A 72,089-nucleotide genomic window follows, 5' to 3' on the forward strand; every position below is an offset into this window, starting at 1 on the left:
CGCACCTTAGTGCAATCCGTGTACACAAACTAAAATGGCGTGAGCAATGCTGTGCGTTTATATACTTACATAATGGAACGTGATAAACACTTTTTTAGCCCGACTTTCCTTTTTGTGGAAGTCGCGGTGACTGAGCGGACTGGGTGGCTGACTTTGTGTGCTGGCGATTAGGTGCCTGACTCTGAGGGTGCGGGTTCGAATCCCGGATGGTACTCAACCAAAAAAAAACCCCCAAAACACAAAAAATAAAAACGAATTTGTAGATTACTACTAAAAATGAAATCCCAAATATGACATATGTTGCATTTGACCTTTTCTAAATGGCATCGTGTAATCACAAATGAAGGAGTGTATAGAACACAAGTGAGGAAAGAATGATCTCAACGCCCCAAAAACGTTAACGGTTATACCATTCCTTCTCCTCCTCATGAAAACAAATGGTAAAGAACACGTGTTCAATATCGCTATGTACTACGATTTAACATCTTACCTCCCCGCTGCCATTATCTAGCATCTGAACATTGAAATAGCTGCTCCACATGGACGAAGTGTACACTGTTAATTTCTATAAGCAAAGGAACTGATGTCAAAAAGAACTGATATCTAATTCCCGAATCCGGTCTATAAATGTCAATGTCACCTGATATGACAGTAAAACAACCAGACAATCACATATATTAATTTTATGCTAGTAATTTTATCTAAAAAATAACTGTACATGACGATAGAAATTAAAACTTAGGCTACAAATCGTCAACAGCCGAAGACAGATCACCATACCAGGAAACCTAGGAACTTACAGTACTTAGACCTCTGCTGGATTTGCAGTCTCTTCAGACAAAGGCGCTTGCAGGAAAATGACAAATATGTTACTATTGACTTTGAAACGTTTGGGACTTCTGCACCCTGTCGAGAGGACAATATTTATACGGTATTTTCACCCCCTTCCAGGATACGGCCTCTCAGATGCGTTTGCTACCTGCATGGGCCCTAGCTGGATTTGCACCATCTCTTCAGCCAATAGCAATTGTAGGAAAACAGCAAGTATTCTGCGATTAAAAATATGGTTAAACGCAATTGACTTTGAAAGGTTTGGGACTTATAAGTTTCATTAAGTATTAATGGAATTAATAGAATTAAGTACCCTCTAGGGAGGACAATACGTTTACGACCCACTTTGAGGATACAGCCGCCATATTGTTGAAAGGTTATTCTAGTTTCCTTCTAAAGTCAGTTAATAAAGGATAATTCATATTATAAACATGATCCTTGATTGTTTTGACATTGAAATATTTATCCATTGTGATAGCAAAGTCAGTACAGTTAAGGCGTCAATTCAAAGCTGCAAATACGTAAATGTTTAAACATTCGCTTTTGTAAGTAGCCTTACAGGCAATCGAATATTTATTCGAAGTTGCTGTGCCGTTTTATGTAATAACTTTATAATACATTCTATGAGAAACGTGTGCATTTATCTGAACACTGTGAAAGTTGTTTCCGTATGAAAACTCTATAAGGAAATAATCTCGTAGGAAAGGAGAAGCATGTTGTTCAATCCAATTTCATGCAGGGTGCACTCAGCATTAAACATTAATTGTATTGAAGTTAACTAAGTTGTCTCATTCAGTATTTTTTTTTACTTGTGAAGATGCGGGTTAGCATTGATCTTCAGTAACCTTGTCATAAGAGGCGAATAAAGGGGATTGTGTGGTCAGGCTCATTTACATGGTTGACGTCGTATCAGAGTTGTACGTTCATGATGTTGATCATTGGATTGTCTGGTTCAAACACTATTATTCACAGACGGCTCTCAAATAGTTGGATTATTGTACCGCGCAGTACAATAATAACAACCAGCCAATCATTCAATGTATATATATGTATGTATGTCTCTCTCTCTCTCTCTCACATATATATATATATGTGAGTGTGTGTGTGTGTGTGTATGGCGGCAGTCTCTAAATTATCTAGTCTGGACCAGACAAACCAGTGATCAACTACATGACCATCAATCTGCGCCACTGGGAACCGATGACGTGTGAACTAAGTCAGCGAGTCTGATCACCTGACCCCGTTAGTTGCCTCTTACGACAATCATAGTCGTCACGTCACAGCGTTGTGACCGTGTTATAGGAAGATAACAGAATAACGTTGTACAGACGAAAGCATAACGTTGTGACAACGTTGTGAGAATTTGAAATTGTTACCTGGGATAATTAATTGTGAACGCGTGACAAAAGTATTGTATTACACCCCCATATCCTTGGTCTTTGCAGCTTGCAAATCCGCTGCAGCATAAGATCGTACCTGTTGACATTCCATGGTGAGTGGGGAGAGGGGCTGTTGAAACATAATCCTCCCATCATGACTACCCAACACCCTGGTTCAAAACGAATGAATTTGGACAACTCGTCTGAAGAAAGTATGCCCACACCACTCTATTACTGGCCACGCGTTTTAATCATTAACGCTTGTGACAGGCAGATCCTGCTCTTGAATCTATTTGCAGTATCTAAGGGTATCGATGGCGCAGAAGTTGCCAGTGTCACATAACTCCTATCTGGTTCTCTCCTTATAAAATGTGCCCGAATCCCTGAATCTACTGAAATTACAAGAGTTTGTCAATTGGATACAAGTGTGCCAAGTGCCAAGCCTGGTTCCACCATTTGGAATCAAAGTTCAACCACACATATCTGCAACTAAACTTTATCTCAATAACATTGCATCTAACCGCCTTCTATCTTCATCACCCTTGGAGATGGTGAAGCCACATATCGATCGTACCCTACATGAACTACAAACGGCTCTCGAGCAAGCTCATGATCACAGGAAAAAAATAACTTCGTTTCCGTTTTTGCGAAAACCTGATGGATACAGGGTAATGCAGGTTTCCCCTAGGTTTCCGTTTCAGGAAACGCACAATGAGAGTTTCCTCATAATTTCCACAGCTGAAACTAACACGTCATGGTTTCCGTCATGTTTCCGTCAACTGAAACTTTAGTTGGGAGTTTCCACTTAGTTTCAGTTCACTGAAACCTTCATAGCTAGAATAAGTAAGTTTCTGGTCTTGCGGAAACCTTGTGGATCCTGGATAATGTAGGTTTCCGCTAGGTTTCTGTACAGGGGATATGGCAGTGACAATGAGAGTTTCGCTTAGTTGTAATATCTGTTATATTTATTACATATTTATCTGAAGAAGAAAAAAACTCTGGAAGTGTTATGATTCAACTGTTTCATTTCTTAGAATAGTTCACATTTTAATGCAACAGGGCAGCTGCAGTAGTACACAATTCTGAGGCAATCTGAAACAGAATTCTCTCCACACAAGCATTGCTCAGTAGGTAGGCACACTGAATGAAGACGATCGACTTTGCAGCGAGACACTGCAAAAAGTGCTTTCTTCTTCTGTAGATGTTTGTTGGTGTATGCGAGTCCTGGTTGATATCTGGCAAAACATCTGAATCCACATCAATCAGGCTCTCAGTCACACTTTGTGGTGGTGTTAGCTCGCAAACCTTGAATGCGCTGCTAATATCTTGGTCAATGTCTGGAAATGAAAAGGACATTCAGTTTGAATCATCAACTCAACTGAGAAAAAAAATCACTGAAAAAAGCTTGTAAAATCTAATATTTCCAAAGAATGAAACATAATTCACAGCAATATATATGACAACATAGACAATGCGTATTTAAAAATATCAAATACAAGTTACAACTTTCTCACTTTCAGTTACAAGTACGATACATACATTAAATATATTAAACATGCCTAGCAAAGTGACTGTGCAATCTCGTTTTAGTGAAATCTAAAAATTCTTTGATGACTTACCCTATGAAAAATTGTCATCCATCCGAAACCTCTTTGTAGACAGATAAACATCTTGTCGTTACGGAGATGGAGATAACGTGCTTTTCTTGAAACAGACGGCTGGAGAGAGGACAGAAAAGCTGGAATTTAGAATATATGAATATATATTACGCTTGAATCCATGCACAGTTACATTTTGAGTGAGGTCAAAAAGGTGTATTCTATGTATCTACACAGTGTTTGCTTCATTGTAAAGGTTATGTGAATAATATTGTTATAAAAAAGATATCACAGATAATATAGCGTAAATTATGTATACCAATGAAGGCCTCTTGTCATTCTCCGAGTTTGTTGGTCCACAATCCATATCTGTAAATCAAATAATTGACACAATGATTCTTTCAGAAATATGAAACGTGAGGTGCGATGATAATGTCAATGCATTGTACGACTAATACATGCAACATGTAATGATGAACATGGTTTTAATAGTTGTAAAATAGATATTAAATCATCGAATTGATTAACTGGTATAACTGAATAAACAGAACTGTAAACATAAAACATAAGATACTAGATGATAAGATAATCTTATGAATTTATGATGTGACTTGGTTGAAATATTTCTGGAGTACAGATTGTTTGAATAGATAAAAGGAATTCGGAATATTATATAATACGGAATATTTCTGGGTACTCATGTGAAAAGAATATTGAAGAAACCAACCATATTTCCGAACTTGTTCCTTATGATTGTAGGCTTTCTTTCTTGACAATTACTTGTCCCTGCAGCAGAAAGTGGAACGAATAATCTACAGAAATTATGAATGCTTGCATGTACAAATCATGGCCAAAGGTCAGCACAATTGTCCTTTGTGCATCATTTTTCATTCACATTGACACATCACAAAAATATATTAGTAATAACAATAACAATATTTTTGGTCATCCATTCAGTTAAAGGGTTGATAGGTATAGTGTATAAATTTGGCTTTTGGTGTATAACTGAAAAGAACAAACTTATCATAATTTCTAATCCAACTACATGTTTTAGCACTATGCGTAAATTACTTACATCATGGTTCAGTCCAGCAGAAATATTTCCGAATATTGCCTTCTCCTGACAGGGTTTAGAAAATAACTTATTTGCCACAAACGCAGGTTTCTCATGAGTGCTAAATGAGTAGGACTCATGACGCTCGGGTCTGTTATTATGGTGTTAAAGAAAGGTGAAAATGTTTTCACAATTAATCACTGTTAATAATCGCAAGACCTACATATAGATGCTTGACTCTGAGAAAAAGCAATCAGTGACTCTAATGCGATGAAAATACCGCTAAGACCATAACTGCCCACTGTTGTCACTTTGAGTAGACGAGCGACTGCCTTAACCACTATGCTACTCCAACGCCCCTTCTCTTCTTAAGAGTAGACTCCCACATACTAGTATCTTTCGTGAATGGGATGTTAAATTTTACGGCTTGTTTTACAATACTTTCATCATTAGTATGCATTATCAGTGAACGATTGGAACATCGTGACTTGTTCCGTTAAAAAAGCATAGCTTAACAAGCGAGTCTAAACTTCCGAAGAGAGGATAATGGTATAATATGATAAATTGACCTTTTCATCTTAACAGTGTGATAACAAATACTTTGTGTAGGTAAACACGATAAAACAATTCCGTTGGCTTTTATTAAATTTTAATAACGATGTCTTATATGACAGATATGTACTAGACACACCTTGAGTTGTTTCCTCACTGTCAACTGTATATCCAGTCAATATAGTTGAAGAATGAGTCATGAAAATCATAGGATAATGAATTGAATAACTGAAGAGTAGTATATTTTGATAAACACCCGTACTATTAAATATGTCCAACTTCTACATTCGTATCATTACAGTGCAATGTGAAAAACACTCTCTTCATCCGTGTACGGTATTAGAAGATGGCCAGTTCCATGCTTCCTTTCGTTATCAATGATAATCCAAAACCGGAATGCGGAAATGGTTTGTTTAACGAACAAGCTTATTGGATGAGCTCTATTTTGATATCCAGAAGGTTGAATTTGATGTGACGAGGCCCCCTGTCAGTCGAGTGACGTCCAAAGGTGTACAGTATTTGCCACCCCGACTCTACCTACATTCAGTCCGCTCAATTCCACTCCCCTTTGAGATGTTGGCAATGTAAACAAATGAAGAAATGGCGACAGGATCACGTCCAGGCGAGACGCTCTAAATTGTTACAAAAACAACTCACAACTGGGTGTACCTTCCTCTTTTGTTATGTAACGCGGAAATCTACTGTCAAATGGTCATAGTAGATTTATATTTAAAACAAAAACACAATTAGAAAACTGTGTATTTCTGGTGAGTGTTGGCGAGGCGCCATCTTGTTTCGGCGGTAGGAACAAAGTTTGTGACAAGTTTGTTTCCCTAGCAATTATTTTGAAAATGTCAAAAGCATAAGATGGCTACGTCATGTCATATTTCCTCTAAACTTTGCCATGGCCACCTCACTTTCACTAAAAGCACTCAACGATAGAATTCGCGACTTGCAGAAGAAAAAGCGAATGGAAGCGAGAAACTCGGAGTACCTCGGCCGTGTCAGGTAAGACCAACGATTTTTGTTGTCAAATAACGTGTAAAGAATTATTTAGGACAGAAATCCTGATAGATTATCAATCTCGCGAATGTATGTTTTCGCTCGTATTATTTTCAAAGGTTATGGTAACATTTATAATCCATTTCTATAGATCTACATGGTATAGAATACGGAAAGCCAGTATTTGTAACTGAATCTCTCAGTACTATTCACAAGTATTTATCTTAAGCTTAATGGGGCAGACTTTTTAACTTTGCAACTCTGTAAACACTTGAACACAAGGGGGATGAATTACGATCTGAATCACAAAGATCCATATGTAATGGTAATGTTCACCCATGGGTTTACAAGACTTGCAAGAATTCAGAATATTTTAAAGAATGATAAAAAATATGGGTTTTTGCAATGACAAGTTTTCGGTGTAAATTATTCAATTCCATTCTGGATCATGGATGAAATGAAATTGTTCATCCCCAAATCAGAGAGGTCAGATGCATATCTCAACTATTTGAGGCAAACACTACATTCATATCAGAAACAGTTAGCTTTGCATAGGATACGTTTGAAATTGTTTGTATTTTTTCAGTAATGTAATACATATGTGTTGAACATAATTATATAATATATTTGTAATATTCAACGTATTTGATTTAATCTTTTAGGCTGTTGTGACAAAAAATCTTGACACGACTGGAAAAGATCACCCTTGTCTATCAAAGGTATGTGTTTATGGTACTAGGTAACACAGACATTTCATTTCATTTTGAAAATGTCGTTAATACACTTCACTACGTACATTTTTGCAAAATGAAAAATACTATAGTAACATTTGCAAATGGATTTGAATAGCCGGTAAACTAAATCAGCTCAACTTTACACCTGTGTGAAATTGCAACCAAACTGACCCCTTGACTTTACAATGCGTAATTGCTGCAAGGTTATATCATGTGATATAACTAAACGTGATTTATCAGGATCTTTATGTCAGGCTGTTCACTCACCGGTTGCATAACTTTGGCAAACAAGATGTACATACCACGGCACGAAATAACATAAAGGATAGTTAGTCTCTTTGGAAGTCTCTTTTGAGCTACATAATGGTAAACTTTAAGAACAATATATGTATTCAGAGTGATACTGTAGTTTGCTTGGATGATAATTTTCACTGACGATCTTTTCTTTTAATTAGACATCGGGTTGAATGAATGAATGAAGTGCAAGGAAAATGACATTTGTTTTTATTTCAGGAAAGCCGATGACGATTACTCTATGAGTATAGTAGTCAAAGAAACAAGGAGACTATATCACGACCAAGGATGGTCAGTAGGAACATGTGAAGGTAATTTCTACTCACCTGCCCGTCATTATGAAGAGTAAATGATTTAATTAATTATATAATAGTGTAAATATAGGCAGATTTAGACGAAAACGACGTTCAATAACCAAGTCAGCGTGGATTATATGAATACTTTTGCTTAACTAATGAACTAAAAGGTGTGAAACATTTATAGTACTTTAAACATTTATTTACAGAAGCGTTGTGGGGAGTGTGGCGAACAGGCGTGTCAAGAGACAAGAACTGGAAAGAAGGCGTCACACAGAACAGCAGCAAAACCAACGAAAGAATATAATCCCTAAGTATATCTATTCGAATAACATGTAACAATTCTTTTGCATCACAATGTCTGATGTCAGATACTAAGTTCCAAAAATATACATTTATGTATTTGTGCTTTTCACATTCTTAAGATATGTAACGCATGATTCAGATGATTATTTCATAAATCGTAACATAAGAATCATCGCTATTGCATAATCCCTACAGTCTCTATACACACAATATGAACAATATTAATGTGAACCATAATTAGTAGAAAAGTCAGTTAATGATAATATATAAACATGTTACTACACTTCAGTGACTACATGTCACTTCAGAGCAACAACTTAATTGACCATAAGAAAATAGGATACGTGTGAACTGCATAATTTGTGTTGGGGGTGATTGATCACAACTTCCTTTTAATAATTTGCAATCCTTCTTGGCATTAAGGTTTATCTGTTGATTGATTTTTGTGTGATATACATTTTTAGAGACGTGCACAGCGCATGAATGGGCCAGATCGACGAAAGGGAAAGGTTTCAACTATACTCACCTTGGACATGACTTAACCAGTTTTGAGTGATGAAGAAGCTGCCAATTTATTGCTCTCGATCCCATTTACCTGGGAATCCAGTTAAGTCAGCACGTATAAGTCTGCACAGGACTCATCCACTATTTTCAACGCCACCACCCGAACTAAGGCCATCATGAAGACCAGGATGAGATACCCAAACCAGAATGACAGAGGGATATCCGCCCAACGATGCCCCTGAGTGTGCTTTTAAATAGCTAATCGATCACATGAACGTAATTTTTTCTATGTTCAGTTCAATTTGATTTATTCTCATGGTACAACTCTCATAGTTTTGATCTTTGAAAAAATATTCTAATTTCAATTTTATTCAATCTTATTGTTTTTTTCATTTTCAAACAGACCTATATTTATTTTAAATACACTTTTATTTATTTTCAAAGTCCTTCATTACATTTTCTTATTGTATTGTATTGCAAGCTGTGTGTTATTATATGGTTAGCAATGGTAGTGACTGACTTGGGTGTGTCTGTAAGTGTTTTTGGAAATATTTTTTATACATGTTGATCTGTTAATTAGTGCCATATGTTTTCATTATATGTTTGATCTCTATTTGTCTGAAAACATGGTAGTTTAGAAGATTTACATGCACTTGGTTTGAGAGATCATTTGCCTCATTTCATATCGTTTTTAACGGGCAGACAATTTCAAGTCCGAGTGGGGTCTCTGATCATTACAATCAGGATCAGTGTGCTCCACAAGGCAGTATTTTGTATTTCGCTTTATTTAGTATTAAAATAAATAGTCTTTCAAACGTTTTAACAGATTCAATCAATGGCTCCCTTTTCGTGAATGACTTTAATATATTTTGTCGTGGCAAAGACATGCAAACCATTGAGAGAAAGTTACAAATCTGTCTCAACAAAATTCATAAATGGTGCCTTGAGAACGGGTTTAGATTTTCTCAGTCTAAAACAAACTGCATTCACTTCTGCTAAAATAAAAACCTCATAAATACTCTGGCTTATCTTTAAATGGTGCTCTCATCAAAGTTGTCAAAGAAGCTAATTGCCTTTGACTCTTTGACTCGCACTTAACCATTCTGCCACATATTAAATGCCTAAAAAACAAATGCCTGAAGGCGCTCGATTGGTTGAAACTCGTTTCAAATACAAAGTGGGGAGGAGACCAAACAATCCTCCTACATTTATACAGGTCACTCATCAGATCTAAACTGGATTACGACTCCACTGTCTGTGATGGAACCTGTAAAAGCAACCTGAAAATACTTGATTCTATCCGAACTCCTGATGACGGCCTATACGTTGAAGCAGACGTGCCTTCTCTTGACCACCGTCACATTAAATTATTTTTACTGTATCTCACTAAAGTGTATTCAGATACGTCCAACCCTGCATATAACCGTGTCTTCAATCCCCCATTTGGGGATTTGTACAATAAGAGGTCTTCTGTTGTTCCGCCCCTTGGACTGCGGGTGAAACCTTTTCTTTCTGCTTTTACAGCAGAAGCACATGTCATATTAGCAGCCCTAAAATATATTAAGAAACACCCTAGATCTAAACAATATATCACTTTTATGCCTCCAGGCTATTAATATGTATCTTCTCAACATGCAGTTTTATTGTATAATGGTCTTGTTATTGGCCAATGTGACATCGTCTTCTGTTGGTTACCCAGCCGTGTTGGAATCTCTGGTAACACAATGGCCGATCTTGCCGCCAAGGCAGCACTCAACGAATCTGTGACATCACTTCTCATCCCTTATTCTGATTACAAAGCCGTCATAAGACCATATGTCCGAGATCTAATGCTAAAGAAGTGGGACACCCAAGTAGGTATCAATAAATTACATGGAATAAAGTCCTATATCGGTTATACCTGCTTGGGTTGTCAGTCCAGATTCCTATTACTCAACACACCACTTTGGCCATGACTTCACCTAGACGGGTGGTAGAACTGGCCCTATCAATCGGCTGGTCACGCCAAGCCCTGTGCATGGTGATTATTTTGTGCACATTTCCCTTACTGGGTCTTGGACATTTCGATTTTCCATGCAAAATTATATGTATAATAACTTGCCTAGAGTCCTATGCCAGAAGGCGGTGGCTCACGGGCCAATCTGGCAATCTTGACCTCCGGGTTCTGTTTGTCTTCAGGGATCTGTCTAGGGCAGAAGCAGCCTGACTTATACCTTGTTTGGCAAAAATAGATACCTGTGTCCATTTTGCTGGAGTATAGCATCCCTGTAACGCTGGCGTCTGTAGTTGGCTTCCACTACAACACAGTCCGCGTTGACACTCCCTGGTGGGTGGGGAGCAGGGCTGTTGAATATATTGCCTTCATTATGACTACCCCACAACTAACTGGCTCTCGGTCAAAAACTAAGAGAAGACATGTTGATGCAGATATTGCTAATTCTTCGGATGAGGAATCTGTACACAATTCTGATTACTGGCCACGATTTATAGTCGTAGCAGGTGTTGATGGTAAACCCCTCAAAATCAATCCTTTTGTAATTTCGAAGTCAATTGAGGCATATGTGGCAACGTAAAGAATGTTAACCCTCCAGGGCTCTGGTTCATTGCTTGTAGAATGTGCTCGGAGACAACAGTTTGTGAATCTCCTCAAAGCCCACCATTTTCAAAATACTGAGATTTTTGTCTCAGTACACAATAGTTTACATTCATGTAGAGGTATTGTCCACGACCGTGCGAAGTGCCTCTCAGACATGTCAGAGGATGAGATTACAGCAGAGCTGCAGAGTCAAGGCGTTACGCATGTGAGACGGTTCACTAGGAAAGATGGTGAGAGAGTTATCAAAACCAACACTTACCTTTTCACGTTTGCACTATCAAAAATACCTTCATCATTCAAAGCCGGGTATTTCAACATTGGAGTTGAATATATCCCAAATCCTCTCCGGTGTTTCAGGTGTCAACAGTTTGAAGATGGTGCAAAATCTTGCCGTAACTCTCAAGGTGCTCCGCTGCAGTGGGAAACATGACAGTACAGACTGCACAGACGTAATCAAGTGTGTAAACTGCAGTGGCGATCTCATGTCCTCCTCAAAATCATGCCCATGCTACGTGCAACAAAATAACGTAAAATATTCTAAAGATGTTTCTTTCTCTGAGGCCCCCCAAAAATAGTAGAAAAGGAGTCCTCTTCTTCCACTTCTGCAGTGTCTTACTCTGCTGTAGTTTCTTACTCACTTCCGAAGGTTGATCAAGGATGTCAAACATCAGTTAACTGGATATCTGATGTACATACGGTTCTTTATGAAATAGATGCTGAAGTCACACCCGTTCCACATCATCCTCACAAACAAATGTGTCTGCTGAAACAATACCAGAAACTGAAAATCAGCCTGAACCTGTTACTGAGACAAACGGAACTACTTTGCTTCCAAAGAAGGAAAAATAAAAGCTTGAGAAAAAAGAATCAAAGGGTCTCAAACATATTGAGATGCCTTTACCCTTGACTGTTCCGCTGGAGGTTTATAATATCTTCGAATCTGTAGATATGGAGGTCTCTCCATCGCTGCCATTGCAGCATAAAGGTCCTCCTCATGCACGATCTCCAGTAATGCCCCCATGATCTGCCCTGACAGTTTATTACAGTGGAATTGTAGAGGTCTTCAGAATACTTTATCTGATCTTCAGCTATTGATCCAATATTTGAAACCTTCTGCTCTTTGTTTACAAGAAACATTCCTCAAAAATACAGATAAAATTGATTTAAGACAGTATGACTCATATCATCACTTGTCTCTCCCAGGCGATAAACTGGAGGATCATCTGTGTTGCTGCGGCAGGGTGTCATTCGTAGTCCTGTCCCTCTCCAGGCTGTTGCAGTTCGTGTGACATTGAATTTGGTGTTCACTTTATGTCCTTTATATATCCCACCGTCATATTGTCTTCAACAATATGATCTTCAGTCACTTTATGACCAACTCTCGAAACCCTGTATAATAATGGGAAATATATATAAAAAAACACTTTGGGATAGCAATGACAGCAATACGAAAGGTAAAGTTTTGGAGGGTTTTTTCTTAAACAATGACTTATGCATATTCAATGATGGTTCCTGTACCATCCACTAAGTGAGTTTGAATGGTCAGTTCACGATGACCTCTGTGGAGGTGATCATTTTCCCACTTTATTAAAATCTGTGACACCATCGGATGTCTCTCCATCATCACGATGGAACTTTGCTAAAGCTATCTGGGCTTGGTATGAAATTCTTTGTCCTAATGAACGAACACCTGATGTTTTTCTTGACGTTCCTGATCCTATAAGTTCTTTCTCTAACGAACGTGATAAAATAGCTGATGAAAGTGTTCGAAGTCCTCTTCAAATCCACACATACGTAAACCATGGTTAACTGCTGACTGCAAACAAGCTAGGAAGGCACGGAAGAAAGCAGAACAGTATATCCGTCGCCATCCCATGGTGCATAATTTAAATAAATTTAAAATCTTAAACGCTAAAGCGAGACTTTAAAATGAATAAAAGTCAATCTTGGAAAAAGCATGTCTCCAAAATAAATTCTCGAACGCCCATGTCTAAAGTGTGGAACATGGTACAGAAAATTAAAGGTAAGGGTACAAAATCTAGTGTCCATCATCTGAAACATGGTGATCAATTACTTACCGATAAATCAGATATTGCAAATAAACTGGGTGAAACGCTTGCTAAACATTCTTCCTCTTCTAACTATGTGCCAAAACTCCAACAGAATCAAGAAAAGAAACTTATTAATTTCCATTCAGATAATGGGGATGGCTATAACGAACTATTTTCTATTTATGAGCTTCATACTGCTCTTGATCAAGCTTACGATACTGCTACAGGGCCTGATAACATACATTATCAACTCCTGAAGCACTTACCAGAATCCTGCCTAGAAACTCTTTTAACTATTTTTGATGATATTTGGACATCAGGTAAATTTCCTCCTTCATGGCGTGATGTTATAGTAGTACCAATATCTAAACCTGGACGTGATCATACCGATCCGTTCAATTATAGACCCATTTCACTAACTAGCTGTGTTTGCAAGACCATGGAACGCATGATAAATAATGGACTTGTTTGGTACTTGGAAACCTATAACCTTCTAACAGATATACAATGTGGTTTCCGTAAAAACAGAAGTACTGTCGATCACTTTGTGCGTTTGGAATCATTTGTGAAAAATGCGCTGATTAAAAAACAACATGCTGTGTCTATCTTTCTTGATTTTGAGAGAGCATATGCATACTATTGAACGGCAACTGCAGGTGTGTTTAAACTAAATAGATAAAGGGTGTCTTGAAAATGGCTTCAAATTTTCTAAATAAAAAACTAAATGTATACACTTTTGCTGTAAATGTAAACCTTATAAAGACCCAGAACTATTTCTAAGTGCTTCCCCTATTAAAGTTGTCAAGGAGGCTAAGTTCTTGGGACTTATATTTGATTCACAAATTCATGATTTGTTTTGCCCCATATTAAATCCCTTAAAGCCAAATGCTTGAAGGCACTAGATTTATTAAAGGTTGTTTCTAATTCAAAGTGTGGAGGGGATCAGACTACCCTTCTTCACTTATATAGATCGCTCGTCCGCTCAAAACTTGATTATGGCTCTATCGTATATGGTGGAGCCTGCAAAAGCAACCTTGCACTATTAGATTCTGTCCATCACTAAGGTCTAAGAGATTGTCTTGGGGCCTTCAGAACTTCACCTATTGACAGTCTCTCCGTTGAGGCCGATGGACCATCTCTTACACAACGTCGTATTAAACGATCCCTACAATGCATTACTAAATTGCACTCTAGTGAATCTAACCCTGCATATAACTGTGTGTTCAATCCACTTTTTGAGGATTTGTACGACAAGAAGTCTTCTCGTGCTCCACCTTAGTGGCTGTATCTTCGAGGGGGGTTAAAGCACTGTAAAAGTATTGTCCTTCTGAGAGGGTACGTAAGTCCCAAAACATTTGAAGTCAGATTTGATCTTCCATTTTTTTAGCCGTAGTATTTCTGTCATTTTAATTTGTGGATAATCTTGCATACAATCACCATCAGCTGAGGGGACGGTGTATATCCGGCTAGGGACCATGCAGTTAGCAGAAGTACTGTAAGTCCCCATGGCCCCTAGTATGGTGATCTACCTTCAGTTGTTGGTGATCTATATAGCCTGTTTTTTATATTGTATTGTCTGAATAGGGATATTAGTTTTAACCTTGTTTACGCTAGTTTTATTTCTTATTGTGATATTCTAGTTGTTTTACTGTCCGTCGTGGACAGGTTTTTATCATATACATAGATTCCTTTTTTAAGAATGTTCTCATCACGATATGGCTGCAATACTGCCAATGTGACGTTAGATATTAACTCACTCACTCTTGTTCCACCTCTAGGGCACAGAATTAAACCATTTCTTTCTTCAGCCGGCATTGAGCTGGAAAATGTAGCTCCCACCCGTCTTCTTTCTTCTCCTCCTTGGCAGTTCGTTAGGCCCCAAGTGGACCTAACATTGACTACATTTAAAAAATTAGAAACGAATGCATTACAATATAAGCAAGAATATAATCAATTGAAGCATAAATATAGCAATTATAAATCCATATTTACAGATGGGTCCAAGGACGGTAGTGCAGTGGCTTGTGCCATTGTCATTGGATCCAGAACAATATCTTCTAGATTACCAGATAATAGTTCTATTTTTACAGTAGATGCTAACGCCATACTAACAGCTCTTAAATATATTCAAAGACAACCTAAACGTAAACAGTATATAATCTATTCAGACTCTCTTTCTTGTCTTCAGGCGATTAAAAATTTATCGTATAAACATCCACTTTTAATTGACATTATTGAATTGTATAATAATCTTGCTACTGGCCAATACGACACCGTCTTGTGTTGGTTACCCAGCCATCTAGGCATTTCAGGTAACACAATGGCCGATCTTGCTGCCAAGGCAGCACTGAACAAATCTGTGACACCACTTCTCCTTCCATACTCTGATTACAAAGCGAGCATTGGAACGTATATACGTGGTCTGATGCAAAAGTAGTGGGCACTCAAGTAGGTATAAATAAATTACATGAAATAAAACCGCATTTTGGTTACACCTACTTGGGCTGTCAGTCCAGATTTGAAGAGGTTATTTTACGACGATGTCGTATTGGCCATACTAGGTATACTCGTGCATACCGTTTAAAAGGTGAGGATCCTCCATTTTGTATCCATTGTGATGAGAGAGTCACGGTCAAGCATATTCTGCTTGACCGTGTTGAATTCTCCATCACAAGGGATAAATATTTCAATGTCAAAACTGTTAAGGATCTTTTTACAAACATTAATTCTCATTTAATTATTGGTTTTTTAAAAGAAATTGATTTTATGGTTGAATTTGGAATACTATGGTCTGTAAATTGATGTATTTTAATGATTGGTAGTTTAGATTTGTAACTAGAATTGTTAGTGGCTGTACCTTCAAAGGGGCTTGACATATTGTACAATTATTGTCCTCCTGAGAGGGTACGTAAGTCCACAAACATTCAAAGTAAATTCTAAATTTCCAGGTTTTTAGTCGTAGAATAAATGTCTTTTATTGTATGGTTAGATTTCACAAATTGCTGACGGCTGAGGGGATGATGTAAATCCAGCTAGGGTCTATGCAGGTAGCAAAAGTGCTGTAAGTCGCCATGGTCCCTGGTGTGGTGATCTACCTTCGGTTGTTAGCAATCTATAGCCCATTTGTACATTACATTGTCCTCTATAGATAAATTGTTTTCAGTGTAGTTACTAGTTTTATATTCTACTCTGTGATATTCTAGTTGTTTTTACTGTCCTTCGCTAACAGGTTTTATAATAGACATATATTTCATTTCAGTATTAAATGTTCTCGTCACGATATGGCTGAGATATTGCCAATGTGACGTTAAATATTAACTCACTCACTCACTCATTCCGAGGCTTTATCATCCCAGATTGAAGAATCACTTCCTAGTACATCAAAATCTTCTTTTGATCATAAATCATCTTCACAGTCACGGTCTGAGTCTAATTCAATAGCTGACAGACAATTTGTTAAAACAAAACACAAAGCTAAGGCTGATGCTTCGAAACAACAAAGTGGCAGAGCTCCAAAAGGGTCACAACGTAGAATTCAGTTGTTCAACAAAGATGGATCAATTGAAGACATGGACGTATCTGAAAACGTCCATTCTAGGCCACACAGCTTGTCGCCCTCCAAAAGAGTGCGGGGTATATCCCCAATAAACCCCTTCAAAACATACTTTTTTCCAAAAGTATTGTACAGTGGAACTGCAGAGGATTGAGGACTAATTTACATGAATTACAGCTATTAGTCCAAGATTTTACAACTTCAGCGATCTGTCTGCAGGAGACTTGTTTAAAACAGACAGATACTTTTGATCTTCGTCATTACTAAAGTTGTCATTGCTTTTCACCTCCAGGTGATAAGGCCACGGGAGGATCTTCCATTCTAGTCAAAGAGAACATTATCCATAGCCCTGTTTCACTTTACTACTGATCATCTGGCCGTTGCAGTGCATGTTGCATGTTGCGTTTACATTATGCTCTCCCTATAGCTCTCTGTCTTTGACGCTTCAGAAAACCGACTTTGAAGCTCTGTATGACCAACTCCCGAAGCCCTGTATTACAATGGGGATTCGAATGAGCACAACCCACTCTGGGTAAGTGTAACTACAAACACGAAAGGTAAAGTAGTGGAGGACGTTTGTTCTCATAATGATTTATGTATTTATACCTTGAATCTTCATGGGTCGCAAAGTTTCCAGACACAAATGGTAACAGTGATCATAAAAATTCAGCTGAACAATTATAACAATTATAACAATTATAACAATTATAACACATCAGTGAAAAATAGTAGTTGCTGATAAAGCTAATTACCGAAAGCTTCAATCGAATATTAATATATTATAAAACATTCCTTTACACTGACATTTACCCAACCTTTTCAGGTACCACGTTTTAAATCGTGTCATGATCAATTACTTTGTGTTGAGCTGGGATAGGTGGTTAACCACACAGAACAAATTAACAGTCTGCACGTGTTCTGAACAATTTGCTGTGAGATGAGCCCTAATGAATTATTTCCCTATCTTATGATACCGTTATCTTGGTTCTTGTCGAAAACACATTCAGTTGTGATCGATATATCATCTTTCAAGAAAAAAACGACGTCATTTGAAATACATGGAGCAATTTCGTCCATTGGGCTATAACACGAAACAGGTTGTGTGAATAGGGATCTGAATCACTGAATTTGTGAACAGCTCTTGGTAACACATGATTGTCAACAGCTGGAACGTTGTCTAGGCATTTGTCTACATAGAAAATGTGGTAACAGACCTGTATAAATCAGGTATTTCCTCCTGGTGACCATGCACATGTGTTGCTGTTGAACAGCAAGGGCTACACGTGCTTCCGAATAACAACACCTGCCATTCATAAATGTTCCGTCTGATCCATGTTCATGCCAGGGGAATCCTAGTGAGGGTCGATCAATTGACAGTAGTCTCACTTGGTGGAAGATGACCTTTATGTCATCTGAGATAGCTAGGCTGTGCTGTCTTAAACACAGTAACAATCAGGGCCAAGTTGAGGCCCTGGAATAAATTCTCATTAAGAGGAGTCCTGCCTTCGTAGTTGTACGAACAATGAAACTCTAAACGATACTATTCATTGTGCTGTACAATTATATGTGGAACATTCCATGATTCATCACTTTTTCTCTACCTCTGGTGGATCATCTTCACATAACCGTGTCCTTGTGCACGTAAGCTAATTCAGGGTTTGACTTAAGTCTCCTTTCTACACAAGTGAGGTTCTGCTTCATAGATTCTTCTGTGGCATTACGGGAAACCCCCTAGCGTACTACTACTTTATATCTCAACTCTTTTGTGAATGTCTCAAAAGTTCTCAAAAGAACAGCATCTATCTGCCACAGTTTTCCAACATTACTCCAAAGCTCAGGGTCACCTTGAACATTGGAAGTGAGTGGACACTGCTCAGCTGTCTGTGACATCTACGGTAAGTGCAGACCAGACCAAGTAAGGACCACACTTAATCTTAATCTGTCATTTATGTAGAGCGACTGGTGCTCCTTTGGCGGAAAACACACAGGTTCCTGTCGGAGAATTAGGTCTGCATAACCTGAACCAATCAGGATCACAGGCTGTTGTCAGCGTTTCATTGGGTATGATATGTCTAATAGTTATCGCATTAGATTACAATTCATCGGTTCACTTTTGAGCCAAAAAGACTATAAGAGTGTTGCCCTGTACCCAACACGAGCTTAAACTGTCCTCACTGAACAGACAGGGGTAAAGGTCCTCCTTACACTCGATTGAAATATGGCTAGTTGACCCACGATTCCTTTGTGTTTCAGTGGAATCGCTGACTACTGAAACAGATATCAGTGAAATATAATACTCCTGATACAGGATGTTCAGATGTCAGCATGATGTGTGCAAGAGTTAGAAAATACACTACAGATATCTTTATTCTGCAACAGTATGGTAATTAGTGTCTTTCTCCTCCAGGAGATTAAGCAACTCAAGGTTCTATTTTGGGATGGAATAGTATTGTACATAGTCCCGTCTCTCTCTGTTAATTCAAATCTTCACAATCAGCATGGTGGGACGGTATTGTAGTACCAATACCTAAACCTGGACGTGTTCATTCGGGATTCGTCCAATTATCGACAACGATCTCACTAAGTAGCTGTGTTTGCAAACACATGGGGCGCATGATAAATAATCCACTGGAAACATGGCATTTTAAGAGATTTACGTGACTTCGGTCCGAGAGATCATTTGTCCCAATTCTTAAATGACAGATAGTTTTAAGTCCGCGTGAGTTCTACACTGCCTGATCATTACAATTAGGATCAGGGTGCTCTATTGTAAAGGTAAATAGTTTATCAAAAATTTTAAATGATTCAATTGATGGATCTTTATTTGTGGATGATTTTAATATTTGCTGTCGTGGTAAAAATATTGAACGGCAAATGCAGTAATGTTTAACAAAATAAACTTGAAAATGGCTTTACATTTTCATTATTGAAAACAAGTTTCAGGCATTTGTCTCGTAAATACAAACCACATAGAGACCCTGAACTATCTCTAGATGACGCTCCCGTAAAAGTTGTCAATGAGGTCAAGTTCTTGGGACACGTTTTTGACTCATACTTAAATCCCTTGAATTAAATGCCTGAAGGCACTTGACTTGTTGAAAGTGGTATCAAATTCAATGTGGGGAGCAAGTACCCCTCTACATCTATATCGATCACTGATCCGTTCAAAACTTGATTATGGTTCCATTGCATATGGTGGGGCCTTATAATTCTTGATTCTGTCCACAACCGGAGTCTAAGACTTTGTCTAGGATCTTTCAAAACTTCTGTTGACAGTCTCTAAGCCGAGGCCGACGAACCATCTCTTACACAACGCAGTATAGAATTGCTTTTACTAAATTATACTCTCATGAATCTAATCCTGCTTTTAACAGTGTCTTCAATCCCCTTTATGAGGATCTATACAGCAATAAATCTTCGCTTGTTCCGCATGTAGGCCACAGAATAAAACCATTTATTTCTTCTGCCGGCATTGAGCTGGGAAGTATATCTCCTACCCGTCATCTTTCTTCTCCCCCTTGTTAGTTGGTTATGCCACAAGTTGACCTAGCGTTAACTACTTTTAAAAATCAGAAGCTAAAGAAGTATAAGATAAACAATAATATAATCAATTAAAAAGTATATATAGCATTTATAAATCCTTATTTACAAACGGCTGAAGCAAACGTCATATTAACGTTAACGGCTCTTAAATATATTCAAAGACACACAAATATAAAAAAAATATATATCATCTATTCAGATTCCCTTTCTTGTCTTCAGGCAATTAGAAACGTCTCATGTAAACATCCTCTTTTAAAAATATTATAGAATAAATTATAGAATTTTATAGATATTTTGCTACTGGCCATCGTGTTTTTCTTGTTACCCAGCCATTTCTGGTACCCAGGCATTCCTGGTAACACTATGCCCGATTTTGCTGCTAAGACTGTGCTCAACAAATCTGTGACACCACTTCTTATTCCATACTCAGATTATAAAGCTACAGTTCGATTTTATATCCTTGATCTGCAGCAGAAGATATGGGACACTCAAGTAGTAATTAATACATTACATGCAATCAAATCCTATATGGGTTGTCAGTGCAGATTTGAAGAGGCTATCATGCGACAATGTCACATTAGCCATACGCAGTGTGCATAAGAATGCTTCTTAAAACGTGAGGATCCTCCGTTTTGTATCCCTTGTGATGAAAGAATCGTTATGATTGACCGTGTTGAATATTCGATCACAAGGGATAACTATTGTAAATCAGGAGTAATATCTGAGATTGTTAATGGCTGTACTCTCAAAGTGGTTTGACGTATTTAAAAATTATTGTCCTCCTGAGCTCGAGAGGAGAACACTAAAGGGATCTCGTCCATGTGTGCTGTTGGTTGAGTATGGGGAAAGGGCAGGAACATTCAATCTGATGCGCACTGAATTGTTTGTTTGTCTCTGCTCACAAGACATTAAACCACAAGCAAAGGTATCATCAGATTCCGTGATCGGATCTTTTTCTGACATGCCAGAAATTGACATCGTGACTGAAATGAAGGATTAAGGTGTACTCTTCGTAGAACACTTTCCCAATATACAAAACTCGTAAGCTCTGTAAAGAGATCCGAACTTACAGAAAGTTATGCAGCAGTACCGAAAACACCATCTAGGGCACGCCCTAAAGTATTGAAATCATCCAAGCACTATCATCCAACATGCAGTCATCTTCTGATCGTAAGTCATCAACCCAATCACGTTCACAGTCTCAGGTAGCATCAGCTATTTAGCAAATTGTTGACGGCAAATAAATCGTATATCATACAACGTATATGGATTTCTGGAGGACATGTCCGTAGCTGGAAACGTCTATATCCACACTGGGACACACAGTTTGACACCCTCCAAAACACACAGTCAGCCCAGGTTTATCAGTTTCAAATTCAAACCTTCTCAATAAATTCGAATGGTCAGTCCAGGACGACATCTATTGAAGTGTTCATTTCCACATCATCAAGGTGGGGTTTAAAAATGAAGTACTGATTCTCAGCACTGACAAAGTAAACCTGATTTTTTTTAATTTTAATTTTCTGTGAGGAATTTGACCACATTAAAAAACAACAAAACAGAAACCACTGAATTAGAGTGTAAGCAAGAATATAACCTATTAAACATGAATAAAATGCATAGAAATCCTTATGTGCAGATGGGTCGAAGGATAAGGGAGCACTGGATAACAGCTCTATTTTTACGACAGAAGATAACGCTGAGTCCTTTTTAACTACCTCCAAAGGTGTTCCCTCCAAACCAAACTTACACAAATCAGCATGCGACAGAATGGAAACTGTATCAACAAGAACCCTGAAACTCCCACCTTCATCCTAAGCATACACACAGAGACATTTTTCAGGTGTTAATGTGTACAATTTTTTTCTCCCTGGAAGCAGATTGTTCATTCTATATCATCAAGGTATCATTCTCAACGCGATCTCTGTCTGTCGGATTGGCATATCCAACTGAGTTTAAATAGCAGACTTCTCTGAGAGTCAGATGTGTGACCAACAATATCTACTGTATCGTAGTTCTTTCGTTTTCTTGGCTGTCTGCCTTCTGTGGCTCCATATTCATCTGTTTCATCGGTGGTAGGATGTAAGGATACGTGTCTTCATACTGAAACTTGCAGGCCATTTAAACACTGGTCAGTCAGATGTGTTTCTAATTAGAGGACGAACCGTCAAAAAAGAGACTCGAACGAAGAGACCTAGGGTATATCTATCAACTCACTGTCTAGAAACACATAGGCACACAACTGGCAGTGGTCAGTTCACAAATCACCTGCAGACTGCAGAATTCTGTGGCAGTCTTTCCTCCATCTCTACTCCCATCTCAAGTATACTATTTCTCCTTGACGAACAGACGAAGGTTTTAGATGCCATGAAGATGGATTGAACCTACAGTAGACTCAACAAACGCGTTACTAATACCACTATCAGACAAGTTAAATATCTCTTTTTTGAACTAAAACTATACCGCACAGCTAGAACTCAACAATGAAACTCAATAATATTAAAATTTCTACCAGCAACAAGAAACCAGATCCTGGTCATCAAAAAGCATAGCCGTTTTTAACTTCCTTAGATGGCAGGTTGTTTTGTTGTTGTTTTTCACAACGGATTTCTTTTATCTTCCGTGAAGTAGAAGCGGAAGCAGAAGTAGAAGCAGAAGTAGAAGTAGAAGTAGAGGTGGAAGTAGAGATAGATGTAGAAGTAGAAGTAGAAGTAGAAGTAGAAGTAGAGGTAGAGGTAGAAGTAGAAGTAGAAGCAGAAGTAGAAGTAGAGGTAAAAGTAGAAGTAGAAGTAGAAGAAAAAGTAGAGGTAGAACTAGAAGTAGAAGTAGAAGTAGAAGAAGAGGTAGAGGTAGAGGTAAAAGTAGAAGCAGAAGTAAAAGTAGAGGTAGAGGTGAAAGTAGAGGTAGAAGAAGAGGTAGAGGTAGCAGTAGAAGCAGAAGTAGAGGTAGAAGTATAAGCAGAAGAAGAGGTAGATGTAGAAGTAGAAGAAGAGGTAGAGGTAGAAGTAGAAGTAGAGGTAGAAGTAGAAGAAGAGGTAGAGGTAGAAGTAGAAGTAGAAGCAGAAGTAAAACAAGAGGTAGAGGTAGAAGTAGAGGTAGAGGTAGAAGTAGAAGTAGATGTAGAAGTAGAAGTAGAGGTAGAAGTAGAAGAAGAGGTAGAATTAGAAGTAAAACAAGAGGTAGAGGTAGAAGTAGAGGTAGAAGTAGAAAAAGAGGTAGAGGTAGAGGTAGAAGTAAAACAAGAGGTAGAGGTAGAAGTAGAGGTAGAGGTAGAAGTAAAGGTAGAGGTAGAGGTGGAAGTAGAAGTGAAACAAGAGGTAGAGGTAGAAGTAGAAGTAGAGGTAGAAGTAGAAGAAGAGGTAGAGGTAGAAGTAGAGGTAGAGTTAGAAGTAGAAGTAGAAGCAGAAGTAAAACAAGAGGTAGAGGTAGAAGTAGAGGTAGAGGTAGAAGTAGAAGTAGATGTAGAAGTAGAGGTAGAAGTAGAAGAAGAGGTAGAATTAGAAGTAAAACAAGAGATAGAGGTAGAAGTAGAGGTAGAAGTAGAAAAAGAGGTAGAGGTAGAGGTAGAAGTAAAACAAGAGGTAGAGGTAGAAGTAGAGGTAGAGGTAGAAGTAAAGGTAGAGGTAGAGGTGGAAGTAGAAGTGAAACAAGAGGTAGAGGTAGAAGTAGAAGAAGAGGTAGAAGTAGAAGGAGAGGTAGAATTAGAAGAACAGGAGGTAGAGGTAGAAGTAGAAGGAGAGGTAGAATTAGAAGAACAGGAGGTAGAGGTAGAAGTAGAGGTAGAAGGAGAAGAAGAGGTAGAGGTAAAAGTAGAAGTAAACCAAGAGGTAGAGGTAGAAGTAGAAGAAGAGGTAGAGGTAGAAGTAGAGGTAGAGGTAAAAGTAGAAGTAAAACAAGAGGTAGAAGTAAAAGTAAAAGTAGAGGTAGAAGTAGAAGTAGAGGTAGAAGTAGAAGAAGAGGTTGAGGTAAAAGTAGAAGTAAAACAAGAGGTAGAAGTAGAAGTAGAAGTAGAGGTAGAGGTGGAAGTAGACGTAGAAGTAGAATTAGATGTAGAGTGTAGAAGTAGAAGAAGAGGTAGAAGTAGACATAGACGTAGAAGTAGAAGTAGAAGAAGAGGTAGAGGTAGAAGTAGAAGAAGAGGTAGAGGTAGAAGTAGAAGTAGAAGTAGAGGTAGAGGTAGAAGTAGAAGTAGAAGTAGAAGTAGAAGTAGAAGTAGAAGTAGAAGATGATGGAGAAGTAGACGTAAAAGTACAGGTAGAAGTAGAAGATGAAGGAGACGTAGAGGTAGAAGTAGAAGTAGAGGTAGAGGTAGAAGCAGAATTAGAAGCAGAAGAAGAGGTAGAAGTATACGTAGAAGTAGATGATGAGTGAGTGAGTGAGTTTGGTTTTACGCCGCTTTTAGCAATATTCCAGCGATATCACGGCGGGGGGCACCAGAATATGGGCTTCACACATTGTACCCATGTGGGGAATCGAACCCGTGTCTCAGTCGTGCCGAGCGCACGCTTTAACCACTCGGCTACCCCACCGCCAGTAGATGATGAAGTAGAATTAGAGGTAGAGGTGGAAGTAGAAGTAGAGGTAACATTAACGTGAAGCTACTTTGGACAGACACCCCCAGCACCTGAAGGAGTCATACAAATTCACACAGAAAAAGTAGTCAGTTCCCATTGCCAGTTGAATAGTGATGTGCCGTCAGCTACTGCCAGCCTGTGGTGATGTAGTTTTAAGTTATATAGTAATTTTATATCTATAACTACATCATTCGGCGACAGATTATGTAACATAAGATAATGTGTTATTAACTGTGGCACCTATTTTAGTGACGGTATGGCTAAAATGTTGCCGGTATATCCACTTGATTTCTGGCTTATAGCTGAGCAGGTATGTCCACTAAACTACGAACCTTTCCTCTAAGCAGGTATAATCTGGTTTATATTTCAGCAGGTATACCCACTGGACTTCTGGCTTATACCTGAGCAGGCATGTCCACTTGGTTTCTGGCTTTTACCTGACTATGTATATCCACGAGGCCGCCTGCTGGAACCTGCAACGCGTGTGTACATAAATCAGAACATTCAAATATTTAAATGTATAATTGGAAGCATTCATACTCGAATGTTATCACTGGAAGCACACATAGTGAGGTAAATATTACGCTTAATGTTATTCTGAAACAAACAAATCTAAGAAAGCCCATGCAGATTTCAGTATGTAACAAATCCATGTTTCCAGTGTAGAGCCCCAGGGCTCCAGATGTTTGGGGCTTTTTTTCATTTATACATATATCAGAGTGCATGAGTACTGTTTTACACCGCGTTTATCAATATTTCAGCAATATCACGACGGATAAATGGGCCTCATACATTGTATCCATGTGGGGAATCGAACACACAGGTCTTCTCCGTGACGAGCGAACGCTTTAAACATTAAGCTCCCTCACCGCACCTGATTTCAGACAATACAATGTCTGCTCGATATTCGTCTATAGATGGTCTCTATGGTTGAATGTTTAAACCATATTGATGTGGAACGTGCTGCAGGTCTTACACGATTGCTATCCCTGTGACACTAGAGAACACGATGTTCATGTTGACAAATCACAAATCAGAACCGGGATTCGAACACACGACTATCCAATATCCTTGCAGGACGCATCTTTGTTGGCAGAGAAAATTAATCTATTCAGGTAGGCAGGTAAATACTACGCATTTTAAATTGTATACTTTTTTTTCTACATAACTGTGTTGTTGTTGTTGTTGATGATGATGATGATGATGATGATGATGATGATGATGATGATGATGATGATTATGATGATTGCCCAGATCATTGTTCGTGATGTCGATCACTGGATTCTCTGGTCCAGACTCGATTATATACTGACCGCCACAATATAGTTGGAATATTGCAAAGTATGGCGTAAAAATAAACTCACTCACTCGCTTCTTCTGCAGCTTGACCATTGCAGGCAAGGTCGGACGGGAGGAAAACGAAGGACTTCAGACAAAAGCTGAATATTACAATATACTGAGCAGAGAATGGGCTACCAGTCCTGAATACCTTTGACTGAATACTGTGAGGCGTGTGTGAGATAGATATTACAGCCACTTAATGGCTAAATGATAGTCAGAGTGTGTGGGCTTCAGGAAATATATCCACAATCCATGCATCTGCAGTAAAACAGATAATATTAGGTTTAAATGAACAGCTTGTTTTCCATCTCGGTATCATGTGTTTATTTAACACAGCTCCCCGGGCGTGATGTTGGACTGCAAGCCACGCGAGTTTCCCAGGGCTGGCGCGGCGAATCGTAATGAGAGAACCAGTCACGCTAACCTAGGCATATCGGTCTGTGAGTCCCGGGGAGGAATCCGGAACAGCCTAAAGCAGCTTTCCTAAGAATGTTTGAAAACACAGTCACTGAATGTACGTTATGCTATAGTAACGGAAGATGGAGGAGCAAACAAGGACGACATCAAAGGAGAGAACAAGAGGTTTTTATCTGAGTGTCCCATGCGCGTGTGCCCTGGTACTACTGGCGGTGATCCTAGCAGTTGCTGTGGGTGTCATAGTCTTCATAACAGGACCTCGTCATGTGGTGTGTCAGTGCCACCTGCCTAATACGTCACTTCCGGTCAGGGGGATAGTGGTCCGAGAGGAGTTTCAAGGACTTACTAATTCAAGTAAGTATACCATTATTAAGATATCAGAAACAATTAAATGTGTGTTGGATTTGACGCCCTGGTACTATACCTATCGGGGCAAAGACGTGTTTGAAAAATCTACTGCTTGAATTAAGTGTGTCCGCACTCACAGATATAACCGTGACATGGCGGCAGTGTGTAATAAATCGACACTGGACTAAACAATCCAGTGATCAACAGCATGGGCATCAACGAGAGCAGTTGTGATACGATGACATGTGTCCACGATGACATCAGCCGGACCAGCCGACCCCTCAGTCTTACGACAAGCATGGGTTGCAGAAACGTGGAGACGATATTGAAAAAATACGTATTGAGTCGGATAGACCCCTTGCTAAATGCATAGGATGCTACATATAAAAATAAATGTGTATACAAGTAAAGGATTTTAAATCCGGCGCCAACCGCTCATACGCACGCTACACGCTCGCACTTCCACACACATGCACGCACGAGCGCGTGCATCCTTGTCTCTGATATCAAAGACTCGTCTAGATCTCTTCACTGCATTCTGCGCTAGCTCCAACTCCAACACCAACTCTCTTATTCTTAACACACACACACACACACACACCATCCCCACACCCCGACCCCTACACCAACCCCGACCCCACCCCCCCAACCTTGGTGGTTCAAGAGGAAAGTTATTAACTATTAACCTTTACAATACACATACAGGACGTGATGGTAGAATATACAATTATCCTTTATACAATACGAATGCAACATAGTAAACGCTATTAAACAATTACAGTTTTCCAGTATACAGAAACATTACTACACAATTCTATTTTTGCGGTATGAATACAACATCGTAAATCATTATTAAACAACTCTATTTTTGCGGTATGAATACAGCATTGTTAAACAGTATTCAACAAAATATTGTTTAGAGTATAAATACAACATAGTAAACAGTATTCAACATAATATTGTGTACAGTATGAATACAACATAATTACAGCATGCAGTGTAATCATTTAATCCTTTTAACATTTCCATCCCCTACTTTTAGTTATTTTGCTAAATTTTGTAATTGTATAGATTAGATAAGGAAAGATAAGTATCTAATGGGAGTGTATCTTTCTCGGTAGTGAAGCCATAGATATATGTTCATTGGCGACAAAGTCTGAAAACATTTATCTCAGTTTTATGAAGTCATGGCATTTGGGAAAAGCAATTTTGTTATTATTCCAGCTTGTGAATAGCGCTTGTCCCCCGAAGAAATATACCCGAAGAAACAAGCATCAGCGAAAGCTTCATAAATCAGGCGTCGCAGCTTCCCAGATATTACCCCTGCTGTTCTCGTTGAGATTGCACATCCACATGTACTTCAAACAAATCTGAAAAAGACTCGTTTTCAAGTGCCGTCCTATAAATGCCACATGTAGAACTTCCTTCGGTTACCTATTAGAAGCAGATTAATTTTCAACCTTTTACAGTTAGTTATCTTATGTAGTCTGTAATTTTGCTGAGTCCACTTAAAACATGCTGTAATGTTATGTTTAAGGCAAGACTTGCCTAACGACTACAAAGCCACCGTTGTCAACTTCATCGGCACAGACGGCATCAACAACCACAACCCCCTTAGATGCTACGTCTACAACCACGACAACAGCCACCCAACCACCGCCTGTGAACAAAACCCTCCCAGGTCAAGTGATCCCGTACCACTACAACCTACAGCTCTTTATGGACATGTACCAAAATGATACGTCATTATTCAAAGTCGACGGGAACGTGTCCATCTTCTTGGACGTGAAAGAACCGACAGGGAACGTCACGCTCAATGTCAAAGAGCTTACCATTTTTAGAGAATCTCTATCCTTAAAACCATTAACGGCCAATCTGTCTGTGCCAAGAATTGTGCAGACAATATCTGATGATGAGAAGGAGTTTTATGTACTTCTGTTGAATGAGGAACTGGCTGTAGGTGAGAGGTACGAACTGTCGATTCGCTTTGAGGACCAACTGACGTCATCCCCGTACGGGTTAACTTACCATTCATATGATGACAAGTCTGGACGAACACAGTGAGTATCTGCATGAAGTGGTACTTCATATATATTATCCTTTAGCGCCACACATAGAAGTACCTGTATGAATCGGTACTTCATAATATATATGTTTATGTATGAATCGGTACTTCATAATATATATGTTTATGTATGAATCGGTACCTCATAATATATATGTTTATGTATGAATCGGTACTTCATAATATATATGTTTATGTATGAATCGGTACTTCATAATATATATGTTTATGTATGAATCGGTACTTCATAATATATATGTTTATGTATGAATCGGTACTTCATAATATATATGTTTATGTATGAATCGGTACTTCATAATATATATGTTTATGTATGAATCGGTACTTCATAATATATATGTTTATGTATGAATCGGTACTTCATAATATATATGTTTATTTATGAATCGGTACTTCATAATATATATGTTTATGTATGAAGCTGTACTTTATGCTGTATTGTTTTATTATTGTGTTGCACCGCCTGACAATACAGCCCTCAACGGCCTAGTTTTCCCAGCAATACCAAACCTGTAAATAGATCAAATCTTGATTTCCACAGGTTCTGAGTCTCCCACCTCATTGGGGCTCCTTGTCAATTTATATGGGATTATTTGTTCCTCTCAAAACTGTACATATTCAAAGCCTAAGCTTGTGTTTATGTGTCAGTCTGCATTATTCGACATCCCATCCACAATGGTAAGATTCATGACTAACTGACCATTTTCTTAGGTTAATAAAAGGCTTGATGATAAGACTGAACATTCGGTTGCCTCATTTGCATTCTCATCACTAAATACTGGGTTTATGAACGTGACTCCCAGTTGAAACCCATATCCCGCCATAGTGTCAACATACCACCTGTCTGGCCTACCAATCCACATTTCGCTGTTGATGCTGAGGCATCGCAAATATATGTCACAGCACCATGCAAAGACAACAAGGCGCAAACATAGCAAGGGTCTGTAATCAGTTATAGCATTAAGCTGATCCGGGGCAGGGGTGAAAGCGACTTAACGTTTAGGCGAAATTTTCATATCAGATTATACACCTGAAATATTGCTGGAAGGAGAAATGAGCCAATTAAGCCTGAAGTTGCCTCCCCTATTACAGTTCGTTGTGCATAAATCATCTCGCACTCTAAAACGTCTAGAACATGTAGCACATACATTCAGTGGAGGGATTCATTTGTTTTTTGTGTTACGCCGCACTCAGCAGTATCCCAACCATATAACGACGATATATAAATGGTCAAATCTGGACCAGACTATTCAGTGATCAATAGCATGAGCATCAATCTACGCAATTACCATACCAATGTGTCAGTTCCACCTCTTGAACTTAAGTCAAAGCTCCGTTAAAGCAAATTGTCGCACCTCCGTACATTGTGTTGCTCGATACACATCTCTTTCACATGTGAGAACGCAGATTTTGATCCATCTTTCCCACTGTATTGTGACCATGTCAAAGATGTCTACAATGATGAACAAAGAATTCCGTCGTAATGTCGTGGTGAGAATAGATTCTCAAGTCATTTCGTAAAATTATTGTCCTCCTGAGAGAATACATAAGTCCCAAAACATTTAAAGTCAAAATTAAAGTCAATTATTTAGGTGTAATATTTTTGTCATTTTAATTTGTGGCTACAACCGCCACCAGCTGAGGGGATGGTGTAAATCCAGCTAGGGACCATGCAGGTAGCAAAAGCACTGTGAGTCCCCAGTGGTTGGTCATCAATAGCCCAATTTTACATGGTATTGTCGGAAATTTTCGGTTTCTTAAAAAATACATACTAGCTTGTTTTATCTCGTTTTGTGACATTTTATAAGTCTAGTTATTTTACAGTATGTCGATGACTGGTTCTGTAAATACTTATGTTTATTGTGTATCTACAACACCACTTGTCACTATATGACTGCAATATTGCCGATGTGACGTTACATTTTAAATCACTCAATCACTCATTGGGGCCCTACCATTGTACAGCAGTTCTCAATAAATGAGGAATACTGATAGAACGTTATGTAACACTGTTGTTCAAGACAAATGTACAAGGGTGGACAGACAAAGAATTTCGACCTTATTCCCAGATTCAACAGAATAGATTACCCAATAATGACGGTGTGTAGTTAACGCAATGCAGTTGTGTCATATCTTTGAGTAGCTGTTCTACAGTACAAAAAACAACATGTTAGCGTATAGTTTCATCATCATAATATAATAATATGTCTGCAAAGTTAAAGCCAAAGATCAAAGTACCATTTGTCACGGCATTCTGTGTCAGAATGCTGAAACACTAGTGTAATATGTTCAAACCATCGTCACGATATGGCTGAAACATTGCCGATGTGACGCTAAATACTAACTCACACATACTCCAAACCATCAGGTATTATTGGTTAATAACGTTATAACCGACTGGCGTCTGGGTGGTAATACTATACACATGGTGAGTAATATAGTTCACCGGGTTGTAAATGTTATCACCGGAAATTAAAAAGTTCTCAACTTTTAAATGGTTTAAATAGTTAATGTAAATGCAGATAATTTTACCATCCTGAGATTTCGAGAAATAATGTATCACATTAATGCAATATTGAATGTATGTGATAAAACAGTATGTTCTTGAAGCTAATGGTTTCCAAGTTGTTTTCATGCACACTCCGTTCCCACCTTGTTGTTTTAAAACCTCGCTGCCGTTTTTTATGAAAACAATTATAGTTGTAATCAGTTATACAACTGTTACCTATGTTATATTTGGAATTATATTTTTCTCAATAAAGAATACATTCTAGAACTTAGGCTATATGATCGAACCGAGAGAGTCGGGCACAAATCGCTGAGTCAGAGATCTAACCCACTCAGCCACCGGGGCTTTCTTGGTTAGATCGTTGTTATTTAGGAGTTTATAATCCGCTGGAGTCTTTTGGAAGTAGCATGATTCTTCGAGTTGTCAGATTTTGAGAACATTGCAACAAAAGCTTGTTTATTCATATATTGAGTCTTTGAACGGCATTTTGAAGTGTTCCTCACAAAATAGGAGTTGGCGGTGTGGTAGTCCGGTGGTTAAAGCGTTCGCTCGTCAAGCCGAAGAGCCGGGTTCGATTCCCCACAGAGGTATAACTTGTGAAGCCTCTTTCTGGTGTACCCCTCCATAGTATTGCTAGAATGTTGCTAAAAGCGGCGTAACACACAACACTTTACTCACTCACTCACTGCTTTCATAGACCCTGTGACGGCTGAATTTAGTTATGATGTTTAATTGTGCTTTAGTTTTGTTTGTTTGTCATGTGTTCTTGTCTAACGTATCTGTAAACGCATTGGTGAGTTATTGTATGTTTATACGCATTTCTTTGTTTCGTCATGCCAACAATCTGGCTTCGATTCCCTCCAGCGGAAAAATGTGTGAATTCTCTATTTCTGGTGTCACCGGCCATATTATTGATACAATATTGCTAGAAGCGGTATAAAACCATAATCACTCGTCGCCTTGTAGTGTTATAGTTACATGTAAATTCATCATGTTATTGTGTCATTGTAACACCAAATTGTGTTATTGAAACATAACATTGTGTTAATGTACTACAGTAATATTCTTCACTATGTTCTAGCTACCTAGTAATCAGCCATTTCTTGGCGTCTAAAGCACGCTACGCGTTTCCCTGTTTCGATGAACCTCGCTATAAGGCCACCTTCAACATAACGCTGGTTCGGAAAGTGGGCAACTACACCTCGTGGTCCAACACAGACATCATCCGAAAGGAACCAAGGTATGTTACTGCTGACGTAGTCTTCAGTGTAAGTCGTAGGTGTGTCATGGCAATCTGGAGCGGCGGCTTAGCCTAGTGGATGAAGCGTCCCCTCGTGGAAGGAGCGGTGTGGTAGTCAACAAGTTAAATCGCTCATTTCTCACGTATACCCGGGTTCGATTCCCCATATGGGTACAATGTGTGAAGCCCATTCCTGCAGTCCATCTGGTGATATTGCTGGAATATTGTTAAAAACGACGTAAAACTGAACTCACTCGCTCGTTCGTGGCGATGTGAGAATTCTTCGTCGTGGAGTTGTGACAGGTGTGTGGTCATCCTGCAGATAGTGTGCGTCCGTTGGTTGCTTAGGCAAATACAGCCTTCGGTCAGGTGGACAATGCTGCCGACTTTGGAAGCTAGTTTCAGTCCCATTTCGGAACTCAGAAAGATTTACGATTCATTGCACCTGGGCAGGTTTGGATTATTTTGAGCAAACTACTTCTTAGTACCCGACTATACGCCTTTTGACGAACCTTGTATAGTATGTAAATAAATCTGCTTTGTTACTAAATCCGTGCAAAAACATGTCACAACTCACCAGTTTCTTTCAGATATTTTCGGCATTTTTGCTCAAAGTTACTTTTCCTAAAGTTGTCAATAATCAATTAATATATAGTTAACGGGATTTAAAAGCAGCCTGCCTCTCATACCTATCCCCGTACAACTGACAGTGAAGTAGCCTTGTGATTAAAGCGTTTGTTCATCACGCTGAAGACCCCTGTTCTATTCCTCATATGGAAATAATGTGTGAAACCCATATCTGGTGTCCGAAGCTTTGATATTTCTGGAATATTGCTGAAAGCGGCGTAAAACCACATCCAATCGATGTAAGTTGCAGAAGGAATAGCACTTTGAAAGTCTTGTAACAAATTGGTACTCTATTTTGGCACGTGCACAAGCAAACGTAATGGTGTTTCAGGGGAGACAACTATGTCGCCGACGTTTACGAGAGGACACCTAAGATGTCGACTTACATCCTTGCCTTCGCTGTCGTCAACTTCGACTACATGGAAAACGTCACGTCAACAGGGGTCATGGTAAATAGAATAATGCTTGTTTTAAGAAGCGCTCAGGGTCGCTGACTTGTTTGACACGTCATCAGATCCCACTTGCGGTGATCGATACTCATGCAATTAATCACTGGACTGTCTGGTCCAGGCTGGGTTATGTACATACCACTGCCACATAGCTGGAATATTGCTGAGTGCGGCGTTAATCTAGAGCACCCACTCACTAACTTTGTTGTCACATGTCATCGGGTCGCAGTTGCGGATATCGATGCTCATGTATTTGATCACTGGATTGTCTGGTTCAGACTCGATTATTTAAAGATTGTCGTCATATGGCTGGAATATTACTGAGTGTAAGAAATTTCACTCACGCACCTATTGATGGTTTCCTTTCTGTCATCAAATCGATTGTGTCTATCTATCAAATATGTTTGTTTCGTATTTCAGTATCGCACTATATTTAAACCGGACACCATTGCTGAAGTAACGATGTCCCACGAGGAAGGAATGCGTATATTGGATTGGTTTAACCAGAACCTGCATCCCCCATACCCACTGTCGAAATTAGGTATGTGAACTGAGCTCTGGGGTTTAGAGCCGTGTTTTAAAATCACTGGAATTACATAGGTGTGTTTGCGTGAGAGAGAGAGAGAGGGAGAGAGAGGATAGAGAGAGTCAAACCCACAAACAGTGCTCAATGGCAGTTTGAAGAGGTAAACTTTGTCAAATAAGTGATTGAGTGAAACCTCGAAACATAACGTCACTCTGACTAACAAACTTAAAGTATCAGTCAACCTCATCAGCCTGATTTGTCACCTCCGGATGGTCAATCAGAATCGCTTTCAGATAACATCATCGCCAGGGACAGGCCCGGGTTAGCCATGGAGAACTGGGGATTGGTCATATATAAAAATATACTGTTCAACCCAGCAGTCAACACCGTGAAGACAAAACTGGGAATCATGCTTCTACTTGTTCGTCAAGTGTGTCACCAGGTAACGTTTGCCACTTTGTAGGGTCGGAAGGTGTGAGATATGCTCTTTGAGTCAAAGATGTCATCAGGTAACATTGGAATGTTTTTAAACAATGAAGGTGTGTCGTCTTTCAGTAACTGAACTGGACATGTACAGATAAGAATTCTGGAATAACCGTATTAATTTCTTGCTTAGAGACATGGGAGTATCTTATTCTGTATTATCTGTAAATCATAAGATAATTCCTTAAACCTCACGTTTTTTTATTTTTTTATTTTTATGTATTTATTTATTTTTATTTATTTGTTTTCAGTGGTTTGGAAATTTAGTCACCCCGAAAGCATGGCGATGGTTGTGGCTGAGTGAGGGATTTGCAGCTTTCTTTGAGTACCACGTGATACACAGTCTCCATCCGTCTTGGAGACAGGTAAGACGCACATTATGAAACCCACTGTCACCTTTGTGCAATATAGCATTTGATCATCCATAAGTGTGTTTCACGGTAGAGATATTGCGTGTGAGAGATCAGACGACATCTCCTAGGAGATATCACTTTGACAGTAGATTTTGAACAATGCCTGACAATGCTATGACGTCATGAATTTGAGTAATCTGTAGACCTCAATTGTCGTTTTCTCGCTACTTCCATTGATGTCGCAATTAGCGTTCTGTTCTGCATAGTGTATGAATATTCTTTCTGATATTTCTTTCATTCTGAGGAAGTGAGTTTAGGTTTACGCCACTGATAGCAATATCACGAAGCGGACACCAAAAATGATCTTCACACATTGCACCCTCATGGGAAACTGATCCGGGTTTTCGGCCTGTCGTGCACATGTTTTAACCACTAAGCTACACTCCGACCACTTATAATGTGATAGCTTAGATGTTAAACATTCATCGCAGTATTACACTGAACACTCATCATACGTTTGATAAACTGGGTTCGAAAGTTATAAAAGTAACTTTAATAGACTTGAACTAGTTTACATTGGTGCACCCCGACGAACGATATCTACTTGATAAAGTTTACATGCGCGCAATCTTCCAAATTGGCACTAATTGTACCATGGCAACATTCATTTGTCACATGAGGTCAAATTTGCACTTGGTCTTGTCACAATTATCTGATACACTGCCGATGTGACGTCAAATTCTAACGCACTCACTCACTCTTGTCACAATTACATTGGGTCTGACATAATATTTCTTGTTGCAATGGATGCACACGTAACTGGTCGTCATAGCTACATCATGTTGCCATGGTTACAGTATGTCGAGCTACAACACTGTCACGGACGTAGAATGCTATATGTTTGATTCTGATGGTTTCATACTTGTATTTCAGGATGAATTTTTTGTAGTTGACAAACTCCAGTCTGTGTTCATTCACGACGCAAATAAACACTGGCCACTTGTGAAAGATGTTCCAAGGTTTGACCACATTCTCTTCTACAAGGTAACATAAAAAGCCCAACTTGTTTCCATCTAAACTGCCTCAACGGTCAGATAAATTAATCCTAATGAATCTTTTTTATAGTCTGTTTGCAGTGAAAACGTACCGATGAATTCCACTTTATAGAAAAAAATCAATCAATCAAATAAATAAAGTGATATTAATATTGCCAATCCTCATAATATCATTTTGTCAACTGGACATTTTAATCTTAGAATTTCTTTTCAACTCGTTCTTCAAAAAACTGTCGCATATTCAAATAGCTATCATTGGTTTGCATTAAGAGGGGGTACGAGCAGTAGTTTGAACGGTGAAATAAATGCATGTGCGGTATGTGATAAACATTAACTCGGCTTGTTCTCGGTGTTCCATGTATTGTCCATATCCCTTTGTAATACAAACCAATAACAGCGATACGGTTTCACTGCAAACAGATTATATATATACATATTTGTTTGTATGTTTTTTACCGTTTTCATCCGTGGTGTGGCTATAATAACAGCAATCTGTAGAATTAAAAGTTAAAATTATATATGTCAGCGTTACCTGAGGAGGAGAAATAGGTTAATATCTACAAAAAGGCTTTGTGTAACAAACATGTGTTTGGCTCTGTTTTACTTCACGTCATGTGACGCACAACTATGTGGTTAATATTGAGATCGAACTTCTTTACTGTCTGCGTAGCTCCTCATGCAAAATGGTGGTTGTGTTCACATTGCGCTTCTCTGCTGTCTGCATGGCTCAATACACAGACTGGTGGCTTTCTTTACCGTCTGCATAACTATGCACAAAAGGTAGTTTGTGTTGGCATTGAGCGTTTACATTTACTGCCTGCATAGCTGTATACGCAAAATGGCGGTTTGTGTTGACAGGGAGCCAGCATTGTCCGGATGTTGCACGCGATCTTCGGAGAGGAACTATTCCTGAGGGCAACCAATGCAAGTACAGACATGATTTATGCATGAACAGTGGGATTTAAAAAGTGACATGTAACACATTTTATGTTTGGGAGTAAAATTCTTCGTAAAGTACAGATTCTTCTACTGCGGTTTCCATAGAGACGGCAGCATTTGTGTGCTGGGGACAAGGTGCATATCTCTGAGGGTGTGGGTTCGAATCACGGATGGGGTTGTTTTTTTTTTATCTTAATAACGCGGTTATGTTATTGACGGATGGAGATAAACGGCAAACACATACAAAGTAACTAATTCTTTCAGGCTCATAGAGTATTTCCCTTTTTCCGCTCTGATAAAGGAAACAAACTTGTAGTACATTGGTCTGTACCACTTTCCACATTCATAATAAATGGATATAATTACCAAGCAGTGCAAATAACAACCGTTCGTTATAAGTAAACACATTCATCAAGCACAAGTGTTTATATTTATTCGTAACTAAAGAGCACATTCATCAAGCACAAATAATAACGTTGTTTCATTACAAGAAAGCATATTCATCAAACAACTAAAAATATTCATTCGTTAAAAGTAAACACATTCATTAAGCACAACCAACAGCATTTATTTATAACAAGCAGACAGAGTCGCCAAGCAGAATTACTGATATTCGTTCATAACAAGTAACTCTTTTCCTCAAACATATCCAATAATATTCATTAATAGCAATCAAACAGATTCATAAGAGCAGCTGTGAAAGTTAGACCGGATGTATCAATTATATATGCTCGGTATATGCAGACAAAATTTGTGTGTGATTAGCGTATTATCACACATGTTCCGCGAGTGTTTTAATTCTGACACATCGTTGACACAAGGAACACCCCATCACCAATTAGCTCTCGCTGTGAAAAGCTAAGACTGCTGTGTCAGCATAAGATTAAACTTCTCTATCTACGCTGTAGTTGTAATTGCATGCACCTGTGCTCTGCGCGTTGAATTCAAACCTGCAAATACAACAGTTGAAAGGTGAAGGAGACAAACAAGCAGATGTAATCAGTGAACTTATACATGCATACATACATACATACATACATACATACATACATACATACATACATACATACATACATACATACATACATACATACATACATACATACATACATACATACATACATACATACATACATACATACATACATACATTCACTGATTACATCTGCCTGTATGTCTCCTCCACCTTTCAACTGTTGTATTTGCAGGTTGTATTTTCATAGGCTTTAGTGCATATACTTTTACATCAATTTACAAGGTAATGTCTATACAAGCAAGTGGATACTTTTAGGTAACGGAGACGTTGAGCGCGATGATGACTAAGTATCAAGACCCGACGTCGGACTTCCTGGCTTTCAGACAAATCTCTTTCAACCAGTTTCCTTACAGTTTGACCGGATATCCACTGAGGTCCAGGCAAACTGGCTGCTGTGCTCTCATCCGTGGCAGTACGATCACGCAACTGTTGTACCCAGGTGCACCGATCTTTGGCTACAGTGGTAACTCAACGTCTGCCTTACGGGGACTGACATTTGTTACACGTGTTTGGTTGTCAACGAGCTGCAAGACATGACATCTTGCTCAGACGAACATTTAGACGCCTGGCAATAGGAGACTGCATCTCCCGCATGCAATCTTTCAATGGCGATGTTCCATTTCGTAGAGTCAAGAAGTTACGCAGTGATTTGACCTTCAGACTCCTTCAAAACGAATGCCAATGTCTGAAACTCCACAAATTCTACTGGGAGGTGATTTCCGTTGCGTTGTGGCGATGCCTTTCCAATCCTTATGAGAAATCTCTGTGTCTGTGTGTCTGTGCCTGTGTGTGTCTATGTGTGTGTGTGTGTGTGCATATAAATGTGTGTGTGTGTATGTATGTGCTTTTGTGTGCTTGTGTGTGTGTATGTTTTGTGTAAGTGCGTGTTTATGCTGTGCAGTCTTGTTAATAGGCGGGTGAGGTGTATGCAGACATCATACATCACACGTGGTTTACCTGGCATGGTGACCTACCTTTTGTTGCTGGTGATCTCCAGCCTGTATTTATAGCATTGTCCAATTTTACAGTTACATGCTAGTTTCTCTATTTGTGATAAAGGGCTATTTTGGAATCCTTCGATGACATGTTGCATTACTTCATCCTTCACTCACTCCACCCGTGAAGGTTCCCGGGGTAGAATAGGCCTTCAGCAACCCGTGCTTGCCATAAAAGGCGACTGTGTGTGTCGTAAGAGGCGACTAACGGGATCGGGTGGTCAGGGTCGCTGACTTGTTTGACACAATTAAGCAGATCGATGCTCAGGTTGTTGATCACTGGACTGCCTCGTCAAGATTCGATTATTTATAGACCGCCGCCATATAGCTGTAATATTGCTGAGTGCGGCGTAAAACTCACTCACTCACTCTCTGTGGCTTGTGTGTTTTCAGGCGTATCTAGTCAAGCATCAGTACGGTTCCGTAGAAACTTCCGACTTGTGGACAGTCTTCAGCGAGGTAGTAAATACAACTATTTCTTGCGTCTTCAATGTTAGTACTAAACAATTCACTCATTCACACAGTTCGACAAAAAAACAAAAAACGATCAATACCTGATTTTATATATACCTCAAACCAGCGTGCAAACGTCCCCAAAAGGATGGCCTTACATGCATTTAAACGTGGTCAGGTTATCTAGACATGTACAGGTCGAGATAAAACAATTCATTTTGATTGTCCTACGACGGATCGGAAAGGAAACTTTAGCTTTGTGTCTGTTTGTTAGGAATGAACATAGAAAATCAAACATGATTTCGATGACATAACTTCGAATTTAACCCAAAAGTTATTCTGTGTAGATAAGTGAATGCATGTATGCATGATTTTACAAAATTAAAACATACTGCTTATGTACAATGACTGATTAAAATCATGCATGTGTTATGTAGTCTTAAAGTTTATCATGTGAATAAAGGCATGCATATGTTATTTATATTAAAGTGCATCATACAAAAATATCAGATAAAATTATAAAAATGTACAGTGCAGATATCTGCTGATGTAAATATAATTATAAAAATGTACATTGCAGATATCTGCTGATGTAAAGAGGGAAATGATATTGGCTTTATCTATTTATGTTAGAATTTGAAAAAAAGCAGTTTACTGCAAGGAAAAATAAAAATCTAGGTCTAAAACCTAACATACGGGCTTTTGGCTGACTATTATAATAATCTGAATACTAGTATTGTACAGGCAAGCTTTTTTGTAGACACTGCAGTAAAGAGTAAACCCTTTAACAGTGCCATAAACTACAGAGATTAAAATTAGTTATTGATATGAATACATTTATTTGTTATTTACATAATGAAAATTTTGAAAGGGCCCGTGAATATGCATAATTATCACAAGGTATAGCCTCCTCTATCTCTAAATTATTATAATTTATGAATTAATATTTCAATTTACTTTCCTCCTATTAAACATTTACAAACTAATAAAGATTTAGAAAAGATAATGTGTATCCTCAATTCAGGATAATTCAAATGTAGTCATTGCACAAACTTGCAATGCATATCCACAATTTACCCATACAGTTGTTTTATGCATCATGCACCGTAAACCTATACCATTCAAATATAAAAACGTAGATTTCAGTTATGCCCATGTTTCACATTCTTTTCATGTATTTGGACATTGGCTGAAATGTTTCTAGGTCACGGCGGAAATCTGGGCACGAATCCCCGCATTGGTACAATGTCTGAAGCCCATCGTGGGGTACCTCGCCGTCATATTGCATGAATATTGCTCAAGGCGGCGTGAAACAATATTCACTAACGTTCTCACTCACTCACTCACTCACCCACCCACTCAGTACTAAATATGTTGTAAGAGAGAAGCTGCAAGAGCAGAGTTCCTCATGCGGCGTTAATTAGAGCTGTGACGATATATCGTAGTATCGATAATCGCGATTCTTTATCGGACGATAAATATATCGATACTTTTTTTCGTATCGTGAACGTATCGTTGACCTTAGAATTGCTAATTTTCGATAGAAATTTATGCTTATGTCAAACTTTACACTGTTACGTGACATGAAATTTTTTTAACAAAGGATAGTATTGTATCGTTCCAAGATATCACAATACGTATCGTATCGTGATTTTTCTGTATCGTCACACCACTAGCGTTAATACATACTCTCCCAGTCCCTAATCACGTCCTCCGTCCTTCTATTACAGGAAGCTGCCAAAGAAAACATAACAGTTGACATTGGAAACTTAATGGAACCGTGGCTTCAACAAATGCATTATCCAGTTGTCATGGTTACGGTTCTACAGGCAGGGGTCCTTGAAGTCAGTCAGCAGTTATTCCACAGCAGCATGGATTCAAACGTCAGCGACGATGGCGCCAAATATGGGTATGTTACTGTTGTCTGGTTTGAATGCAGAAAGAGTAGAAACACGTTAATATATTCGTATGCACATTAATACGAAACCAGAGATGCATCTGGTTTGAATTTGCCCGTAAAATGAATGAAACGTGTGATATATTTGTGGTTAAATACGCATCAAAAAGGAATCATCCCTTAGATAGAGAGACTGTCATATTGATGTATGACCTATATGTCAATCTGTTAAATACTTTTGAGACAAAGTGGCCGCCAAGTAACAGGGTTTCGGCATTGAAGGACACCAGCGATCTGATTGGTTAAAAGTTTGTAGAGAGATTATGAAAAATATTTACCTAACACTGAGTGTGATTCTATATATGTTGATAATAGCATGTGTTCACATTTATTTCAGATATAAATGGGATATTCCAATTACTTATGCTACTGGATCTGACACTTCGTCCTTCAGTAAAAACTACACCTATCACGACATATCATGGCTCTACAGAACACAAAACTCAAGTAAGAATGACACAGGCTTTTTTCATCTGAGCTTGATGATCTGTGCCTCTTTTATTACACGAAATCTCTGATGATCACTTCATCATGAGTCCCACCCCACATTGAGAACCACAGGAAACCACTGTAAACATTGTCTACGGACCTTACCGTCCCTCCCTAACGCACAGATTAGTTCATCCCATCGCTCCTAACAAGTAAGTGCTCATAATACACACATTCTGTAAACCCATCGCATCTATTGTATATCAATTTTGTGATGTGTGGGCAGTTGTCCTACTGGTTACAAAACAGGTGTAGGGAAATGTCCTGTGGGGAACTGTCCTGATGGAGAAATTTCCTACACTCTGAGTAACTGTTGCTTTATTCAGCTCTGATCGAAGATGTCAACATCAACATCACCGACTCATCCTCGTCCGGAGAGTGGGTTCTAGTTAACCTCCATCAGACTGGATACTACAGGGTTAATTATGACGAGGAGAACTGGCTAGCGCTGGTCAGACAGCTGGATGCCGATCATACAGTAAGTGTATTGCTTAACATTTGTAGTCTTTGGAAGTTTTGTTGCTGGTGTTGTCTAACTCCTCACTGAGCAGCATTACAGCCATATGGCAGCGGCTGTAAGTAATTCAGTATGTGTCAGATAACCAGATCTTTACGGATGTCTTTGAATGGTATCATATTTTTATGTATATTCGTGGAGAATTTCCGGGATCCATTTGCTTTGCTGTATTGGAAACTCACTCACTCACTCATTCACTCATTCACACACTCACTCACTCATATTTCTACAGATGTATTTGCTTTCAGGTTATCCCTCCTGTGAACAGAGCTCAGATAATCGACGATGCGTTTAGTCTGGCTAGGTAAGCAATTTAGCGATGAAAAGATCCCGATGAACACATCATGAACCCCCCTCTGTAATGCCAGTTATGGGTAGCCCCCAAAACACACAGTTTGGATCGGGTGCTCTCTATGGAGGCTTTGACTCCTGTCCCGGCATAATTCGCCAATCGTGTCCATCACAGTATCCATCAGTGAATTTCCAGGTCCTCGATCATTTAGATGTCACTGTCATATATTTCCCTGGCATGCTGATCTACCTTCAGTTGCTGGCGATCCATTTTTATACGGTCTTGTCCGCATTTAAACTCAGGTTGTAGAGATAATTTTACTTAAAAATTACTGTGATATGTTAATTATTTTTACTTTCCTTCGCTGACAGATGTTTATAGCCTACATGTATTTCTGGTGGATTTACAACGTGTTTTAGTCACGATATGGCTGAAATTTTGCCGATGTGACTATAAATGTTAACTCACTCACTGTCATATAGCTTGATAATTGCTGAAAACTGAGTCCCGCAACAAGTGGGTTCTTGAGAGGTATATGAGTTGGTAATCAGGTTTAAGACAAAAGATCAATTTCTACTCCATTATACACACAACGTGTGTAAGTTCCCAGGAACTGTGTGTACACAATAACGAAGAAGGTGACATACTAGTTATACAACAAAGTAGTTATAGTTTTTTAAGGTGTGGTCTCACAGTTTTCTTGCCCATAAACCCATGAAGGTCCGGGCTAGAATATTGACCTTCAGTAAGCCATGACTGCCGTAAGAGGCGACTAACGGGATCGGTTGGTTGGGTTGGCTGACTTGGTTGACATATGTGATCGGTTCCCAATTGCGCAGATCGTTGCTCGTGTTGCTGATCACTAGATTGTCTGCTCCAGACTCAATAACGCACAGACCGACGCCATATAACTGGAATATTGCACAAGGCGGTGCAAAACTAAACTCACTCATTCTTGCTCATAAGGGTTGGTCTGCTAAACGAGTCCATAGCCTTCCGGACTCTCGGCTTCCTGAGAAATGACACTGACTATGTCTCCTGGACTCCGGCTGTCCGCGCCTTGGACGAGTTGGAGAGGCGACTACGGGACACTCGCTTCTATGGGGCCTTCAAGGTTAGTGTAGTTCTGATGTCACAACTACTTCATTGCCTGAGACCAAGTGTATGTAGGGTGGCAGGCTTGCCTAGTGGTTGTGGTTAAAACATTCGCTGATCACGCCGAGAACCCAAGTTCGACTCCCACATGGGTACAATTTGTGAAGACCATTGATGGTGATATAAAACGTACGTGTTGCTGAAAGCAAAAACGTAAACTCACTCACTCAAAGGCAAGTTGATACCTTGTGTTGGTTTTATTAAGGAGCGGAGGGGTAGCCTGGTGGTTCAAGCGGTCGCTCTTCACGCCAAAGACTCGCATGGATACAATGCGTGAAATCCATTTCTGGGGTCCCCCGCCATGATATTGCTGGGATATTGCAAGAAGCGGCGTAAAACTAAACTCGCACACTCCCTCACTTTGTAAAGTAAATACCTAATTTTTTTGTGAGGCAATGATTTACGTGTATTGTTATACTCAGGCTTTCGTGATAGACATGGTGACCAATGCATACAACAACTACGGCTTGGAGGCTGACAGCGAAGACACACCTCTTGTTATGTGAGTTATGCCTTTTTTTTTTCTTTTTTTCTTTTTTCTTTTTTTGGGTGGGGGTGGGGGTAGGGGTTGGTTGGAGGGTTGTTGGGTTTTTTTTCATTTTCTTTTTTCTTTGTTTGTGTGGGGTGGGTGGGGTGGGGGGGTTGTTGTGGTGGTTTGGTTTTTTTGTACATCATAGAAATCGAAAGTCGTTTTGTGAATATCGATTGATCATCGGAAAATATCAGAGAACTGAGTAAAACATTTTACATGGGCTACTAACAAACTCCCCGTCATAACAACATTTAGAAGCAGTCCACGAATAAGACATTGTATAGTATATATGTGAGAAAACTTGCTTTCCATTGCAAAGATTATTGCACGATGTTATTGATAACACAGATTGTCGTTAATCAGTAATATAATACAGTAGTGACTCCGAGTCCCTTGGTAATGATCCAAAGACACAAAGCACTAAGCAATGTTTATGACTATCACCGTAGTGGCACCTGTTTGATGTTGTAGAAACAACTTAAAGCTTACCTGTTTGATGTTAACAGAAACTGTCTCGAAACGTAACATGTCTATTCTCGAAAGTCAATAAATGCAGTCAGAAAACCACGCTTCTCTTCCGTTTCAAGATCGGTGTTAGACTTTCTTGATCTTCAACAACCTATGCTTAACAAAATGCGACTAACGGGATCAGGTAGTCAGACACACGGCAACGTCTCCCAGTTGTGTAGATCGATGCCCATGTTGTTGATCACTGGATTTTGTTGTCCCGAGTCGATTAAATACAAACCTAAGCCATGAGGCTGTAACGTTGCGGCGTAAAACTAAGCTCATTCACTCATTTTTCTTGACATCACATGTCCGTTAACGTCTGATGCTAAATGGCTAGATTGTTTGTAGCTTACTTTAAAATGCTCCCACTTGTGGGTTTATGTGGCAAAGCGACATCTTTGTAAAATGAGCTAGGATTGTTTGCAAACCAGCCAATAAGAGTATGAAATGCTCGAAGTTGTACAACGACAATTTTGTAAAAAAAAGTTCAGGGATTACACAAGCGCACTCCCAGTATTGTTGTCCTGGATGCCATTGGGATCATGCCACTACAGTACTACATAGACAAAAGAGCACTCTACCTGTTAGGAAGGTTATGTAATGCAAAGTATAACTATATTTTTAAAGTAATGTTTCTAGTTCGCCTTGGCCAATTCATGTGTTCGGATAGCTCTACATGCAACGTATGTAGTAGAACATCCCCGATATATAATATGCTGCAACTTGTACATAAGTATAACCTAAACGATATACTAGCAAACTATATCAATAATAGTCAATTTATTAATAAGGAAAGCCGGTCCAGGGCCGTGAATGATGCCATTAAATCTCATAGAGACAATCTATTTCATGTCCATCTTAACTCCAGACTAAGTCTGTCAAAATATGTTAATATAAGATCCAGTAAGGAACATTATCTCTGGATGTTAGCCACAGAGAAGAATGACCAGTTCACTGACATTGCAAGACTTGTATTCTATGGAGCAGCTGAAATAGTTTCAAGAGAATGTTATTGTAAAACTGTCGCCAATGATATTTTAATGCACGTGTTTATGTCATGTACAATTAATATGAATGACAGAAATGAACTCCTTAACTCTATATGTGATATTTTGGATGAAGATACTTTTGTTAAGATCTGGGATCAAGATGACGATGTTATTCTTGCATTTCTACTCGGTGGATGCCCAATAGAATGTATCATGAAACTAGAGAGGGATGTGTGGGCAAACGTAATAATTATTGTAAGCCGTTTTATAAGGAAATGGCGGCACTTGTTAAAACTATTGTATGTATATGAACAATCCTGACTGAAACACCCATTCATCATAATCATTTAACGTAAAATATATCATAACTGCACATTGTAATCTTCATCAGACTGGAGGAAATAAAGATTATCTATCTATCTATCAGTCATTCTCAGTCTGATCTCATGATCCGTAGTATCCCATCACGGTCTGTATCTGTTCATATGTATCTGGGTACGTTAACGACGTTCAAAAAGTCTTCCTTTAGTGAAACAACAAACATATTTCAAACATGTCACTATGATACGTGTTTCCCAACAGCTTCCAGCGAGCCAGGGTCGCTCATCTAGCATGTCGCTATGGAGTCAAGAGTTGTTTAGCTGATGCCTCACGTCTGTTCAACCGCTGGACCAGTGACCAGGAAAACTATAGGTACCATGGTCTGGCAAACTATTTTGAGTCCATATCTGGACAGTTTGAACCCTTAACTAATATTGCAGATAAAACCCGTGGCATGTTAGATAAGTGTTTCACAAAATGAGTACGTGAATAATAGTATTGATACTTTAATTTGAATTATTTTCACAAAAATTAGCAGTCGTGGAGACGGAATATTTTCCTCTGTTTACCAAAACTTTCAGACCAAAGCAAAACAGTCGTGACAAATATTGTGACGTCACTCTCTGCATACGCCTGCATCATTTTGCATCAGTATTTCAGGCTACGTGAGTCTACAGGGCCCCGTTTCACAAAGCTCTCGTAAGCCCAAGGTCTCGTGCCTTTTCTCGTAGCATCCGTAGCTCCTGTGTTACAATATAGGAGGTACAATGGCTACGAGAAAACTTACGAGTTCTTAGGCTTACGAGAGTTTTGTGAAACGGGCCCCAGGTCTGCCTTGATTGATTTGTTTCACTTCTTTGCGTGAAGGTAATAAAGACTTTGTAACAGCCGTTTTTTTCCACACACCTGTGCATTCTGAAAACGTGTTAGTACCTCGCCTGTGAGGCGCCAGAAGGTTATAGTCACATGGTGCTTGCTTTGTGCAAGGTGAACAGAGGCAGTTTGAACAAACCCTCTTGCCTAAGGTGGGAGCACATGTGCAACATGTGCTTCATTGTGGGACATGGCTGAAGTCTTGGAAACTTTCAGGAGTCAAGCTGAAAAAATGGTCGCCCACCTTCAACGTTGCTCAGTGCTACCTGATTTGTGGCATTTGTGGAATTTGTGGCACTATTACAGCCCAACCATTGCTGACAGGTTACTGATTCCAGTTATACTTCTAGACCGTCCCCCGACATCATGGACGTCGTTGCCTGCTACGGGATATGGGTAGGAGGCTTAGAGGCATGGCAGACGGTGTACGACATCTACAACACCACAGACGACCCCCGATATGCCCATCGACTGGTGAAATCTCTCACCTGTCCCCAGGACCCCTGGCTGATCAGAAGGTACTCTCTGAAAATTGGTGTGACGTAATCAGTACAGATCCGGCATAACATCGTCATTCTGTTGGCCATTGATAGGAATAGTTGAATCCTTACGATGCAGTTGTTATAGTAGGGTGTATGTAACTGTTCCGTAAAACGACGTAGGATTCCTGGCACGACAAGACAGTATGGTACATTACATTACCTAACACAAACGAATATATACATTTTCACACAGTCGTGGTAATGTTAGATATATTCGAAATGACTCCAATGTTTACATTAGCTGTGTGGGTGACGTCAAAGAGTGACGTCACGATTTTGTGTGTATGACATGGGACGTGGGGACGGATTAAGGAAAAGATGGCAAGTGGACAGGTGCTTCGGTTTTGTTTGTGAAAAACATGGGTGTGCGGCAGGGCCCGGTGTCTCTGAGGGTTGCTTAACTTTGCAGGGTGATAATCCTACAGCAATAACAGTGTATTAAACTGCTAAAACGTAACAATTTCTGTTTCTGAGGAAATTCTAGATCGGTATTACTTTATACTGACATTTTATATTTGGGATTTTTGAGTGGCGTGTAGAAGTTGTTGTGATAGAGAGGAACATTTTGCGATAGATACACCACTTCTTTACTGCAGTGGATGCAATGTTTCGGTGTAGATGCAGACACTGTTATCAAACAAGTGATTGCATACATCACTTGCTTGAGACCGATGTTAGCATCTGCACCGAAACGGTGCTTCCATTGCAGAAAAGACAACAACAACCCTTCATTTGCACTGATGGTCTACATTCGAGAATGCCCTCAAATCTACTGTTTTCAGTTTCCAAACGGGTCGCTTTTCTCTGTCGTAACTTCGGGTACCTTTGGTTACGTATTGCTAATGGATAATTATAAACTAAATGTCACTTTCTTTGTCTTGATCATGTCTTGTTCTTTAATCTGACTCGTTTAAAGAAACGATAGAATGGAATTCGATTCCTGCAAATTGGATCGCTGCGTACTGACATACAATTGTATTGTTGCGACGTCAACAGTGGTGACGTCATCCTTGATCCATATTGTCACGTAAAGTCTGAATGAGGTCAAAAATGAGCTGTTCTAGATGTTACCATGGGAACCACCTGAAGCGGCCAGCTGATAACACTTCACTGCGGTAGTCAAACTGGGTGTAACGGAATAGAGACAATGAAACCCGCATGGGCCTTTTGGTTTACCTCTGTGTTTACAATGTCGATAAACATGTCTTTGTCAATTTCCGGGTGCTATTGAGTATCTGAAGAATGGGAAGTTACTTGGAATCGTCCCAGGAATTAACCAACATATGATGTATATCTAATACGTGTCCTACCTCAATCATCGTGTGTGCTGCTTGTGATACACATTTACCTCACCACGTCGAGGACGTTTTCAGATACTCAAACTTGTTTCTTAAAACAGGGTCCTGGAGTTTTCGACTGATTCTACAAAGATAAAGGAACTTCATCAACTAACTGTATTCCGCACCTTGGCCAGATCCCAACACTCTTTGCATATCGTATGGAACTTTGTCAAGGAAAACATAAAGACGTGAGTTGCTTGGATGCGAGTGTTCATCAGTTGGATCAGGAGGTGGTGTGGGGAGGGATGGGGCGCTGTGAAGATGACCCTCTAGTCGCCTCCTAAGTCAAACTAGAAGGGGGCCTTCACATTCATGGCTCGATGTGTATATTATATACCAGACAAAATACGTTAGGGATATTGGTACTTTTAGAAACGATATTTTATTAGCGTGTCAATGAACAAATAGATCATTATTCAGAATTTCAGAATTTTCATACATCACTAATTATTTTTGTCCAGTGTAAACAGCTGGTTGATCAGCCTCGCGTTGTGAATCAGGGGCAAATACAGATCGGTAGATACGTCTCCAACATTGGAGTTCTAGGTATTGCATTGGCTGAAAATCGTTAAAATTGTCGTTTGTGTGTTTAAAATTAGTTGACCCAGCACGTGTGTTCCAGACTCAGGAAATCAATAGCAAGAGACGTGGTAATGGCCGCCGCCCGGACACTGACCGGAAGTACCTTTATATCAGAGGTAAATATCGATGATCATCTCATACTTAGCCGTTGAAGTAATCAGCCTAAACATATTCATATAACGGCGCCGTCTATTCAACCAGGGACTTTGGAAATATACAAATGTTTAAAACGATTCCCTGGTGCCTGTGTGGTCGGAGACCCGTGAAGGTTCACGAGGTAGAAGAGGCCTTCAGTAACCCATGCTTGCCATACAAGACGACTATGCTTGTCGTAAGAAGCGACTAGAGGGATCGGGTGGTCAGACTCGCTGACTTGGTTGGCACATGTCATCGGTTCTCAATTGCGCAGATCGATGCGCATGTTGTTGATCACTGGGTTGTCTGGTCCAGACTCGATTATTTACAGACCGCCGCCATATAGCTGAAATATTGCTGAGTGCGGCGTAAAACTAAACTCACTCATTTACTCACTGTGTGGTTGGATGGCGCCCTTGAGGAAGCAAACCAGCTTAAGCCCCTGGATGCCACAGGGATGTCCCTCCTCTTCACCCCTCACTTTGAAGTCCAATAAAATTCTAAATATACCACGCATATATAAACACTTCACAGTTTTGGATTCTGCGGAAAATTCCCTGTTTCTTTATACCATCGCCTATTATCTCAGATCAAGCTAAAGTGCTTAAAATTGTCTTTCAAAATAGACTTCATCGTAAATGTAGTCATTTTTCAAACTGTACAAAGTCGAGATTCACAGCGTTATTTGCAGTATGTTTTGAAATGTGAAAATCGGATAATTACTGGGACTAATGAATTTCAAAAATATCATATTAATGATCACTGATATCAAATTTTCATGTAACCAGTAATGATAATTCTGAAACGTCGCCGATGAAACCAGAATCGGTTGGGATGTTTTCGACAATACACTTACACGAACGCCGAAGTGCACTTTCCGCCATTTTGGTTAGTGTTTACAAAATCACGTTTCGAGAAGGCCGATATTGAGACGCCTATAACATCATGTATATTTCATAGTCAGCAGCGACAAATGCATCACTGAATTCCCCACACATCTTAGAACCAAATTACAAATGGCCTTTGTCACCAATACCAACTGTCTAGTTAAAACGAAACGAAAGATAATTGGTATGAAAACGAACGCTGTGCTCGAAAGACAGCGCTTGTTTGAAATGTAAACAAAGAAAAATATCCAATTTTACACTGCGTAGCATTTTCGGTAATATTCCAACATCCAGCCGTCTAATCATTGTTTACAATGGCCCAGTACGCTTAGTATATTCAGGGGAAGAGAATCGTAGCAAAAATAGCAAATTAAAAATAGATACAATGAAATAATTTCAAATTGGTAATTCATAAGGAACTGTCAAACTTTTAGTGCAGCATGACGCCATGACTGACGCAAAATCACGCAGAACGACAACGGTACTTATCGGCATTTCTGGCTTCTTCCGTCATTTACAATGTAAACCATAAAAGCATATAACAATACACAGATAGTCAGAATAATTCTGATTACTTACATCTCACATTTATGTACAAAGGATCCCTGAATCAAGGAAAACGTCCTCGCAAAATCCCGTGTACCCTTGTCAGGGAAGTAGTGATGTCACACGTCAACATTGTTGCACATATTAGGCAATTTCTTTGAGGTGAAGGTCGGTTGAACAAGAGTAAACACAATGCAAATACCATTCCGATTGCACTTTTAGTATTGTGATGTATATTTTGCGTATTGTTCCGAAATTTTTTCATGAAACCGGTTTCAATATGTACTTATATCCATGTTCAACACCATATCACATGTGGATATAAGGTATGCGTTTTTATTCTTTGTAAGCTTTTAATTGTTTGAATAATATTTACATGGGAAATCGACTCAGTAAGTGTACTATACCACATTTTAAACCTCTACACAAGTGTTGGAAGATCACACGTAGCCATAACTGCAACATGTGCTTTAGTTCCCGTGATGTACAATGTTCAGTACGTTGGGACAAATATTGCAGTTTCATATGAACAGGTTAATAAACAGCGATTTAATTCCAACTTGTAAGTAAAACTGATAATATTAATGAAAATGATTTGTACATTTTATGAAATGTAGGGGCACACACAATACTATTTAAAGGAATTGTCTTGTTCATTGTATTGGTTTGTGTCGTTTTTATAGACAAAACAATTATGAATATTGACTGACCAGGTGCGAGATTGTCAAAAACGTTTCATGATTCATTATCATTTTTTTCGATAATAAAGTCAATTCAAATTCGATTAAAGTATAACTGATGGCACAATATCTAACTCAAACAATATTTATACGAAAATTGTTAAGAATAGTCTTAATTTGGGCAAGCCTTACGTCCATATTCTAATACTTCTGTACTGAAAAAGCAATCTCTTTGTACCTATCATTGCATACTTATGAAGTGAAATGATTTCATAATCATAAGAAGAAAAGTCTATTTCCTAAATGAATACTCAACGAATATTCAGGTGTCGTGAAATTGTGATTTACGCTAAATTGATGCTAGACAGGTGCGCGTGTAGTATGTAGTAAAACCGTGTAATTGTTGATATATTCAGGACACTATTTCAGTGATAAAAACATTCAGGTTATATTTTGGCTAAAAAGTGTTGAATTCTGACCCACAAGCAGAGATCTTTCACACTTTGAGTGGATATTAGGTTAGATATATACTAATCAGCAAACTAGTGTCGTCTTTTTCCGACGTCACAAAATGCACAAAACATGCCCTGATGTCAACTAAAATGTCGCATTATTTTCAGTTATTTCATTGCATTTGAAAATGTGGCTGTTACTCCGTTAATAATGAGGCAAAATTAATAAAAATACATCTACACAAACATGAGCATATGGAAATCTAAGAACTAAAATATGTATTGGATAGGGCCATCCAAATCGCTAAGACCTGCTTTTTCATGTAGCATGCTGGCATCTTTTCTTACAAATTGTGAAACTACCAAAAGGTATCCTCTCACACTGGGGAACTTTGTATTGGAATAGTTTGGTTCACTGTGAACAAAACATAACGGAAATATACTGTCCGTATCCACAGCAAATTCTCTCCATGTGATCTGAGTTACATTGACCTAATGTAAACCATAGCGGAGTTATCCCCCCTTATCTTTATACGTGCATGGCCTCTCTGTTGACTTTTGACGTCATAGAAGTAAATCGATTTTTGACACTTATTGCAGGTCATTTTTGATTTTGTGAGTATGACGTTATGCATTAGCACATACATCCATTTCATATACACTTATGTCGTTCAGATATCAAGCTGTATTTTCTTCGCTCACACTTTCCGTAAAGATTCCAAATTAAAAAAATCGTAGCGGAGTGCTTTTATTGGTGCACGATTAAAAACGGAGAAATTTATTGTTTTTCAACACACACAAAAGTTTTGTACAACTTTTAGCAGAGTCTGTTTCTCAAACCCCTGAGGTAGCCGCAGTTATATTTACACCAACGGATAGGAAATCAAATATTCTACATTTCTGTGCAATTTTATAGCCGTACGCAGATCCAGTACCACGCGAGCGCAAATCTCGCACAACGTTCACTTGCCAAACCTTACGGAAATGTGCGCCTGAAAAAAAACTCGGCATCCAGGGGGTTAAAGTGTTTCAGGAAACAGTGGTATATGCCAGTCGACACCTGTGACACAGTGCAGTGGGATACTCTGGGTAAGTGGTATATGCCAGTCGACACCTGTGACACAGTGTAGTGGGATACCCTGGGTAAGTGGTATATGCCAGTCGACACCTGTGACACAGTGTAGTGGGATACCCTGGGTAAGTGGTATATGCCAGTCGACACCTGTGACACAGTGCAGTGGGATACCCTGGGTAAGTGGTATATGCCAGTCGACACCTGTGACACAGTGTAGTGGGATACCCTGGGTAAGTGGTATATGCCAGTCGACACCTGTGACACAGCGCAGTATGATACCCTGGGTACCTTCGCTAATTCAATCAAACACGGGGCTTTACAATAACATTTGACGGCAATGGAAACCTGTTTCCGGTAACAAACTATAAGAAAGCTCTGTATGAGCAAAAAGCTGTTTTGATTCTTATTTCAGAAGTTCAATAATGACATATGGTAGTTGTCATCCTCCATTTTGTCAGGTACACAAGTGCAAACTGATTATTAATCTTGCTGATATGCATATTTTAGAGTTCTAAGGTAGGACGAAAATGTTTCAATTCAGATCGGTCTAGCCGTGAATAGCTGCAAAACGCGCTGATGCGGCTTAAGGAACACTCACTCACTCACTCACTCACTCACTCACTCACTCACTCACTCACTCACTCATATAAGTAACTATTATCACTTTTAGCCCAACTTCAGGATGTGTTCACCAATATAGTCTTGTGGACCGCAACGATCTGTGTGTTTTAGGATGTTTCTAGCACTGCAAACGCATAGTGGACACGACCCCAAATATCATGTAGTTGACCATTAAATATATCACCCAAAGGTATAACGAAAAAACTGTATTTCATATATAGAAAATACTACACTCTGTCTCATTACATACGAATTATACAAGTCTCTTTTGCTATGCTATCTCATCGAGCGATATTTACCTTAGGAAAGTCATGAGTGTCGTGTAAATCGTATGTAATGAGACCGAGAGTGGATTTTTTTTTATGTTACACACGTCTTGCATGCACGGAATAGCGTATTTTTGTTGTTTCTATGCCTTCCAACAAGCTAACAAGGTTTTATAAAGAGTTTGCGGAAAAAAATGTACATTTTGTACAATATTGAAGTTATGTATTTACACTGTGATGACGTCATTACCTTGGTAACCGACGTCTCACTGCATGTCAGTTGTCGTCACCTCGTACAACCGCCTACAGTAAACTAGTCCATAGATTGGTTTACAGTGGCTTCACTCGGCTATCATCACTGGTGGGAATGTTGCGTTTGTGTTTTGCGACAGATGAAATGTCTCAGTTCGACTCACAATTAAGTGGCAACATTCGCAATGTTTACATTTCCATAATGCATATACGTTATAGAATGAATGAATTCACGAGTTTGTTATGAATGAAAAGGCAGTTCCGTCAGATTCTTTGAAATAGTAGAGGGTGTAATCAAAACATTTGGTACATTTGATGTGTATAATGTTCCAACGGAAAACACGTTCAAAGACGCCGCCTTGAAGTTCTCCCCGAGACTGTCTTCCGTTCACTTCGCCTGGTGGTCTGACAGTTGTCATAATATTTTATGAAGTAGCAACGTCTTCCATCGGTGACGTCATACTTGTGACGTCAAAAGTGTGACGTGGCGTCATTCTTGCTCTGGAACTGTCTTGAGTTGACTTTGCTCTGAGATCTAAAGTTTGCTACTTCAAACAAACGTCGTGTATAAACATATTTAACATATAATATATTCTCCCGTTCTCAGTTAAAATCAAGGTTGACAAATGACTGTCGATGAAAATGTGCACACGGTTACTCATATATTGTCCTCTATGATTTACCTTGTTCCAGTTTGAGCTAATCACACACGCGTTTGTATCCAAATTCTGAAGAGTAATATGGAACCCATGTTACTTTATACTGTTAACATTAAACAAGTGTAAATTCATGCTGAGTTGATCATTCCGCATTCAAAAAACAACTGTCAGCTTTGTGTGGAGTAGAGTCTTGCACTGTTGTCAAAACCCCTAGTGTGCACTGTAAAGAACCCACGAATCCCTTTGGTATATGACCAGATGGTGGCGATATAAATACATTCAAATACGTTCTTGCGGGCACGACAACGTGCAATAAACTTAGATAAGGTATTGTGACTCTGTGTCCCAGTCCAGCCAGATGTGAGGGTAGCTCGTTAGGATTGGCAAGCCGCAATAACTAGATCCGCCTATTGACGGTAATACTTGTATGTTCCCCGGGGAGTTGATCTTATGGCGTTGATTGCCGTTCAAATTCACATCCAATGATGGAGGGAGAAAATACCAGCGACTTATGCACGTACTAGTCGCGGTGATATGTGCGCTATATAAATATCCTATAATCTGTGCATTCTTTTTTTCAGATGGAACTTCTATCAAACAGTACTGGTTCTATTAGTCCGTCGGTTCTCACTTCAGCCTTGTCTGTGTTCAACAGTAGGAGGTTGTGGATGGAGGATCACGGCTCTATGATGATGCAGTGGTTCACAGACATGGGGTATGGTAATTACATATTGTAGACCTGTATTAGGTAAATAGGGTTGTACACTGGCAACAAAACTGTATTGCAATATATTGTTGAACAGGTACCCCGTATTGCGATACATATTGCGATATATTGGGACCTTAAGTGTTTGACAGTGAGTGGCACTAATTGTGCATGTCAATCCTATTTTCTACACTAAAACATATATGTTATGGTTCTGATAACAGCGATCTCAAACTTAGGTTGCATAGTCATGGATGCTATTTTCCGTTTTAAACAATTGATAGTCCTACGGTATGCAGTTTTGTCATTGAATAACGATGGGTACCATCTGCTTTGAATGAATAAAATATGTAGGGTTTAATTGAAACCATAAAGATCATCACAAAATGTCATATACATGCTTTACCCAATATATCGATTCTCAGATAAACAATATTGTAATACGTATCGTTTAGGAAGGATATTGCGATATGCCGGTATACCAGTAACACCGTACAACCCTCATGGAAACCATGCACGCAGTCACTTACTTGTATTTCTAATGGATACATAATGTACCCGTGAAGATTCAGGGTAGAAGGATCCCATGCTTGTCGTAAGAGGCGAGTAACAGCATCGGGTGGTCAGACTTGGCTGATACATGTCATTGTATTCCATCGATCGATGCTCATGATGTTGATCACTCGATTGTCTGGTTCAGGCAAGATTATGTATCGCTGGAATATGGCTTAGGAGTTAAACAATTAGGAGATAAACACCATGTGTCATGCTTCAAATACTCAATAACTCCCGGAAATTGGCCAACACATGATGTTTATCGACATTGTAAACAAAAAAGTAAACCAAAGGGGTTTTACTGTCTGCACTCGTTTACATCGAGCATGAGTACAGCAGTAAAGTGTCATCAGCTGGCCGTTTCAGCTGGTTCCCATGGTAGCATCTGGAGTTGCTCATTTGTGACGTCATTCTAACTTTACGTCACAATTTGATTTGAATGACTGTTGATGAAACAACAAAACAATTGTTTACGTGTAAATACGCAGTGAATAGTCTTGCAGTCTCCGGGAATCTAATGCCATTTGATCATGTTTTTCAACCAATCAGATTACAGAACACAGTAACTTTTGGTTTACAATCAACAAACAATAGAAAATAAAACTTACATAAGGAATCATAAGACCCTTTAAGGGTAACAACAACGTCGCTCTATGTAATGAGGAAGAATCTGTTACCCATAGAGTCGTGTTTTGTCATTATTGACTCACCAGCTTCTAGCATGCCTATCAAACAATTACTGCCTATGTCGCCATGTACTATAGACATTTAGTTGCTATGGTAATCATTTCCTGTGTATCTTCAGAAATTGTGGTATTACTGAAAATTGATCTTCACAGAACATGTCAGATATATACTGTAGAACATTATTCGCAATGATGATTTTGAAATGCTGAATTTGTTTATGCTGTAGTTATTATGTGTTTCACAATGTCACTGTAGGGGCATTGTATGTGTCATTGTTTTGTAGGCTGCTTTCTATACACATAGTAAAACATTAGCATCGGCTATTGTATATGTCCATACAGTCAGACCGCGTTAGTCCGGACCCCGACAATCCGATTCCCGCGATATCCGAACAGTAGCTGGCTGTAACCAATCTTTTTTACTATATAAACTCATTACTTGTTGATTCATTAATCCGAAGCTTCAGTCTCCGTATACGGACGTTAATTAGCGGTAACAGATTGGCTAGTTACACATGGTTTTGCTTCATTAATCCGGTGGTACATCATTTTAAAGAGGTTCGGATAATAGCCTTACCTCGTGAGCCCCTGTATTAAGCGCTGGTCTTCATCGGCTGACTTCAATTGTAATTGTTAACTGAGGTGACACTTCTGCGTTGAGCATGTCATTAGTTTGTGATTTTAATCAGTTAATAGGTTTCACCTTTGTTTAGTTTGAGTAATACCTGTCATGTTTCCTTTCACTATCCGAACGTTTTTGATGAAAAACAGAAATGTTCGGATTAACGCGGCCTGACTGTATCTAGTTTTATATGTTAACTGCCATTATTTGTTTCCTTGTTTTTTAAGTGACGGCCCACACATGTTTTTATTTTAAAAGGGCATGGGATAACGAGTTGATAATACTAGCTATTGTTACATGATATCATTTCCTATCTTCTTGATCTCAGATGTTATGATTCATTTTCTCTACCTCCTTGTTCATACCACTCCGTTTTTCTACCCCTTTCTCTCACATGATATGACTCGGTTTTAACCACTGCCTTATCTCCTATGATATGACTCGGTTTCTCTACCCCTTTATCTCATGTGATATGGCTCACTTTAACTAGTGCCTTATCTCATATGACACTACTCGGTTTAAGTACTGCCTTATCTCAGATGACATAACTCAGTTTATTAATCCATTTATTGCATATGATCCGAGCACTTTGAGGATATACAAGTGTGTGGAAACAGGCGTTTTACAAATGGCCATTAGTATTACATGGAAATTTAGTTAGCTCGACCTGTTTGACAGCCACTCGTGTCATATCCTACTTCATATACCTCTGTGTGGTATGTGATATGACCTCTACATCATATGAACACGCGACATGACTCAGGTCCTATTATGTGCTTCTATACTCTCAGGTTACATGATCGAGCCCTAATGAGGATGTTATGTGAGTTTACGACACGAGTGCCTAAATCTTGGTATTTCCTGGGCAAGAGCGAGGGATGCGCCGACATCTAGGCACGGGTGTCGTAAACACAGTATGATATGAGCACGGATATATAATTCTGTTTACCACCGAAGCAGGTAACTTCAGGAAAATGAGCCAGACACTAACAAAGGCTGGCTACCCGCCGTCGCCGCATGTAGAACTCAACGTCACAGAAGAAACGTGACGTCATAGCATTGTTCATGACGTCACGTTGCCATGACAATGGGACATTTTGCCCTAGGGCATAGTATGACAAACATGAACCCCGATATGTTCGCCCCTGTACGTAATAAATGCCTATATTGCTGTTGTGACATCTGCTATCTTTCGACTCTTTTTCTTCCTGTTATTCCATGGGACCTCCCAGTACTTTTCTGAAGTCGTCTGTTCGACGTATCATAACATCTCTAACTGAATGAGATCCTTGCCATAATAGATACATAAGCCCTGACCAGTTGGGGCAATCAGAAAGAGATGTTTACTGTTTTAGTTCTTTATCATGTTATAGGAAAGGACATAAACCTATTACCGTTGAACTTCTAAAAAACATTCTAACTTTTTTATAATAACAGGCAGCTATTTTCGACATAATCGTTTGTGCAATTTATATTTATGGCGGTTTAGGTAAAACAGTACTTCTACCTTCAACTCATTGAACAACAATGCTTACGCATGCAGTAAAGTGGAATCTGTCAAAACCGGCATCTGTCCAATCTGGCAAGTTGCCAACACCAGCATATCTAAAGTCTCATTGCCACCCATGGTTTGTACTTTTATCACCAGCTCTACAATCCAGTACGCTGTCTAGATCGGACAATTTCTTCAGTCCTGATGAATGTCGGTTTAGACAGCATCCACTGTACTTTGCCTTCGAGATGGTTTTGCATTAGTAAATTCATCCAGTTTCTTAGTCATTATTCACAATGGAAATCGATGTTCGTCGAATCGATCCGAAAAATATATCAGTGCTCTTAACCCATTTATGCATATGGTCTTAGATTTTCATCAAATTTTCTGAGCTGGTTTTCTTTGGCAAGCAAGGAGAAGTGCGTCCCAGAAACGGGACAATATGCAGATGAGGGAACTTCAATAAGGTAATCTATTAGGCTTAGGTAGGGGAAATCAACCTCTTAAATCGTGCTTCATAAAGCTAAAGTTTTTACTTTATAGTACGTGCACCCAAACCTCCACCTGAACTGAAAATTGTTTACAAATATATACGCTTGTTGACTCTTTGTAACAATCAAGCTAACCTCGTGTGAAGGTTTCGGATAATACCGATGAATGTTTATTGTACCAGAATGTAAAACGTGATGTTGGATCATAATGGGTGATTAAAGTATATAGTTTACGATCAAAGTGTCATGTTATAAATCGTGGATCTTTCACAGGTAACCTCAGAGATGACAAAGTTTTATTTTCATGTCATCTCTGTAGCAACAACCAGGAAATATCTGAGCATGGCCCAGGGTTGTTGATGCTATACTATATGCTTTTATCTATTTCCAATGCTCCGGACAAGCAGTGTTTGTTACGGGATATTCTGACACATGGCCCTGTCTCAAAATAGATGTCAAGCAGGTGAGTGAGTTTAGTTTTACGTCGTCTTTAGCAATATTTCAGCAATATCACGACGGGGGACACCAGAAATGGGCTTCACACATTGTACCCGTGTGATGATTCAAACCTGGGTATTCGGCATGACGAGCGAACGCGTTCACCACTAGGCTCCCCATGACACCTGATTTCAGGGAATAGTTCCTCGATATTAGTCTAAAAATAGTCTGTACGGCTGAATGTTTGTCTTTCAGGTTTCTTCAAGGTGTCGGAAATACAAGATACTACGAAGTATAATTTGTTGATGTTGATTATCAAAAATCCATTCAACAAACTCACAGAAAAAATCTAGTTCTTTATGACAATTAATGACGGTATATATTCCAGTAATTGACTCTCGGGTAATGAACTGTCAGCTAATACGTTTGCTCGTCATGCCAAAGCAAAGTACTGGGTTCGATTCCCAACATGCGTGCTTTGTGAAAATGATCCATTTCTGGTGTCCTCGATCGTATTGCAGGAATGATACTAAAAACTGAGTAAATCCAAACTCGCTCACTCACTGCAATAAGTTCTCTCGAAAAGATCGTGAAATCGATTTACTTTAATAAGCTGACACAGACGAAGTCAAACATTGAAGTGGATCCTAACAATGCACACACACACACACACACACACACACACACACACACACACACACACACACACACACACACACACACACACACACACACACACACACACACACACACACACACACACACACACATACACACACACACACAATTTGTGTAGCGCCGATAGGCAGTATATATGGTCAAAGGTGCTTTATTTTCCCACGATCACTGGATGTCCATCACAACGGCACACCGTATTTTCAGTCTCATCTCCCTGGGGAACATACGGCTGTTCCTGCCTGAGTTAGGCGCACTGAGTTAATGTGGCTTTCGCATCCATAGAAGGAACCCGTTCATAGCTGGGTGGACTGGGACCCATAGTCACAATACTTTGTACTGCATGTTGCTGTACCCACAACTAGGTGTTTACACGTATTCATGTGGAAAGCACCTGGTCAGCACACAAAGAGTCTGCATAAACAGTTGAATTCAAGGTTATTAGGTGGGCTCGATCTCGGCAGCTCAAAGCTGGCTGAATTACTGAATTACCTGGCGCCTTAGACAGGTGGCTCATCGCGTCCCCACAACAACACAGACTGAATGTAAATAAGCAAGACTGAAAAATATGATTGATTCGAATGTTCTGACGGCATGAATGAATGTTTACCGATTTCTATCGCTGAGAATTTCCCTGATTTCAAAAGCGTTTTGAAAAAGGGAAGTAACTCTTATTGGAATATTTGATAGCGATCGAGTTTGACTCGCCAGCTGTTTCCAGTTGAATGCACAGAATAACACAGAGGGTCTTTACCTATTCGTCAATCGTATCTTATACGAACAAATACATTGTTCTTTTACTTCATTGTTAAACGTTTCCAATCTGTCTGTGAATGATATGGTTGTTACTCTAATCCGTGAACGTCGGGTTACAATTGGTCTTCAGGAACCCATGTTTATCTTAAAAGAAACAGGGTTGCTTAGGCTGGTGCATGTCATGGTATCCTATGTAGGGAGACTGACGCTCGCGGTGGCAATATGTGGACTGTACGGCCCATACACGATGTACAAAATGTACATTGTATGTTGAGTTGTGTTTATAATATACATAATCATTTTGTTAGGAGCGACAAAAGGCTAATGTGTTTCTTGTCTCGCTGAAGACTCAGGTTCTATACCCAACATGGTGACGATGTTTGAGGCTGATTTCTGGCGTCCCCGTCGAGATATTGCTGGAATGTCACCCTAAAGTCATCCACTCAAATACACCCAAGAACACCATAGTTAATCGCGACGTTTCCGAAACGGGTGTATTTTGTAGGGTAACTTTCCGAATGGCGAGTTGAGTGGGTGAATGACTACTAACATATATTTGAACAATATATGTAAAAGCTAAATGGCAAACTACATGTTAAAATTGGCGATAAACACAGAACACTCTCTCGTCTTTTAAAGCTTGTAATTGGTTACAAGAGGTGTAGAAGCTGACGCTGATCAGTTTGCAGTGTTTGAGTCGTGGTTCGAATCCCAGTTTACACCGATTGTGTGTGTGTATGTGTGTGTGTGTGTGTGTGTGGGAGAGAGAGAGAGAGTGAAAGAGAGAAAGATAGAGAGAGAGCAGTACACTGGGGCGGTGGGGAATCTGGTGGCTACAGCACTTGCTCGTCTCGCCGAAGATCCGGGTTCGATTCCCAACATGGGCGCAACGTATGAAGCCCATTTCCGGTGTTCCCCGCAAAAACTGCTGGAATATATGCTGAAAGCGGCGTAAAACTATATTCACTCACTTAGCAATATTAATGCACCCTTGTTTCCGCCCTGACACCTGCATCATGTTCTCGACATTCATATTGGTCTACCTGGCGCCAGTTCCAGTGCTCCTCTCAACGGCTGATAACTATACCTGTTCACTCTTTGTAAGTTCACACAACACATCTACAAGCTAACAAGACTCTACTTATGTCAGTGGCGGTGGATGTACTACTCGGAGACAGGAAATACTTCATCAAACCTGCCAGGACAACGAGTGCAGTTTGAAGGATGGTTTGTTGTTGTAATATCCACTCAGCAATATTTCAGCTACATGGCGGCAGTCTGTAAATAACTGAGTACCGTCTCGGGTGACACTTCTACACAATGACGTACATCAGGCTATGTCACACAAGTGAGAAGCATACAACGTATTTATCTTACGGCCACGTTAAATGTTCAAAACATCATTTTATCTTATGTGTTACGAGTATGCATTTCCTGTGTATTTTGTCATTAATTCAGTATTAATTATTATGGGGTCACAATGTTTAGTGTTTTGAATAGTAAATATTATGGGTCTCATTTCGTTTTAATATCTGGTCAACACTTTTAGCATTCTGGCATTCCGGAATTTATCTGTTCCTTGTTTTCGATGTTTCACTTCAGGGATACTGTTTCGATACCATTCTACAGTGTTGACAACAGTCGTTTGTGCCCGGACTTTCGGGAAATAACTTTGTAAATATATATAAGGGCTGGTTGCCGTGTTGAGGGACACTCACTGACATTCATTCATATTTGCTGGATTTAGCCTACACTTGAAATCATGTCTACATTATCTGCTGTTGCACCGAATGCTGTTTACATTTTGCCATAGCTGTTCCCTCTCACATCAAGACTTTGGTAAGTTCGATATATTGTATTTTTGTGACCCACTTAGACTTAGATTTTGTCTCTCTTGAATTGTACCTGAAGTCTGCATTGTTATATTGACTTGTGACTCTGTATATCTTGCTCTCGTCGTTTAACAATATAGAATTTGAACGTAAACAACTTGTCTTTGTTCTGTTTTGCTGGTTTACATGGGGATTTCTTGAATTGTTGTCACGGTAAATTCTTAACCGTAACATATGTTAAAGATTTCTAACGATAATGACATGTAAACAAAATGGCGTCTGCATCTTGACTGGATTTTTAAATTGGTGAAACATATTCGATAACCATCAGAGAATCATACAACCTTTGAGTCTGTGCAAGTACAATAAGAGACATATCCTCACGACAGGAAGAAGTGGTGATTCAGTCACATGACGAACCAATCAACCAACCAGCCAGCCAGCCAGCCAGCCAGGCAGCCAGGCAGCCAGCCAGCCAGCCAGCCAGCCAGCCAGCCAGCGAGCCAGCCCGCCAATCAATCAGTCAAACCAGTCTTCTATTCAGGCCTATGGTACAATATATAGGAGTAGTATATAGAAGAATTTTACACATGCTTAACGTATTATTTGATATTATGTTTTTATATAACTGTGACGTTCAGAAGATGCTCAGTGGCTATACTTCTTTTCTGTTTTTCATAGCATGATATAGAAACATAGCACCATTCTGAATCATATCATGGTTATCGCATTTTAATAAGGAATAAAATTTATCGATGGATAGATGGACATGATACGTTTTACATAGTTTATCATCTCGACTGGATTTTTAAATGAGTGAAAAATATTCTGTCAAACCTAACGGCTCTGCTGACACTGCTACAAAGGGACCGTATCGCCACCAGATAATAATACAACGTTTGATGTTGTGACACATCCTCTGGAGAGGATGAGGTGGTGATTCAGTCACATGATGACCATTCGTAATACTCTTCCTGACTGTTCGGTGTTAGGGCTGTTAATCGTGACATCACAACCTCCACCTCCTGGTCTGATGTCTGACACTGGTGTTTGTGACAGACCTGCTGCTGACACTGCCTACGCGTGTACAGTACTCTGTCCCATACCAATTGTGAAATAGTCAAAACTCATTCCACCGACCCGTCACAGGAAACAAACCTTCACATCCCTCGCCTCGTAACATCTCTCTAGTGAGCCCGACACGCCCGGCCACAATAAACACAAGGAAAGTGCTCCTGAAGCTCCACAACCCCAAATAAACCAAGGAACCTAACTGCCCCCAATACACCCGATACCTTAACATCACAACCATAATGCCCCCAAGATCTTAACATCACAACCCCAGTATACACGAAGGACCTTAACATCACAACCCCTAATACACCAAGAACCTGAAACGTTCAAACCAATACACTTGGAACCATAACACCTCAGCCCCCAGTACATACATTAACACCACAATTGCCAATACACAAAGGACCTTAACACAACAGAACCCAATACATTAAGGACCTCAGCACCAGTACACTCAATACACCAAGAACCTCAATACCACGGAGGCATATACACATGGTACCTTAACACCACAACGCCCAATACACATGGTACCCTAACACCACAACGCCCAATGCACATGGTACCCTAATACGACAATCCCCAATCCACCAAGGCCGTTAACACCACAACGCCCAATATACATGGTACCTTAACACCACAACGCCCAATACACATGGTACCCTAACACCACAACACCCAATGCACCGAGGCCGTTAAAACCACAATAACCAAAACACCAAGGAGCTTGACAACACGACCCCCTATACACCACGGACCTTAACATTACAACCTCAATGCATCAAGGACCTTAGCACCACAATCCTCAATACATCAAGGACCTTAACGCCACCATCCTTAATTCACCAAGGACCGTAACACCACAACCTCCAATACACCCAGTGCCTGAGCACCACAATGCCCAACACACTAAGGACCATAACATGAGAAACTTAAACATACCAGGATCCTAAACTGTCATAAATAAAGAACCCTTTTTACCTTACAAATTACATGTTCTGTAAGGGTGCAAATGCTTAAATCACTCATTGACATCGTTATAAATGAAACCCCGTCATTAAAACTGCTTATTTCGATCTTTAATTACCTTAAATCAGGGATACTCTATAACAGGGATTGGTCACTCGCTTGCTTTCCTTACCATTTGTACTAATTAACGTGTGCCTCGTCATGCTCCACTGCACACGTCGACTTGGTTTGTTCTCAGCGCAAATCGGCTGCGCTTAACAGTATTTCAACCAGTTTATTGTCGGAAACTATCGGCATCTCCCGGAGTAACACTCGGTAAATTGGAGTAGGCTCCCCTGAATGTTGTCACAACAAGCTGGTTACACTTCCTGTCGCCGAATGATGCATGTGTGGATTAATGAGAGGACTTGAGAATGTGTTTACACATTGCCTTGTTCAAAGACTCTGTTTATGTGACAATTTTGATACAGCGTTCGAAACGATTGCCAGCCCAGAGGCCCAGCGTCGGTTGTTAATGTATCAGGCCAACAGTTTCAGTTATCTGCAGGCCCTTGTGGTCTTCTGTCAATTAGATCTCATTTCTTTTCAACTAGCATCTTGCCCATAATTTGTATTAATGTTCAGGAATTATCCCTGATCCTTCATGTTAGGATAACTTCCAGTTTCACTTCATAGTATTATATATTCAGTGCCGCATAGGAATGTCAGCAGTCTATAACTAATATAAACTTCTCTGTGCTCCATACACTTCACTAATGGATTTTGTAGGGACTGTGAAACTCTCTACAATGAAGACTATTTTGTGTTTATTGGTTTGATTTCAACAAAATGGCTATGCGGACTTTAAAGACTGCAAGTGGCAGCAAGCCCTGATGGCCAAATGGCAAACTAAAGAACTGCAAACACTGTTATTATATGTACACTGACCCAAAAAAGAAACGCATAGCTGAAATCTCATTTTTAAAGTAGATTTTTTCGGAAAATATGGAATGGAATGACAATTAATGTAAATATTAAGTGTTTTTATAGTCAATACAACCAAAACAGACAAACAAACACAACCTCTGTTGATTATTCGCCACACCACAGCACCTTGAAAACGCTTTGTATAATCTGCACGTGGGAAAATCTGAAAGCATTATGCACGTGCAAATGCAGGATCTCAATCTTGATTATGATGGCTATAAAAGGGAACAGGTCCTGTTGCGATTCATTCTTCGAATTTCTTTCTATGCGACGCGAAAAATGCCAAGGTTAAAGAAAACAGAAATAGAGCCATTGGACGTCTGGAAGCTGGGGAAAGTCAGTCATCAGTTGCCAGACGTCTGAATGTGAGGCAGAGCACGATTTCCCGTCTCTGGCAACGATACACGCAGCACAACTCGACCAGAGACCGTCCAAGGAGTGGGAGACCAAGGGTGACAACTCCAGCACAAGACCGCTACATCCGGGTGCTTCATCTGCGTAATCGGGCCGTCACTGCTACGTATACCGCTGATCACGTTCCTGGGCTGCGTAGAGTCTCTCCACAAACCATCAGGAATCGCCTAAGAGAGCATGGAATTCGACCTATGCGACCTCATGCAGGACCTGTTCTGCATCCCCATCACCATCGTGCACGTCTTTAGTGGTGCAGGAACGTTCGGGCATGGAACACTCTTGAATTGGAGGAGGATCTGGTTCAGCGATGAGTCACGTTTTCTGTTGTACAGACATGATGGAAGGATGCGTGTTTACAGACGTCGAAATGAGAGATATGCTCGACAGTGCGTTCGTGAGGTCAACAGACACGGTGGTGGAGGTGTAATGATGTGGGGAGGCATATCTATGAACGGCAGGACACAGTTGGTGCATGTGCAAGGGAATCTCAATGCTGTACGCTACTGGGATGAAATTCTGAACCGTCATGTTGTTCCTACAATTGACGCTAGAAGGGAACTTTTCCAGCACGACAATGCGAGACCGCACACAGCACGCATTACCACGGATTTCCTTGCCAAAAACAACATTACAGTTCTTCCATGGCCCTCAAAATCGCCGGATTTGAACCCAATTGAACATTTATGGGACCAATTGGGTAAACGGTTACGACGTCGACAGCCCCAGCCACAGACACGTCTACAGTTGGTGAATGCGTTGCGAGATGAGTGGAGAAGAATCCCACAAAGGCGGATACGACGTCTTATACAGTCAATGCCGAGGCGATGCAGAGCAGTGATTGATGCCCGTGGTGGTCACACCAGATACTGACTTTCTCACTATGCCATGGAAAATAGAGACGCTTAATACCACTGTGAATGATTGTATATGTCTTGACACACATTTGTTAATACCCGTGTGAATTATCATTGCTCAAGTTCCATTACTTTTTGTGCAATTTAAGTTAATAAATCATCTCTCATAACATTGGATTTTCACCTATGCGTTTCTTTTTTGGGCCAGTGTATTTGAAATGATCTGTTACACAATTAAAATGCCTCATTATGTTTCAGTGGTTTTCTGTTTGTGTGGAATGCTTAGGCTGCATGAAAATATGTTTCTCAGGCAAATTCTTTTCAAAACTGACGAGTAAGACTTTGATTTTTAATTTTTGATAGAAAAAATGTGACAAGGGAGGAACACATTTTTATTTCTTTATCCTTCAGGAATACAGTTTGGAAAGTTAAGCACATGTTAAGTTAAGTCTCATTCTTACAGACACTCAGTCTATAATGGACAAATGGACGGTCGTGGCAAAGTCGAAATTATGTTTTTTAAGAGGGCAGTTAATGAAGATGACCAGATGTCTTCCTGCATGTGCGCAATTGCATGGATACTGACAGAATGTCAACTGACACAGTCACTCCCACCTAAAAAACCCCAGAAAGTTTAAAACCATCACAAAGCGTTAAAACGTCCTTTGCAGTTTTGTCAAATATCAACAATAGTTTCAGAACTAAAACATTCAAGCATCAAAGGCATCCATGGCAGATTAGAGCAGATCAGATATGTCATACCTCACACTTTCACCAGATAGAATATTCCCCTCAATACTTAGAGGTGTATTTGAAAGAAATGAATTTTAGGACGACTAAACACATTCAAACATTGGCTTGTAGTAATGAGTGATCAGATCAGATCAACGACATGCCATATTTTTCACACACATGAAATACTTGTGAATGTATACACCCTTCCAATTATTTTTTTAATTTATAAAATCATCACTATTACTTCCAAACACCTCTCACCAGATGGAACGTTTCCCTAACAGAAATTAAATGTGTGTGTGAAAGAAGTTTTTTGAGCAATAACTAGAAACACTCAAAAAATGTTGTGTAGTATTTCAATGGCGGATCAGAACAGATCAGCGAGATGACACGTTTTTCACACACCTCAAATACATCCTAACAATATGTTTAGATTATCAAATTATAAATATTACCTGCAAACACCTTTCGGGTCATAGTATATTCCCCTCATAGATATTTAAGGTGTATGTGAAAGAGGTTTTGGAGCAATATCTAGAAACACTCAAAAGTTATACTATTTCAATGGCGGATCAGAACAGAACCGCGAGATGGCACATTTTTCAACACCGCAAAAACACCCTACCGATTTTTTTAAATTATAAAATTAGCACTATTACCTCCAAACACCTTTCACTAGATGGTATGGTCCCCTTATGGAAATTAAAGGTGTATGTGAATGAAGTTTTTGAAGCTGAAACAAAAGCACTCAAACAACGCCGTGGAATATTTCAATGGCGGATCGGATCAGATCGGTGAGATGGCACATGTTTCACACACCTCAAGTACGTCCTAACAATTTATTTTAGATTATGAAACTATCACTATTACCTGCAAACACCTTTCGCCTGATGGTAAATTTCCCTCATAAAAATAAAAGGTGTATGTGAAAGACGGGGTTGAGCAATATCTAGACACACTTCAAACAACGGCGTGTAGTATTTCAATGGCGCATCAGATCAGATCGGCGATCTGCCACATTTTTCCCACACCCCAATTAAACCCCAACATGTTTTTAAGTCACAAAACTATCACTATTGCTTGCAGACACCTCTCAACTAAAGGTATATTTCCCTGCTAAAACATAAAGGAATGTGTGAAAGAAGCTTTTATTGACGAAACTCAGTCTATCTTCGCTGTGTACCGATAATTGAAGCCAGAGAGTTACAAGATGCCGACTTGAAACTTTACTACAAACATATTTTCTTATACTGACACTATTTACAAATATGTGACTAGAACTGAAGTAACAGAACAGGTGACTTACCTTCTACGTGTAGGTTCCGAGTTGTCACAACACTCAGCGAATGTAATCAGCTGTTTAAAATGAACCGAGCTCAATCTTAATTACTAAGCTGCCGCCATATTGTCTCCACTGGTCACGTGACAAAGCGAGACATACGTTCAGCGGTTTTTCGAGGAGTTTCACCTCCCCTCTCTGTATAGGCTCCCTGCTTAAATCCACCTTTTTGACAACAGTGCACAATTCTCAAACGCAAACGAAATTTCAACCAATCAGAGCGGCGCGTCTCCGTGACGTAATAGTAGTTATAGCTATATATGAGGGCCTATGCAGAATTCATCTACATTTCAGGGGGTAAACTATTTCGTTTACAGGTTTGTACAAATGTGACACTGCGACAGCTGTTGTGAAAAATGAAAGCTATATGTTCTCACAATCTACCATCATTTAGTTGTGTCTCCTGTTTTGCCTAGTTTCGAGTTACAGCCGTTGTTTTCATTGACGATTCTGTCCAATTGAGTTGGTCTCGCTAGGTTCTAATCCATGTTAGGTGGTATAAACCGACACCTTATTTGCCATCATCCACATGCTCAGTTAATGAATTTATAATAGTAGTAATTAGTGGTAACGCCGACAAAGGTCCCCATTTGGCATTTCTTGTGTCTGGGTCGATCAAAGGATTAATCGAGAACACGCTGATTGATTAACTACTTTCATACGGATTTAAATGAGCATTTGTCAAAAGATAGTGTCTATATATGTACATTTACTAATCTATACTGGATACACTCTGTCGTGTCTGTATCTATGTAAAAACAACACCCCTCTTTCAAAGGATTAGCCGCCAATACATTGATTGATTGGTCAATATGGCTGACTGAATTACTTTAAGAATAACGCACATTATGCAATTAGCTGCCAGATGTGCTATCTTGGGTAACCAATGAAACTATACAGCAATGTGAAAAACCTCAAACGAGACATCACGTCTTCATATATTAGCCTGTTAAAAGACACATCACTTGGGAAATCTGCAGATAAATATATCACTCGTCTTTTGTGGATGTTGATGGATGCATTTTTCGAACAAGGTAATAGCCTGACATTGCTCCTATAACTTTAATTTTAATATGTGCCTTTTGTTTTTATTAAGTTGTCGTAGCTTTCAACACAATCATTGTTCTCGTTGTGAAGACGACTTACACTAGGGTGTGCTTGCGAATTATATTTCATATAAGCAAACTATAAAATGTCTAGATATTACATTTCTGTTATACATTCGCAGATCGTTTCTTTTTATAAGTTTCAAAATGCATACAAGTATGATTATAAAGTAATTAGGATCATGAGACCAAATATAAAGACGTATATTGACAAGTGTCAACATACTGGTGAGTGAACGTTACAAACCAAGTAAATTTATGATTACACGATGCCATTTAGAAAGTGGTCAAATGCAACATGTCATATTTGGGATTTCACTTTCTTAGTAAAGTACAAATTCTAGTACTTTTTTCGGTTGAGTCCCATCCGGGATTCGAACCCGCACCCTCAGAGTCAGGCACCTAATCGCCAGCACACAAAGTCAGCCGTCTAGCCCGCTCTTGGAAGTCGCGGTGGCTACTTTACTAAGAAAGTGAAATCCCAAATATGACATATGTTGCAAGTAAATTAGCAAGTGAAGAAATTTATGGCACAGTATTTTCACTTCGACCCCGACCTCGCTTATGTTATGTTAAAGGTTGTGTCATGTAAAATCTTTTTGGCCATGATTCAAATGCATATTTAACTACTAGTAACATATAGTTTTGATTTTCTAACAAACCATAATCTCAATAATCCTAACTGACTTTAGCACGTGACTTCACGATTTTCACAAATGGCAGCGCTCTGTCTGGGGATAAATGCTATTTAAGCTTGTTTTCACCGACTTACAAAATCAAAAGTACTTTTCACTGGTAGTAGGGGGCGAATCATCCGATTTAATATATACCACAGGCTTCCACAATGCTCGCTTCGCACACACAAACTTATCTCCCTTTGTGAGCGGTCAGGGAAGATTATGGTGAAACGAAGGCTGAATGCTGATGTTTAACATTAAACTAAAACATCATAAGGGTTATAAATTCGTCACACGATTCGCTTT

At 39.4% G+C, this 72,089-nt stretch overlaps 1 protein-coding gene across 1 annotated transcript; it reads left to right on the forward strand.

Annotated features, from left to right (window-relative positions):
• The first annotated feature begins 26,747 nt into the window (after positions 1-26,747).
• Positions 26,748-56,133, forward strand: LOC137259334 (aminopeptidase Ey-like). The gene is made up of 21 exons (XM_067797016.1): positions 26,748-26,979; positions 28,511-29,033; positions 32,650-32,808; positions 33,767-33,884; positions 34,305-34,425; positions 34,704-34,852; positions 35,145-35,258; positions 36,180-36,290; positions 37,160-37,225; positions 39,665-39,730; positions 41,455-41,633; positions 42,019-42,128; positions 42,497-42,648; positions 42,936-42,991; positions 43,946-44,093; positions 44,557-44,636; positions 46,748-46,858; positions 47,710-47,877; positions 49,301-49,429; positions 49,864-49,939; positions 55,978-56,133. Exons 1-21 carry the CDS (start codon positions 26,748-26,750, stop codon positions 56,131-56,133), a joined length of 3,024 nt encoding a protein of 1,007 aa, XP_067653117.1.
• Positions 56,134-72,089: the final 15,956 nt, after the last annotated feature.

Source organism: Haliotis asinina, chromosome 13 (genome assembly GCF_037392515.1).
Source record: "Haliotis asinina isolate JCU_RB_2024 chromosome 13, JCU_Hal_asi_v2, whole genome shotgun sequence".
Classification (NCBI taxonomy): domain Eukaryota; kingdom Metazoa; phylum Mollusca; class Gastropoda; order Lepetellida; family Haliotidae; genus Haliotis; species Haliotis asinina.

Excerpts from the sequence above, each read along its gene's own strand:
- LOC137259334 (XM_067797016.1), top strand. The coding sequence starts at position 26,748 with ATGGAGGAGCAAACAAGGACGACATCAAAGGAGAGAACAAGAGGTTTT. Across the intron at positions 37,226-39,664 it reads TATTCCTGAGGGCAACCAAT|GCGTATCTAGTCAAGCATCA; the intron begins GCAAGTACAGAC and ends GTGTGTTTTCAG. Across the intron at positions 47,878-49,300 it reads GACCCCTGGCTGATCAGAAG|GGTCCTGGAGTTTTCGACTG; the intron begins GTACTCTCTGAA and ends TTCTTAAAACAG.